The sequence below is a fragment of the Micromys minutus genome (genome assembly GCF_963924665.1).
Source record: "Micromys minutus genome assembly, chromosome: 20".
NCBI lineage: Eukaryota > Metazoa > Chordata > Mammalia > Rodentia > Muridae > Micromys > Micromys minutus.
The window spans coordinates 48446622-48518710 of NC_137955.1; positions in this window are offsets into that span (position 1 = coordinate 48446622).

A 72089-nucleotide genomic window follows, 5' to 3' on the forward strand; every position below is an offset into this window, starting at 1 on the left:
TCCTATGGGTTCTAATTTATCTCATATAGATGGGCAGTTTATATCTTTGTCTACTTGTTATAAGGTTATTGTGTAGAGGATTTGTGGATTGAAAATTTAACATATAAACCTGTTTGATAAGTTAATGGTTGTGAGTCATGTTTGTACCAGGCAGTGGAGAAAAGCCTGGGCAGTCATATCCACCCAGGACAGAAGCAACAGGGGTGGTGCAGTGACCCGAACCCGAGTTCTTAGAGGCAGCATAGAGTACCAGGGTAGAAATTTCTGTAGTTCCAGATGGCCCGAGGGAGCTAGGAAAGCACAGCATAAAAGGTTAAGCTTCCTTTTAATATTTACCGCAACAGGTAAGTCTCTGTATGGCTCAATGAGTGGGCTAACCTGCCTCTATCATCTTCAGCGAGGTGCTGAGGATACTATCATGCCCTTATTGGATTTCCCAGGTTACTGGAAGGCATCAGGCAATCAGCACGAGGCACAGCTCTTCAGCCTCAGGTTCCTCAGGCCTGCAGTGTCATCTCAGCAGCGTTCACCTGGGAACCAAGAGAGAGGATGAACGAAGAAAAATACAGGTTTTATATTTAGAGTTCGTTTCACTGTTTTTCATTGATTTTTTTCATTGTTTTCTTTCTTTATTCACATTACATCCTGATCGCAGCCCCTCTCCCCTCCCCTCAGTCCCAGCCTCCCACCCAACTTCACCTCATGGTCTTCAAATTAGAAAAGTCCTATTAAGTTACAGTGTCTGTTGGAAGAAACGAAGCCGATAAAATCAACACTCTTGGTTATGATGTGCTGGTTTCTTGTTTGCTAAGTGTCCTGTTGTCTAAGGTTTTTGATTGTTTGGTTGGTTGTTTTTTGTTCATTTTGTTTTGTTGTTTTTAACAAATGGTTACACTGTCCGGGTGAGGATGGTCTCTGTGCCTGTACATTCCCATTTTGTGTACTCCCTTAAAGGCTTAGTTAGCAATTTAGCTCTGCCCACATATAGTAAGTTTTCAGGTTTAGGGGAATAATTTCTCAACAGAACTATTCACTGTGCAGTATACAGTCACACAGCGGCTGGGACGCCCACCCAAATATTCCAAGCCACAGAACCCACACACTTCAATTTGAGCTTCTATAGTGAAATAGGTTTTTCTTCTGTGGCAACCAGATAAAGGTCTCTTGCCAATTTTCAGAGTCTTTTGCGTTAAGAAAGACACTGTGTTGTGACTGCATGGGGCACAGGATTCCATCTCAAAGACAATGGGAGGCAAAGTCTGGGAAGCTGAGAATGCTACCAGGATCAGGGGAGACATGGTGTCTTCCGTTCTGATGTTTCTAAAGATCACATTTTTATGAGAATCTAAGGTGTGAGAAAACCCTTTTGAGAAACGTGGGAGTGTCTGGGCGATAACCAGTGCCATCTGGGGTACTAGACAAGCCCCTGGTGCTGTGTCGAGAGCAGGTCCCCATCCTTCTTGTGCTGAGGAGTCTGGAACACTCATCACTTACTGACAGACCTCAGAATCACGGGCAGCAAAGTCCACTCCTTCCCTCGATCTGTAGCCCAATATCCTTGCTGTGTCTACGGTGTCAGCCTCTGACATGGGGCAGGACTCTCCTGTCCTTGGAGACGGTTGTCCCTGTGACATTCCTCCCAAGTGTCATATGCAGAAAAATGGCCTCTTCTTTATTTTTCCAAAGCAGCCTAAGGTGCCTTTGCCCAGGAGAAGATGAACACCTGCCCTGGCATCCTGTTGGCCAGCAACAGCATGACCTCAGGGCAAAAGGTTACTCCACCACCCTAGCATCATGTCTTACTCAATTGTTCACTTTAAATACCTGATCCTGAGGGTCCATCTTAATGTTTCATTAGATCAAGTCAGGAAAGAACTGGATGGTCCAAAGGGTGGCCCTCAAACAGCAGACCAGGACTCAGATGGTCCCTTGTGTGTTATCATTTGAGGACCTGAGTTCCCACATAAGGAGGTAGTTGTACTTCACAGAATTCCATGGGATTCTAGGTCCAAGTTAGCTCCTGAGAGCTGGAAAGCCCAGAGGAGTTTCTATCTCAGCAGGGTGGTGGCACTCCAGGTGTGGCGCTGGGTAGTTCACACTAACACTGTACCTGACAGGAGCCCAACCCTCTGCTAAGCATTTGAATATACTGCAAAGCCTAGCAGGTGGCTCCACAGGTCTCAGTGGACTTCCTTCTCACAATCTCTAAGGTGATTTGGACCTTCCCATAAGCTTGGGCTATATTGATTGCCTGCCTAGTATTTCAGTCTCAAATACGTACGTCCAACTCCACTCTTCCATTTCACCCTTCGAGATCGTCCCACCCACAGCTCTTCCTACACTGGACCACATCGTGCTGCAAGAGCTCTGCTTCCCAAGCTGAGATCTGACTCGAACCCAACTCTCATGCTCACCTGGTCTGCATCCCTGCCATGAGTCAAGAACCACCACAGCTGTGACTTTTCCATGGACTCTCAGTCCTAACAGGCGATCTTGTCTCCAGCATCCATCCCAACGGGGCTGAACAAAGCCTCCACTGTGGCCCAGGCAGATAGACTGTCCAGTACCATGCACACCCCTCTTCCTGGGAGATGAACATGGTCTGCATCCAAGGCCTCCCTAGCAGTATTGTCATCATCAGTATTGAGTAGACACCCTGGGCAATCCCATCTACTGAGGTCTTGCAGCCAATGACAACTATCCCATGATGGCATTAGATGCCTACTCTGCTCCTTCATGGTATGAACCTCTCAACAGAGTGGCTGTCAACAACACCATCACTGCTGGACATAGAGAGCATCTTGTACCACTTCCCTGTGGCCCAAACTCAGCATCACTCCAGTCTTGATGCACAGCTTCCATAGACTGTCAAGTAAAGAAACCAAATGTCATCTAGAGGATACTTCTTAATGTTGGTGTGGGTTACTGTCATTGTTGTTTTATTTCTTGTTGTTGTTATTGTTGTTGTTGGAAGAATCTCAAAGACACACAAAACAATAAAGGCTGTTGTTGTTCTTGCTTTCCCCCTAGATCTTGATGGTAAGACTCAGTAGCTGAAGACACCATAAATATGGTTACAGGACACGGAAAAACCAATAAGGACTAGAAAGCTTTCTTCTTGCTGGGCAGCTCTCATATACTGGAAGGTACTATACAGGCATCTAGGGAGCAGAGCCATCAACTGCTGCCCAGCTGTGAACCTGTGAACTACAAGGAGCAGCAAGCAGAGGAAACAGTTGCAGCAGTGTTGAGAGGCTAACCAACTGCTCCCTCAAAGGCCCAGTCCATAGGAAGAAACTCATACCAGGAACTATGTAGCAAAGGACTGGTGGGTGGGGAATGCATTGGTCCTCAGGGTGAACCTATTACTATTATGCTGTTAGAAGACATAGTATCAAACTGCCCTCTGAATTTGTGTCTCTCTAGACACGAGGAGTCTCTCCGTTCAGCAGATGTCAGCTAATGCAGGAATGTGAAACTGATCTACTTACAGAGAATGTTTCAGGGATTGCTCAGCCACAAAGGGGACATCAACATCACAGCCCTCCCCCAAGTCTCAAGGACCCTTGCAAAAATGAAAAGGGCTGAAAAGACTGTAAGAGGGACCAGAGTGAAACTGTGTCTTCTGGGCATGACAGGACTCCCCTCAGAAACCCACGGCAGCCATGATTGCCCGCTCTGCCAAGAATCAAGCCGGTTATCATCCCATCGTGGGGTGGGAGGGACCCAGAAGCTTGCATTTCTAACTGAGTTTCTAGGGAAGTAGACTCATTCTTCCCTTATACATCTGGCTCCTGATGAGACAACCATGGTTGAATGGTTGATGGCCCCACAACCAGGAGTATCAGAAAGTACAAACTGAAGTCAATGGGTTATCAAAATTAGAACAGAACATTTTTAAAAGAAAATTTCACATTGTTACAAAGTGTGGAGACCGCTTGGCTGTGCTGGTATCATCTGAACGGTCAGCACTCTGATGCTGTGGTACTGAGTTCATGGCTTAGAATGGTAATTCAGAATTCTAGAGGGTGTCTTTTATATCAGAGAGTAAATAGACTCTAACTCATTGTAGATTGACTTCAAATGCTACAAACTATACAAATGGAAATATTTTTGTTATATTTTATAATAAAGACAAATAATCCCCTAAAATAGAGAAATTAACGGTAGCTAATAAGTGATATTTCAGGGATGTAAGATATTTCAAAATACAGAAAGATGAAAATGTACTATTTCTTCGAAGAGGTGGAACATACTAATAGATAAAACGTGTTACGTATTATGGCTGTAGGTAAATGTATTTTAGACTTAAATGACTCTTAAAATGCCAACACCTTTACTTATATAGGATTATGCACAGCACGTAAAAGGAACCTAGCTGGAAATGGTGATGAGTGCCTTTAATCCCAGCGTGTGAGAGACAGTGGCAGGTGGCTCTGTATGGTGAGAATTTGGGAATTTTGGTCCCTTTAAAAAAAAAAAAAAACAGAAATAATATAAGAATGTGTCTCACTTTAGTGCCAGGGGATGTGGGGCAGCTCACAGCAGCTGACTGTGCTTTGCCTCCTGCTCTGGCAGGGCCTGGTTCTGCCAGCCTCAGATAGTTTCTGTGATTGTGTGATGTTTGGAATTCTGGGAATGTTTCAGGGGTATATAAATGAGAGAGTACCAATAGGTGAGTTGTCAGCTGGTTGTTGGTGGTGACAGTTTGTTAGGTAGTTGTATGCAAAGAGGAAACAACAAGAAGAAGAAATTAGATATCCTGACAGAGAAGATCAAACTTGCTACCAAGGAACTCAACGCCCCTAGACCAGGAGGTACTCTAACAGTAACGGTGTCCCCTTTTCAACCACTGACTTTATCTCTTTCTTGGTCTCTCTATCATTCTTTTCTTAGCTAGTGTTAGGAGGTTGGAAGTTTGAAAGAAAGGGGATAGAGAACAGTGGGAGAAAGAAGAACCCACAAAACAGCAAAAGGCAGCTACAGATCCGTGTGAGTGGCAAGTCAGCCGGGACCACAGAAAGAGATCCTGTCTTGAAAAGCAAACAAACAAAACTCACATAGTATGATCTGCAGAAAACACTACTGATTTCCCTCAAAGATAAAAAAATCTTAGTGATTTAGTTTTCATATTCTACTGGTGAACCCTGCAATGTTTCATGGGTGATGTTGAAGTGAGTGTATGCAACAGAAACCCCACGTCTAAGTATAAATTTATATTTCTTCATTTGTTACATGTGGTTCAGTGACTGTGTGCTCTCTATCACTCTCCTGTGTGTGTGTGTGTGTGTGTGTGTGTGTGTGTGTGTGCATGCGTGCGTGCATGCATGCCTGCCTGTCTGTCTGTCTGTCTGTCTGTCTGTCTCACTGCTGCTGCTGCAATGCCCAGTGAACCATAATGAGTCAGACACTATAGTGAACAGGACTGTGCTGATGAGCACAGTGTTGATTCTTGCTTGGTATTTTCAACCGTTAATATACATGTTTCTGCTACAGTTTGCAGTGTCTGTTCCACTAGAGTCAGAAGCAAAGTTCAGCTAGATTCACCCCATTTCTGAGCCTGGCACTGGACAAGTCTTAGCAACAAGAAGCAGACACAGAAGGAGCTCACACAGCCTGTCCTGATCTTTCTTCAGTCCTACCCAGGTCTTTTGAACCCGAAGTACGTTTTCATAGCCCCATACTCCCGTTAATGCTCCCTGGTGACATGGGAAAGGAGTTAAAGCACACACTAGTTCCTCTTTATTAGTTATTTAGCCTGTCACTGAAACAAAATTCCCAGCAAAGTGACTTAAGGAAGTGGGGGTTGGAGGCCATAGTTGGATGACATTAATCCATTACTGTAAAAAGTACCAACCCTCTATAACCCTCTATTTTCTAACTGTACATACATGTCTGCGATAAAATGTAACTTCTAAATTAGGCATAGCAACTGTGTGGCTGTTCTCATTCTCTGAGCTGCTCCATCCCTTCAAATACCACTTGCTTCCTCCTGACTGTGGAGAACTGAGACCACAGGCCCCCAGAGAGGCAGACTAACCTGAAAGAGACAACACCAGTTCCTAAGAATTCCACATACCTGTCTTCTCCTCATAGTGCATCACTCTAAAGTCCGTATGAAGCTTCATATTCTGGGCAACTCACAACTGCTCACCAGCATTGCCCCCTGTGAACATACGCAAACCTTGTTTCTTCCTAAGGTTATGGCATAGATGTCACCTCATAATTAATATACACAGAAATATGTTCTCCGGGAGCAAAATAAAAAGTCTCTCTTAGCTTTTCTATACAAAATGCATTCTAATAAAATTTCAATATTGTGTTAAGTTCAAAGCACTTGATAAATATTGATACATCACACTAAGGGTGCTACCATTTCTGGAATAACAAAAGAAAACTCTAGCAAGATAGAAGTTCCACTCTTACAGGTGTATGAACTTAACACAGTAGAGTATAAACTCTATCCAAATATCCATTGATACTTTGTTAAATGAATTCAGTGGAACAGGCAAGGTCAGCTAGTTTTAAGGAACTGAGACTTTAAAGTACTCGGGGCTCCTTCCCAAGCCTGTGCAGGAGGAGGGGGTGTGCGCATCTAGTGGGCTTTTTACTGGTGAGTATTGAAGCGGATGGTGTCCCACAACCTAAGGAAGAAGCTCCCCCAGAACCTATGAGATTTTAATTTAGCTACATTTGTATCAAAAGGAAACAACTGGCCTTAGAGGGGCTCTTGTCAACCTCATTGACACCCCAAAACACACATGAGTTGCTGACAAGAGCCCCCCATCTGAAGAGGACTTCAGAAACTGAAGGATGAAATGGGAGCAGAATTCACTGCCTGCCTGTGTCTTTCACTGCCTTTCTCCAATACCATCATGCAGCTACATTTTCTTAGATGCATCATGGCCAGGAAATCGGGCAGGAAATGGGAAAGTGCTGCAAAAGTCAGGAATTTTACTCAATCCCCACCTTCAGAAATTAGCAGAGAAGCATGCTAGGTTCTGTGAAAACATGGCATTTATGTTGAAGAAAATTTGTCCATCCCTGATGACCATCCCAAGTCCCTTGCAAATGAGAGGAAAATTCTGAGGTAAGTCTGCCCTCCTACCCTGTCTCGGCTGCTCTCAAGGGACAAAAGTGGCTCTGGCTCTCCAGGGGACCAGCACCCAGAGGCCACTGGTGCACAGTTGCCTAATGCTTACCTAACAGAAATTCTCCGTGGTAGCTGAGTGATGAAAATGTGTTGCCAACAGATAATGATGATGATTGGACAAAATCATGAATGACATATATATATAGAAAGAGGGGGAGGGAGGGAGGGAGGAAGGAAGAAAGAAAAAGAAGGAAAGAAAGGTCACAACAGAACCAGCAAGATGGTTAATGGACAGAACCTGACAACCTGACTTCAATTTGTATATTCCACATGCTCAAAGGAGAAAACTGCCTCCCAAAATGATCTTCTGACCTACACACACACACACACACACACACACACACACACACACACACCCTGTGGTATACATGTTCAAACAAACACACACAAATAAATTAATTGATGAAAATATACTAAGAAACAAAAACTAGGCCACAGCAATAAGAGAATGTTCATAATTGAAACTCTGACCCTCTGAGGAAGGGGCACACTCTATTTGAAAACAGACATCTATGCTGATTGCACATCAGAAAAAATGTAAATTAGACATCAAATAAACAGCAATAGAAACAACAAAACTAGACTATTTTTCTAACAAGACTCTGCTCCCCTGGGAACTCTAAAGACTTGTCAGCATTCCTTAAAATGACAAATCTTTTTCCTTTAATTAGCTCTTCTGCAGGCAAACTGGCCCCGAACAGATGGCTACGAAGCCAGCTGTCCATAATATTTTATTTCTGGAGAAGGAAAGAAGAAACAGCAGCAGCAAGAATTGATCCGATTAAGTTGCTCTAAATTTTATTGCCAGTTCAACAGATACTTTATTCTCGAACCTTCAAGCCCAGTCTTACCTTCCAGGTCAGAAAGATGCACCGTACGCTAAGGGGCTTGAGCCCACCTTGCTCCCTGCCTACATTATGACATACATTCCAAAAGTGGGCGTGCCTATACTTAAATGTCTTATTTTCTGAATTTTTTCCAATTGCAATAGGTTCTAATAAGCCCAGAACATTCTTCCCACAAAGGAATATATGAGAGCTCTCCAAAGTGTGCTGTTGTTCCTTCCCAGTGGCTATAAAGTCAGACAGTAAACCTCATCACATCATCCAAATGCAACTGCACAGCCAGCCAGGACATGGAGAAGAGGCGGACTTTCAGTGGGCAAGCACTCCGTGCAGACGGGGCCTGGACTGGTACAACACAGTGCCTGGCCATAGGCAGAGCGGACTTTAACAAACACAACTTCTGTGTTTTAACTCATGAGCTCCTCACACCAGTCCTGACACACACCAGGACACCTGACACTTTACACACAATGGCATGATCACGTCACCTCTCAAGGTCATACCGCCACTCGGCGGAAGTGGATGTGGAGGCCACCGATGTGGACACTGACGTGCTCTGAACCACTCCTCGGTGCCTCATGTTTAAGGAATCCCAGGCTTCGCACGTTCTGTGACCTCAGGACATGATCTCAAGAAGGTGCTAGAAAGTTCCATGATTTACTTGATCCTTCAAAGCCTGTAGAGATCTGATTCCCTAAAGGAATACTTTTACTATATCACAGTGCTGTGATATTGTTATAGTGTTATAGGATAGCAGGTGTAAAACTATTGTGCATTGTTTATACTCTATTCATATCTACAGAGTACAGTACATGAGTATATAAATTATATATCAAGCATAGATAATTATTACCCAATGAAGCACATAGATGGTTGGGTATAGGCACATGAATGTGTGTTTAGAAGTCAGCAGCACCTGACTCCATCAAAAGAGAGACAACGGACAGACAACATCTCTCTATTGCTCGATGCTCTGGAGTTGGTTTCATTTGGGGTCTGTTTTTGTTTGCTTGCTTGCTTGTTCGTTGAGACAGGGTCCTGTAATGTAGTCCTGGCCTGCCTGGTACTCACTGTGTGGACCGCACTGACCTTTGCAAAGACCCAATTCCCTCCACCTCTTAAACAGTGGTATATAAGCAAAGGCCTGTTCCGCCATACCTGGCCTCCTTTTCTTGGAACACTGCATTTCTCACTGAACCCAGAGTTGGCCAGTTGGCTAAGCTGGCTGGCCATATAGCCCAGGCTATCTCCCCATCTCTGTATCCTGAGCACTGAGCTTACAGGCTCTTGCCACGTATCTCCTTTCTAAACAGAGCAGTCTCAGATCCTCATGCACAGCAGGAACTGTGACGACTTAACTGTCTCCCAGTCTCTTTGTGGGGTGAGGGTCTCACACATAGACTGTCCTGGAGCTAAGTAGCCCAGAGTAACCGGCCTCCTGAGCGCTGGGGTTGCAGGTGTGACCCACCATGCTTGGCTCTCAGTTATGCCACAGCATGATAAAATACAAAACATGGCTCAGCTGTTTGTTTGTTTATTCTTTCATGTCCTGGTCATAAAAGATCGGCGTTGCCTCCATTTCTCTTCCAAAGTGTCTATGCAGCTGTGCTCAGCTTGTGTTACCTCATCTCTGCTGCGTGAAAGGAGTGAACTGAGGAAGACAAGAGCTGTTCCCTGCTCAGCTCTCAGGGGAGGAAGACAGGGGACCCTGCTTGTCTTCCCGGGCTGTCTCTGCACTGTGTCAGAGGCCTGCGGGCAGCACGGTGTGTGCACAGATCCTCAGAGGCGAGCCCTCTCTAGAGGATGCCACAGCAACTTACCCTCAGCTTTTATTAAATAAATCCTCAGGCTCTGTTCTGACTGCGCTTGGATTCCAGGATCGAGAGAATCCTGGCCAGGTGGCTCCGAGTCCAGGGCTAAGAAAGGCCTCTAGAAGTAAACCAAACACATCCTCATTCTACTACTGGGTCTTATGGTGAACTTGTGTCGAATATATAAATGTCCAGGGCCAGCAAGATGGTTAGTGGGTAAAAGCAGTTTCACACAAGCCTCCTGACTTGATTTCAATTCTCTAAACACATATAAAGTGAGAAGAAAACGAATTCCACAAAGTTGCCTTCTGCCTTTCACCAACTGTGGCATGCATACACCCCACACATACATCATACACAGATGCACCCTCACACCATAGTAAAAATCATTCTTACAAGGAAATATACATGACCATGTTTCCACAGTAGAATTTGTTAAACAACAAATTTACAAGCTGTAGCAGTTCCGTTGGCTGCAATCTGCCAGCTCATTCCAATTTTGCCAATAGCTGGGCCAACTGGCAGTCCCAATTTCTTTTATGCCAATCTGACTCTCGGGTCGTACATTATACCTCACACGGTTACAGGATGGCTAAGAAATGGTTGTTGAAGGGGGTGCAGAGTTCAGTCACAGAGCTAGCACAGGCAGAGAGAAAGGCCCGCCAAGGGCTACGTAAGCAAGCCTGGGAATCACAGATCTGTCAGATGCAGGTCCACAAGACGAGTTGTGCTGAGGAGGAGGTGAAGTCTGCTGGGTGCCACAGGCAGGAGAAACTGCGCTTGAGCTAGAGCCCGGGGACAGAGGCAGGAATCTCTTCTGGCAATCTTCCTGAAGGAGGCTGAGACTGGTTAGTGTGTCTACCACACTCTTGCTTGAAGAAATTCTTCTGCCATCCCAGGTCCAGGGGCCACACCTGGTGTGACTGATGAACCCACTTGTCCGGTGTTTCTGAAAATTGATACATTTGGCACAAATAGATCACCTGTGTGTGCCTGCTGCTCTGCCAGCAGGTGGTGGCTGCATTCACACCAAGACAAGACACAACACAAACTCTTCCATGGCACTTAGACTCAAAACGGAGTAACTCGGGACAAGGCTATTGCTCTGCTGAAACGTTTGCCGGAAACATCTATTTCAGGCTCAGAGGCAAATCCAACCCCATAGTTCACACCTTTGCTTGCTTTTATCCCTGGGAAGAACCTGGGTGTGTATGAATCAGATGACTGCAGCACACCGTCACACTCATGACCCCAAGACGGGCTGGCAGTTTCTCCCCTGCAGCTGTGGGGGAGACACGGCTTCCCTGCCCTGGCCTCACACAGCCCAGTTACTCTCAGTCAACAGCTGTACTGGTTGCATATTTTAATCAAGAGAAGATAAGTCGGCTCGAGCAGTTGTAGCGGAGGCTCGGGAAAGCACTATAATGTGGGTTTTGAGTGCGTGGAGAAGTGACAAAGGTGGCGAGAGACATGCGAGGACAGAGAAGGAGCAGGAAGGCAAGGGACACCTGTGGGCTCCACACATGTGTACTGTGGTCTGTCTTGCAGTTCTGAATCTGTGGAATTTTCGATTTTATGTCAGCCTGCCCATCCTCATAGCCTGTCGCCATCCTGGCCCCCCACTTTGTTGCTCCACACCTCTCAGATGCTAAGATGCTTTCCCTCCCTACTCTCTGCAGAAAGCTCCTCACTTCCCCCTACCCCATTCTCTTAGGGTTTTACTGCTATGAGCAGACACCATGACCAAAGCAAGTCTTATAAAAACAACATTTAATTGGGGCTGGCTTACAAGCTCAGAGGTTCAGTCCATTATCATCAAGGTGGGAACATGGCAGCATCCAGGCAGGCATGGTGCAGGAGGGACTGAGAGTTCTACACCTTCACCTGAAGGCTGCTAGCAGAATGCTGGCTTCCAGGCAGCTAGGATGACGGTTTTAAAGCCCACACTCACAGTGACACACCTACTCCAACAGGGCCACACCTTCTAATAGTGCCCCTCCCTGGGTCGAGCATATACAGACCATCACACCCACCAACCAACATCTTCACTCCAGCTGGGAGTCTGAGCTTCCACATCTCCTTTATTCCTGGAATCTTTTACACAAAAGAACAAACAACCTCAATTTCTCTCATCTACCCAAAGATGTCCCACACCTACACAAACCCATGTCCTGGCCAACATCGGGCTCTTCCTTTCATGAACTGCTTAGACCTCCACACTCCAACTGTGCTACTCTGTCTCAGCCCTGGGGCTCCTTTTGTGTGGAACTAACTCTACTCCCTTCCCCACCCCATGACATGGTGGTCTCTGTTGGTTTGCTCAGTCGTGACTCAAGAATCACCTTGTCCAATTCATGTGATAATTCAAACCCAGTTCTGACCCCAGAGCCAGAGGGGAGCTGGTGAAGGGAGGAAGAGGGTCTCCAAGGGCAGCCCTCACCTGCTGCCCCTCCTGCCCTTCTCAGCTCTGTCTTTGACAGATCCCATTGCTGTAACCCACTGACACTGGGAACAGATTAAAGCACAGGGTTGTCACAGAAAATCTTGCTACATTCTACCCTGTGTCCATGGGGCCGGTGAGCGGTGAAGTCCAGAGGAAGCACAGACTGGATGAGCTAAGTCAGAGGCCTGGAAGGCTTGTGTGCTGACAAAAGCTGCCCAAACTGCTCTCTGAGACACCCCAGTGACCAGCTGGCTCCTAGATGCTCCAAGGCCAGCACAGAGACCTTGTCAGGCCTGGAGTGAGTGTTTGCAGACAGAGAAGATCCTGACAAAATGCATCTGAGATCTGCCCATCCCCTACTCTGTCCGTACAGAGGATGGGCAAGTGGCTCCTCCTTCAGGTGAACTCGAGAGCACTACAGGCGTGTGCCCCAGAAGCCCCTCCTCTCTCCTGACGTGACGTTTTATCTGCACAGAACACACGGCTCTTCTACTCTGTATCAACTGGAAGAAGCTTCTGGGTAGAGGAAGACTTATTCTTAGGATGAGAACAAGTGAGCCTGGGAGCCCCTAGATCTAATTGCACCATCCCAGCCCCAAAGGTGTCCCAGTAATAAAACCCTGGTCTCCAATCGCCTGGGTTCCAGCTGACTCCTAGTCAGGCAAAAATGAACAGACTTCCATTACTGTTTCCTAAAACTTCAGGCCAAATTAATTTACTGTAGCATAGTTTAAACTGAATGGATGGAGTCCGCAGTCTCTCTGTCCTTTGTATTAGAACTGTGATTTTTTTTTTAGCATACATAATGGCTTGGACCTTAACAAGAACTGCCAGAGATTCTAAAATATTAATGAGGTCAAATGCCTATTAGAGATTTAAAAAAAAAAAAAAAAAGAACCATCACTGCCATTTGGACAAAGTTGGTGTGTTCAGAGCACTGCCCATCACTGAGATTGATAGAATGAACAGTGGAAGCCCCTGGGACAGACAGACACACAGCTAGTGACTGAAATGCTGATCAATTAATGAATCAACGAAGCAGCTTGCTGTTAGCACTCATGTCAGAGACTTGGACCGAAGTCCATATCTAGCTATGCAGTGGCCTCGGTGTAACACAAGGCTTTGCAACGATGCCTTCGTTGTAGCAAGGACATTTCCTGCAATCGTTCTCTACAGCATCCCAGGCTAATTCAGACAGAGAGGAATTTATGCATGGGAGGGGGGGGTCTCAACCTTGCTCATCTGCCTACAGATTCTTCAGAGAATACAAAGATTAGAAAGACCTCAGTACATCCTAAAACTGTTGTGTACTGTTTGATAGTTGCCGTAGATAAATATCAAGTTCCCTGTCTAGTCATTAAAACCAAATTAAGTACCAGATCCCTGTAACTCTAGCAGCAATGAGACTCGTGTGTTCGGGATGATCAGAGAACACGTGGGCTATTTCACCTGCAGGCCTCACTACTCAGGAGTCTGTCATGTGGGGTAAGTCTCTGCCTTGAAGACAAGACTCCGCCCATAACTGAGTGCTTCCAGGGTGAGGCAAACAGAACGGCTCTTATCCTGTAACCTACTCCTGCAAGACAGTCCTAATACTTCCAAGGTGCATCTGGAAAACCAGAAGCTGATGGCGAACAACTGGAGAAAAGAGATTGGACTCACATGGGTACAGTGGTTTACAGAGCATGCTGCTGAGATCCCACTGCCACACCCAGGGTGTTCAGAGATTAGTAGGGATCACTGTGACCCAGGGGACAGATGTGAGAATGATGAGTGAAATGTTTCAGGTAACCCATTATTCAATGTGGATTCAGATAGATTGCTGGCATGGTTGGTGTAAGGTGTCAACTATTCACAGCCTAGGACAGCCTGGGAAGAAAGCCTGAAATAATTACGTGCCTGGATCAAATTCATCTGTGGTTCTGATTGTGGGAGATTGCAGTAATGAGTAAGAATGAAAGACCCAACCACTGTGTTTAACTAAAAATAAGAAGACCCAACCACTGTGGGCAGCACCATTCCCTATTCAGGGAGTCCTGAACAATATTAGAGCAAAGAACATTAGCACTTTTACGTTCTCTCTGCTCTTGACTGCGACTGATCTGACCACCTGCTTGAGCTCCTGCCTTATCACTCCCCAAAGGACGGGATCCGACCTGGGATTGTAAAGCAGGTAAACCCTTTCCTCATCTGTGCTGCCCTTTGTTCCGGCAGCAGAAATGGAACCAGGACGGTATTTTAAAAGTTAGTTCCTTCCTTCTAAGAGAAGAAGAGGAAAGGCAGAGATATTTCCTGTACTGGTTTGGATTCTGTTTCTGTGATAAAATACCACGACCAACTTGGAAAATAATTTCAGATAACAGTTAATAGTCCATCTTACAGTCAGGGCAGGAACCAGGAGGCAGGAACTGAAGCAGAGGCCACGGAGGGGTGTTGCTTACTAGCCTGTTTTCTGTGGCTTGCTCCCTGTGGTTTGCTCCATATTGCTTGCTCACCCCAGGACCAAATGCCTAGCAGTGACACCTCTTACAGTGAGCTGGAGCAACTCGCCAATCATGCCTTAAGAAAATGTCCCCACAGCCCTGCCTACAGGCAATCTAATGGAGGCATTTTTTTTCCAGGTTTCCTCTTCCCAAATAACTCCAGTCTGTGTCAAGTTGAATTGTAATTAATAATAATAATAATAATGATGAGGTCATGTCTCACCTTTATATATTCTATTTAAAACTGAGATATTGAGAAGGAAAAAAAGAAACAAAGGGGGAAAGGGAAGAAAGGAGTCAGGGAAGGAGGATAGTGGAGACATTCTGCTCTTGTGGGTACAAAAAAAATAAAATAAAACCATTTTGGATTCTTGTAGCCATTCCTAGCAAAATCTCATAAGGAAATAATGATAATTCATAGCAGGGCTCTGAAATCTCTTACACTGCCAATATTAAAGGATCAGCTCTAGCTCACCACGCAGCTGCTGGTAATTATTACTGCAGAGATAATGTCATGAGGAATTTTTATGAAATTCAGAAGAATGTACAGCTATGGACACATTCTTTATCTGTGAAAATAGCACGAATGATAAAACCACACACGAGACACATTAATAGGGATAAAATTGCGAGTAATTCTCATTCCCTCTGTGGTCTCCCGTCATTTTGTACCCATTCAGTCAGAATGAACAAATGTGACCTCACTCTCTGGGAGAACTCTAGGCTGGCCCATCGGGATTTCCGACCCTTGGCCCAGGACAGTGGCTGCACTGAGACACCACACTGTGCCTGCACACGTGACCAGAGGGATATTGCAGGTGGAACTAAGGTTAGTGATTGTCCTAGTTAGGGTTTGAACTAACATGACCAAGGCAACTCTCACAAGGACAACATTTAATTGGGACTGGCTTACAGGTTCAGAGGTTCAGTATATCATCATCATCAAGGCAGGAACATGGCAGCATCCAGGCAGGCATGGTGCAGGAGGGGCTGAGAGCTCTACATCTTCCTCTGAAGGCTGCTAGCAGAATGCTGGCTTCCAGGCAGCTAGGATGAGGCTCTTAAATCATATACCTACAGAGACACACCCACTCCAACAAGGCCACACCCTCTCCAACAGGGCCACTCCCTGGGCCAGGCATATACAAACCATCACAGTGACCAGTTCACATTGAGTCCCTCAGGCAGGACATCGTGGTTGACGTCCCTACTGAGAGGAACACTGGACAGCAAATCACTGTCTCATGGCAGAAGACATAAGACCCACGGTGAGAGAAGGATTCGTGGATGGTGGCTGAGTTTGAAAGCAGAGGAGACGGTGCTGTCCTGTCAATTCATGTCTGTGCAGGTCTGGGATTTCTCTGGCCCCAGAGGGACCAGTTCTGCAGGATTAATTCTGAAGATGCTTACTGGAGCACAAGTTTCAAATGCAAACCCGCCAAGTCAGAGCTGACACCCCAAGCACGTCTTTGACTGATGCTTCAGGCCACCAAGCACCCACCTTAATCATCCAAGTACCAGATGTCCCTATGTCTGAAAACTTGCTGAAATGGCTGAAGCTTACCCATTCTGTCTGGCTCACATTCAGCTTCCCCTCCTGTTGATGGAATCCACACTGAGGCTCCTGTCCACAGCTCCCTCCCCTCCTAACCTCAACATTCACACTCCTCCATGTGGGAGGTGGCCTGCTCTCTCTGTGGTAGTTTGGATAAAAATGGCCACCGTAGGTCAATACAGAGTGTCACCATTAGGAGGTGTGGCCTTGTTGAGTAGGTGTGGCCTTGTTAGAGTAGGTGTGGCCTTGTTAGAGTAGGTGTGGCCTTGTTAGAGTAGGTGTGGCCTTGTTAGAGTAGGTGTGGCCTTGTTGGAGAAAGTGTGTCCCTGAGGGTGGGCTTTGAAAATTCAGAAGCTCAAGCCAGATCCTCTCTCTCTCTCTCTCTCTCTCTCTCTCCCTGCTGCCTGCCAATCCTAGTGTAGAACTCTCAGCTCCTTCTCCAGCACCATGTCTGCCTGGATGCCGCCACACTTCCTGCCATTTCAATAATGGCCTAAAACTCTGAACCTCTATGTCAGACCCAATGAAATGTTTCCTTTGTAAGAGTTACCATGTTTATGATGACTCTTCACAGCAATAGAAACCCTAACCAAGACTTTGGGAAACTGGGAGCAATAATCACCTTTTCATTGACAGTTGGCTCCTGATTGGTTAGCCTGACCCACTCTCCGATTTCTATTAATAGGCTACACTTTAGAGGAGGGTGACTGTAAGGGCTGAGGATCAGCCTCTAGTAGCTTCAGCTGAAGTAGTATTGTAGACAGTAGGTCACTGAAATCTGATCCAAGATCCCAGATGGTGTGAACAGCACCTTTGCATGCTCCTCACTACAATGTTCTACTTCACTGGGTCCCAGAGGCAATGTGGACAAAGGATCGTGGCTGGAACCTCTGGGAGAACAGGTCAAGATGTCACCTGCATGGGCTTCCACATTGGGTAATTAAAGAAAATATTTGGCTGTTGATACAATATGAACAAAGACACTACATCCGTTTACCATGTATGTAGACTGCCTTTAAATGCATACAACGTTTCTTGCATATTTCTCACCCCTACAGAAGCACTGTCCCCTGTGCTAGGGGTTTGGGAACAAGAAGTACTTTGGGGCTTGTTTTTAATAGAATTAGAGATGCGGAAATCAGTCATCCTGGCACCCTAGAAGCTCAGTCTCGCTACAGATCATGTTTCATCGGTGGCTGTGAACGAAACAGGGACTCAGCCCTCCCACACCATCAAAGTCTTGGGTCAGATGTACATGGCCTGGACTCTAAAATCACTAATTAGCTGAAGCATTAGAGGAGACTAGTTGTCTTGGAAAGCTCTGGGTTCAGCTTCCATGATGAATAATGGACAAAATGATCAAGAATGATGTCGAGTCTCCCATGTGTGAATGCATCTACATACACGCATAGCTACTCATGTGTGATGAAACATATGCAAACATGGCACACACACAGAGAGAGAGAGAGAGAGAGAGAGGGAAATATTTTATTGTCTAATCCAAGGCAAAAACATCCCTTTGTATTACATACAAACACACTGACGGGGTCAGAGCGAGGTATAAATAAGTCAGTGCATTACAAGAACCAATGGGCTCTTCCAGGCCTGGGTGAAGTGAGGAACCATCCCATCATTCCAGACCTTGATGACACCAGCTCTAATCTATCATTCATCTCTCATCACAGCCCACCACATCCCTCACGGGACCCTGGAAAGTTCTATCAGCCTCTCCTGAAATATGAGTGTCTCTGGCCCAGGCACACATTATCCAGGCCACAGCCTGCACAGTTGCAGCACCACCATCAGTTCTGGGGCATGTGACCCTGAATCTAAGGAAACACCCCCAACCCACAGCAGAAACAGAATAATGCACAGCCCTTCTGTTTGACTGGGACCATCTTGCTACGCTCATAGGAACAAGAACTTGGCACACCCACGGCAGACATTCTTTAGCTGCTGGACAAAAGGCAGAGGCAAGCAGGCGATGAGATAAACAGCCTGGCTCGATGCTTGTTCAATCATCAAAACTGGGTCATCGCAGCCCATGCAGAAGTGCTGTGCCAACCACCATGCAGACAAAATAACAGAGCCGCAAAGAGGTCCATATCCCAGGGCTCAGCTGCCTGGCCACATTAGGCAGATTTGGGCAGAGGACAGCTGCTAGCCATGTGGATTAGCTGCTGTCCTCAGAACCGGCTGGGATGAAGGGCGAGCACAGTTCTCAGCACGAAGCTTCCCAAAGCCAAGCTGTGCCTCACATTGCTTCCTGCAGAGCAGTTATAATCTAGCATCCAATTCTTCTGCACCACAAAATAAAACAAGGCGGGGGGGGGGGGGGGCACCTCGCTGAATACCAGACCCTGAATAGGCTTCTTGTAAGTTGCAAAAAGAATATGGCTTATGGGCTCTTCCTAATTCACTTGGAATCTAAGCCTGGCCACATACACTCACCCACTCATGAATACATGTGTTCAAATATGTGCACACATGCACACTGATACACAGCATGATCATGCATACGAGGACCCAAGCACACGAACTCACAGTCACCTATGCATAAGCACACACCAGTACAAACCCATGAGCAGACTTGCACACATGCATATGCACATGTACTAACACACAGACGTTTATATGCCTACATGCCTAGGCACGAACATGAACATACATGTAGGACTGAACAATGGACAATACACATTCACGCAAGCACACTCACACTCACTGTCAGTCTTACACCTATTCTCACGCACATGTATTTGCTACAGTGCTTCCCAAACGCCAGACAATGGGCAAGTCCCTCCTGACCCCACAAGCAGAATCAGCAGATGCGGAGTCCAGAACACTGGCTTCTAACCAATGTCCCTGTGATTCTGAGACAGACGTGGGAAGTCTGGGCAGGACTCAGGAGAGCCCGGGTTTGGGGATTTCCAGTCCAAGGTTCTTTTTCCAGACCACTGAAGCTCACTAACCCCTTACCCACTTAATGTACTTTCTGAGTTGCACGTGTGGAAACAAGAAGAAAGAGGAGCTTGGGTACTGGTACCGTGAGGTCTGGAACCAGCCCTCGCTCCTTCTCTGAGCTACTTATCCACTTCTTACACAGGGAACACGGAAGTTCCTGGATTAAGCTGCTGCTCTTTATTGCCTCCTACAGACACACCTTCCCCAGAGCTGCTCACAGGCTCCAATCAGCACGTGAAAGGCAAGTGTTGATTTACCCACACTGACAGAGAAAGGGACCATACAGTCTGGAGAGAATCTTGCCCCACCAAGATAGTGCAACCCAATTGAGTCCATGGAGACCAAGCGGAGGATGGTGCGGCGGCGGCGGGGGGGGCGGGGGGGGGGCTCTATAGTCAACCGTGTCAGTGTGGGAGAAGAGTGTGATGGTTTGTATATACTTGGCCCAGTGTGGAAAGAGATTGCAAAGCATGCTGGGAAAAAAACCAACAATGGAGCTTCCACCATTCTCTGGCAATAAGAAGGACTCCGTAGGTACTTCACGGTATCAGCACGGCACCGGAAGACGACTAATCCCATCCTGCAGGACTCCTGCTGCAGAGCTCAATGAGAGCCCAGTTTGCCCTTTGGCCATGCTCATCCATTACAAGTATCTCCGGCGTTCCTTAAACCCGAATTCCAAGAAACTGCTTTCTGTGGACTCATTAGAGCTGCGGGAAGAGCCCACTAGCCGATGGGTGACGTGCCCTGGATCCTGATCTGCTCTCACTGGACTCCAGGGCATCCGGTTCCCTGAGCTCCTCCAGCCGAAACTGCAGGCTCTCTGGAGGGACCTCGTTAGTGTTGCCTTCTGGCTCTGACAAGTCAGCAGGGGCCTGAGGTCAGGATCATACATTACAGCCAGACACAGAAGCTGGGACCAGCTGGGACATGGGGACAGAAGACTTGGAGCCTGTGTCACTGTGGGTTAAGTGGCAAATGCTTACAGTGTCATCTTAAGCTACCTCCTCTCTGGTATTTCTCCAGAGGATTCTCCAAAACTCTCTGCCCCACTTTGCTGAAAAACACCATGACCAAAAGCACCTGTGTAAGAAAGGTCCCCACCACCACCACAATAATTTACTTTTCTTTTTATTGGTTCATTTTAAATCCCAATCACAGCCTAACTCCCTCCTCTCTTCCCACCCATACAAATCCCCCTTCCCCTTTTTGTCCCTCCCCTTAGGTACCACCCTACCAGGGACATCTAGTCCTAACAGGATTTAAGAAGGTTACTTTAGCCCACACTTCCAGATCACAATGTATCACTAGAGGAAGCCAGGACAGGTACTCAAGGCAGGAACCTGAGGCAGAAAAAGAAGCAGAGACCACCGAGGCACCCTACTTCCTAGTGTGCTTCCCTGGGCTTGCTGAGCTACTGTTCTTTTATGTTTTAAATAAAATAGAATTATATCACTTCCCCTTCCCTTCCTCCCTCCAAACCCCTCAATGTCCTCCCTTAGGTTAAAAGCCTCCTTTTCTTTGATCATTAATTATTACTAGATAGATAGGTAGGTAGGTAGGTAAGAATTACAGGCAGATAATCACTGCTAAGAGAAGGAGAATTAGCATCTCCTTATCAATTGTCCCATACAGAGTGGTCAGCCCTAAAACCATATACACACTAACAAAAATCAGCAGGTTGTGTCTATATATTTTGCATACACACAACAGTAATGATAAAAGTCTTACGTATTGTCTGGTTTTTTTTTTTTTTTGAGATTATAATATGATTACATCATTTCTCCCTTTCTTTTCCTCCTTCCAACCCTTCTCATACCCCCCTCCTTTCAAATTCATGGCTTCCTTTTTTTCTTAACTATTCTTCTAGCAATCTTGCTTAAACATCCCAGGCTCTCTGTCCAAGAGTGGCACCGCCCACAGTGGGCTGAGCCCTCCCCACATCAATCAGCAATCAAGAACACTGGCCTATGGGCAGGGCCACCTGTCCATCAGATGGAGGAAGTTCCTCAGCTGAGGCTCCCACTTCCAAGAACAGAGTCTATGACACTCCCTGGAGGTCTTTCGATTAGTTTTCACAGTTGTTCCACAATGTGAGTCTTTCCAGACACTCCCTTGCAGCTCCACTGAGAATCAATATTTTACCAGCTGCCCCGGTATCCCTTACCCTGGTCAAGCTGACACCTGAAGTTAGCTGGAATTCATTTGTAATCTCCCAGCACTGCTCCCAGAGGCTTAGAGCACCAAAGTCGGCCTCTCTTGGTTCAGAAGGTCAGCTTCCGCTAGAGGATACGCCCACTTCCTCCTAGCTGCTCCTTGGATTGGTCCTGCCTCCAGGCTTTTGCCTGTGTCACTCAAGCCTCTGCCTTGATCTGCACAGGGTCTTCGCTTGCACAATCTGCCTTACTCACAGTACAGCCGCCACCGGGCTCAGCCCGTTCCCAGCTCCTATGAGACAGCCTCATCTTGCCTTGGCTACATGTAGAAGGACTCCATTTTGAAATAAAGTCACAAAGACAGTTCTGAGTGTTAATAATATATATTATTGCTGACACAAGTCAATGTTGTTGTTGTTGTTGTTGTTGTTGTTGTTGTTTCTCCTATCTGAAGAAATCCTTCTGGTCCAACAGAGTGCCTTCACCTTTTTTTCATGTTGCTGTGATGAAGCACCGTGACAAAAGCAACTCCAGAAAGGGTTCACTTTGACTCACACGCCCATCCAGGTGCAGCCCATGACAGCAGAGCAGCGACAGCAACATCAGGTTGAAGTGATTCTAGATTGGTCAAGTCGACAGTTACTACCAACCACCGTAGGGGATTTTGGTTTTGTGTATGCTTGGTGTGTTTTAAGATAGTCTCATGTATCCCAGGCTTACCCCCCCCCCACAATGTAGCCCAGGCTACCCCTCAGTGTAGCCCAGGCTACCTCAAACTCACAACACAGATTAGGCTAGCCTTAAAACCCTGATCTTCCTGCTTCCATTCCCTGAGTGTTAGGGTTATAGATATATGCTGCCATTCTTGGCTGGAGACATGGGTTCCTGATTATGGAACATGTAGGAATTTATAGAGTTTAAGAGCTCAGGATTGCCCAAGAAAATGAGAAAATACAACTGGATCACTAGAGTTGGGGGAATCCGAAGTTCCCCTCTTGTAGCCTGGTCTTCGGGATAAGCCAATCTCAAGGGGTTGAGGATTCTGTTCATTTTATGATTCCTAACACTCATACCTTTCTGTCTAGCAGTTGGAGTCTACTTTAGTAAGTTGTTCCTATCACAAATCACCTGACAATGAATGTTTACAAAACAAGTTCACAATTCATTCAGGAATATGTGCTTGAGAACATGTATTATATAAGGTCCTGCGTGTCACACAGCCCAACATCATTTATGTGTGGATAAACAGATCTCTCCAGTTTTGAGCATCATAAACTAGACCTGCACTTTATTGCTTTGACAAGAAACCCAACTTTTATGCTCAATAAGTTAAATTTAGGATTTGCAGAAACAACACTGGAGGCATCTAATAATGAACTTTGGGAAGAAGGTAAGGCCTCTTGTCGATGTTATCCAATGAAATATCATTCACTTACTTAAAATACTAGGAAATCTTTGGTTGGTATGATTTTATTTGTGACTCATTTGTATGGTTCTTTCTGGATGGCAAGACTGAGTTGCAATCAGAAACTTGAGTACACTCTGAAGCAGAGCACAGACATGCAGCTGTCATTCCCAGAATGCTAGGCATTCCGTTTTTCTATCATTTGGGCAGACTGAAGAGGGACCCCTGAACTGGCTGGTTTTGTGTCAACTTGACACAAGCTGGAGTTATCACAGAGAAAGGAACCTCAGTTGAGGAAATGCCTCCATGAGATCCAGCTGTAAGGCATTTTCTCAACTAGTGATCAAGGGGGGAGGCCCCGCCCATTGTGGGTGGAGCCATCCCTGGCCCAGCCTGTTGTGGGTGGTGCCATCCCTGGGCTGGTAGACCTGAGTTCTATAAGAAAGCAGGCTGAGCAAGCCAGGGGAAGCAAGCCAGTAAGTGACATCCCTCCATGGCCTCTGCATCAGCTCCTGCTTCCTGACCTGCTTGAGTTCCACTCCTAACTTCCTTTGGTGATGAACAGCATGTGGAAGTGTAAGCTGAATAAACCCTTTCCTCCCCAACTTGTTTCTTGGTCATGATAATTGTGCAGGAATAGAAACCCTGACTAAGACACCCCCTTCTTTCTTCTTGGCATTTGGAGTCCCAGCTAGAAAGATACAATGGCCAGGGGTAACTTGAGATCAGGGCCACAGTCAGCAGAGAATTTTTTTTCTCAGATGTTGCTCCAGTGTGACCTGAAGGCCACCCTCAACAGGGACAGAATCTCCTGTGGCTTCTCTGTGTTCCTTGTCCTTCTGCCAGGGCAACTGGTGTCTAAGGAGTCATTCCTAGAGCAAATATCCAGGAGTAACTGACAGAAGCTTCGGGGGGGTTCATGGCCTGATCTCTAAGCTGACATCCAGCTCTCCCAGAGGTCTTTGTACATTGTAGCTACAGTTGACAGCATCTTCAAGCTGAATTCCCTCTTCCCCAAAAACCTCAGTCTCTACTAAGGCTGTTAAGACCTGCTTTCTTATAGAACCCAGGACTGCCAGCCCAGGAATGGTACCACCCACAGTGAAATGGGTTCTCCCTGATTGATTACTAATTGATAAAAATGCCTTTCAGCTGGGTCTTATGGAGACATTTCTTCAACTGAGGCTCCTTCCTCTCTGATGACTTTGGCTTGTGTCAAATTGACACACAAAGCCAGCCAGTGCTTATGGAAACATAATACAGTATAACAGTATGTATGTATGTATATACCTATATCATTCTGTGTTTGTTCTATATATGTATATTCTATATATATATATATATATATCAATAATATATATTCTATTATGTATATGTCTATTATAGGTAGGTAGATTCTCCTGTATTAGGTATAAATATTAGACATATCATTATATAAGTATCATAATATAAGTATACAATATATATTAAAATATATCATTATATATAGTATATGTGTATATGTATGTGTGTATATATACATATGTGTGTATATACATATATATACATGTGTGTATGTATATATATGTATGTATATACACACACACACATATATACATATATGGCTGTTCTTACCTGTAGTCCCTCTCTTACCCCTTCCTCTTCCTTCCTTTTTCTGTTTGATTGTCTCATTCCAAGCCCCCTCAGTCCATCCATAACTATAGTTTCTATTTCTAGGCAGATGAAATTCCATTTATACATGGAATCATCAAACAACAGGGAAGACCAAGCCCCAACGAGACATCTCTCATCACCAAATGAAAGCTCCAGTTCTGGTACAACAGCTGCTTGACTGTCCATAACCAGAAAAACCTCTTCTACAACAAACAATGGTGAGTACATAGACTCAGTTGCTACCCAAGATTCCGAGTACATGTGACTGCTGTGGTCCCTGGGCTAAGCGAGTCACATATACCACCTTCCATAACTCTCAAGGGGTTATATATACCACCTCCCATCACTATTCCCGTAACTCCCAAGGAACACTGCAGAAATTACATTAAGAGCTGGAAAGTAGGGTGAAGGGCTACACAGTGTCCTCCTCTAGATGTGTGCAGTTCTCACAGCCTTAAATCACAACCATCGGTACCACACTGAGCACACCAAGACCAGCCTATTAACCATTAGTCAAGAGAAGAGAAGTTTATGGGGACGAGCTCTCAACCTTTGAAGTACTGTCCATTGATTGTTTTTGAGAAGGGGAGTCAGCATCTTCAACTGTATACCCACTGCTGAGCCCACAGGCTCGCACAGATTGTTCCACACCCATGGCCACACAGAGAGCACTGCTTAATCGCAGTGAGTCACAAGATAAAATGAATAGATGTGAACATGAGAGGAAGACGTGTGGAGAAGAGGAAACGTGAAGTGTGGGGAGGAGGGAGAGTAAAGATGGGGAGGAGAGAAAGTGAAGTGTGGGGAGGAGGGAAAGTGAAGTGTGGGGAGGAGGAAAAGTGAAGTGTGGGGAGGAGGGAGAGTGAAGATGGAGAGGAGGGAAAGTGAAGTGTGAGGAGGAGGGAAAGTGAAGTGTGAGGAGGAGGAAAAGTGAAGATGGGGAGCAGGGAGAGTGAAAATGGGGAGGAGGGAAAGTGAAGTGTGGGGAGGAGGGAGAGTGAACTAACTGGGTTTGGCAGTAGAGGTGAAAGTCAGCATGCATTGTGAACATATGTGAAATTTTCTAAGAACAAATTTCGGTAATAATTGTATTTAATTATTGTCTATCGATGTTGGTCACATAACAGGGCAAAATGCAGGCATTGATGAATACAAAAAAAAAAAAAAAACTGAACTAATTGTGTGTTTTACCAGATCATAGAAGAATAATAGATCTAGAAATCAGCAACAAGAAGAGCCCCAGAATTGCACAAAGTCCTGGAAACTGGATTATACAATTTTGAATGAACCGTGGGTCACTGTAGAAATCGGGAGGTAGATTTTAAAATTCCCAAAATAAAATAAAATTGAGAGCACAGCCTACTAGACCTGGGATCAGCCGAGGTCATTCTAAGGGGAGAAGTTACAGACATTTGTATCAACATCTGCCGAGTTCTCAAATAGTATGATGCATCTCAAGGTTCTAGAAAGGCAACAAGAAGCCACACCCTAGTTAGCAAACGGTAATAAGTAATAAATATAAGTACAGAAGGTGACGAAATGGACAGCGCATTGCACAGTGAAATGACAGACATGTAGTACAGAGACGGGTGACAGATAGACAATCAGTAAATTCGTTGATGACAGATGACATGGTTGGTAGGCAGACAGATGATTGGTAGTAGATATAGACAGATGATTGGTTAAAGATAGATAGATAGACAGATGATTAACAGTAGATATAGATTGATTGATTGATTGATTGTAGAAATTTATGATTGAGATAGATAGACAGATGATTAATAGTAGATATTGATTGATTGTAGAAGTAGATGATTGAGATAGATAGATAGATAGATAGATAGATAGATAGATAGGCAGGCACTTTTGTTGTATTTCTTTCAGAGTTTTTTTTTTTTTTTAATCAATGTTGTTAGGCTGAATAAGGAAGGAACATTTAAATGGATTACACTTGAGTTTTTTGTTTGTTTGTTTAACATGGGCTGGAGAAGTGGCTCAGTGGTTAAGAACACTGACTGCTCTTCCAGACGTCCTCAGTTCAATTCCCAGCAACCACATGGTGGCTTATATCCATCTGAAATGGGATCCAATGCCCTCTTCTGGTGCATCTGAAGACAGCTACTATGAACTCATATAAATAAAATAAATCTTTTTTAAAAAGTAACATTTTAAAAGGAGGGGTGACCTACAAAATTACATGGAGCTCTTTAAGAGCAAAGACACACACTTGAAAGGAAGTCAGAGGCGATCCTTGGCAGCAATTGCCAACATGGGTTTCTCTCTTCAAAGACCTTCACAGATGCAGGCAACAAATGAGTTTTCTATACAGTTACCCCCTTCTTCTGCTCCTCAGTCATACTGAGTCCTTGGAACTTGCTCCCTACATCAGGTGACCCCTGTTGCTTCTCAGCAGCCACGGCAGACACCCTATCCAGGGTCCAGGTTCAGGACAACTTCCTGGTGAGTGTAGTTTGAGCAATCTATTTCTATCAAAACTAGAATTTAGCTGTGGAGAACCTCAGGACTCGGGGCGGGAGTGTACAGTGAGCCTTACTTAGGCATCGAGCACTGTGTGGCACGAACTGGGTGCCGACTTTGCAACAAGAGCACTGAACTTACGTGTCCGCTGTTCAAGCACCCTGTGGGTAGAGACTGTCATCTCCGTGCTATGGGGGAGGGAACTGAGGTCCAGGAAGTTGCTAAAGCCACCACATGGCCTCACGACTCTAAAAATCCCACTGCCCGCGAACAATGTCAGTCCTGTGTTTACCGTAACTTTGTGTTTATGGGGCTTTACTTCTTGTCTTAAAGGATTTCTATGCGCCAAGGAACACTGGGTCTACGAAGTCCCCACAGGGGATTCCATGTTCCAGACAAGACAGAGACATTCTGTATATGTTTCCCTTCCTACTATTAGCCAAAAGCAGCCACGTTTCTTCATCAGACTCCAAACCAAAAAAGGCTTCAAGGTCACGTAGACAGGAAGCAGGTGTGAGAATACCATCTGTGACCTCCGTGTTCACACCTGCTCACACGTGAGACTGCAGCTGATGAGCCTGCACAGTTCACCCCAGGCACCTGGCTGGTGACCCGGAGCTTGCAGTCACCACCAGGAAGAGCAATGACTTTGTCACTGCCTAGCTCCTCAGGAAGGCCTTCCACCTCCCTGTGTTGCAGATGCCTCATGGACATAACGCGTGACAGGCCCAGAAACTCCACCATCACGGAGGTCACCGTGATGGTTGAACTGTGTAAACTGGAGATGACTGTGTAAACATTCGCTAAGTAATGATATTGATAGCTTTGGGGAGGTGAGCTGATGACAAAAGAACCAGGGGGTCCACTTGGTATTATAGTATTGCCCCAAGAGCAGCAGGCTTCTGGGGTACCGGAGAAACTCCAAAGAAGAGACAGGCACCCGTGTCACAACCCATCCCTCCACCCCGCAGCTCTGTGCCCGGTGCCCACCGAAACACCCCTTCGCTTCCCCGCTTCCCACTGCAGTAAAGGGGCTCTGCTCCGCCTCTGCTAAGCGCATGTGCAGATGTGGCCACATTCCCCCTGCTCCTTGAGCCTCTATCAGTTGAGAGTTTTATCAGTCCCTGAATGTAAGCTGAGCACAAATCAGGGAGATAGAAGCCTTGAGCTGGCAGGAGCAGTCTCCACTGTGGCTGCTGACCGGATGGGAGTGTGTGTTCCCCTGGGACGCTCTGTGCTGGCGGCGGCAGCGGCAATTCGCCCTCCCCCCCCCCCCCCCCCCGCACAATGACAAGCCAATAAAACAGATCACTAAGTGGAAAAGCTGGTGCCTCCTCAGCCTGTTTAAGCTGCTGTGGTGTGATTAGGCTGTGCACGGGTCTGGCTCAAAAGGGGAGATTAGGCTGAATAAATTTGCAGATCCACTGTTTAAGATGAACTTGGGGATGGATGGGAGGATTCAGACCGCGGGTCTAAGTGAAACCCCACCCATCTTCAGCTACTTGAGCATCTTCTGCAAATTCCTTTCTCAGAGATTAGCGGAATTGGGAGCAATTGCTTGATTGCTATACAGACAACTCCAGGCAAAATATTTGTAGGGCATATGCAAAGAAATGGGAGTGGGGAGTCTGGGGGTTCACGGAACTCATCTCTAGAAGGGATGCTGGTCTATGTGTGGACCCTACAGTGGAGGTGAGAAGGGTGCAGGGTGGAGGTGAGGAGGGTGCAGGGTGGAGGTGAGGAGGGTGCAGGGTGGAGGTGAGGAGGGGGCGGGGTGGAGGTGAGGAGGGTGCGGGGTGGAGGTGAGGAGGGTGCGGGGTAGAGGTGAGGAGGGGGCAGGGTAGAGGTGAGGAGGGGGCGGGGTGGAGGTGAGGAGGGTGCGGGGTGGAGGTGAGGAGGGTGCAGGGTGGGGGTGAGGAGGGTGCAGGGTGGAGGTGAGGAGGGTGTAGGGTGGAGGTGAGGAGGGTGCAGGGTGGAGGTGAGGAGGGTGCAGGGTGGAGGTGAGGAGGGTGCGGGGTGGAGGTGAGGAGGGTGCAGGGTGGGAGGTGAGAACAGGTCAGGGTGGAGGTGAGGAGGGTGCAGGGTGAGAGGGGAGGTGAGGAGGGTGCAGGGTGGAGGTGAGGAGGGTGCAGGGTGGAGGTGAGGAGGGTGCAGGGTGGAGGTGAGGAGGGTGCAGGGTGGAGGTGAGGAGGGGGCAGGGTGGAGGTGAGAACAGGTCAGGGTGGAGGTGAGGAGGGTGCAGGGTAGAGGTGAGGAGGGTGCAGGGTAGGGGTGAGGAGGGTGCAGGGTGGAGGTGAGAGCAGGGCAGGGTGGGGGTGAGGACAGGCTGACAACCTATCACAGAGCCCTAACCAGACGCAGACCTGAGGCTCCTGGACTTGTCAGGTTCCTGGATGGAGGGAAATCAGCATGTGTTGTTCAGTGGTGCTGTCTTCTGTCACCTGTGTCCATGACAGTTCATCTCAGGGGTCAGTCTGACTGGATCTGCCATGCAAACTGCTTCGGTTGGGTGTTTGCCCATGATGACGAGGAGAGTCACCAACACCCCCCGTGTAAAAGAGCCCAGAGCACGTGGTGAGCTGTGCGTCTCCTTAGGTAAAGGGAGGCACAGGTCTGGAGTCCCCTGCACAACAGATCGATGGGCTAGAGTGTAGCGCCCTCTTTTGGCCGCCACAGGAACTGGTGAGACCATGCATACAAACAGATGCGCTGCACACACACAAAATTAAAATTTTAAACATCATACCAAGACATTGTCTGATGTCGAGGGTCCTGGTTGTGTCTTCTGCCATTGGCCAGGGAGAAGAGAAGACACTGGGCAAGAGAAGAAGTACTGTGTCACTGTGACCTCACTGGGGGCTGCCTATAGGAGGGACTGACAAAATTGACCAGAGTGACCTCGGGATGCGTTGGGCCCACGGCCCTCAGGACACACTGGAAAACCACAGCTGAAGTCTTAGGGTGCTGCAGCTCTGTGTCTACTTTCTGCTTCCTGTGGGTTGTGCTGGTGACAGTTTTGAGTGATGGCTCACATGGGTCACTTTGTTGCAGAATCTGAGTTTGTTCTACCAGGAAGAGGTCATAAACCTCAAAAGACGACCAAGCAGAGTCCCTGTGTGACAGCTTCAGGGTCTCTTTGTTACAAGCTCACATTTGGGCTCCCGACAGCCCTGACACAGCAGGTTGGGAAGGTGGAGCCCCAAGCCTAGTTTCAGGCAAGGGGGTTCGAACCCGGCACACATTTGATTGAGGGCCACTATGGCCTTTAACATAATTGGCTGGTGCCAAAACATAAACTTCTCTTTCCCTGCTGAATGGTGGTGGTTAGGAAGCGCCAGGGCAGGTGTGTAACCTGGGGGTACAGATTTGTTGGGGAGTAACCTGGAAGCTGATGCTTGACACTAACTTCTAAAGAAGCTCGAGTCCAACCTTAGGTAAGGTTCTCTAAGATGGAGTCTGAACCCGAGAGATCTGGCCTGTCAAGTCCTCTCTGGTGAGGCGTGTGAGCTCTCTGAAGCTTCTGGGATGCTCTCACAGAGTGGCTGGAGCAGCAGAGGCTTCTCCTCCCCTAGCTCTAACGCCAGGAGTCAGGAGTCTACCACAGGGCATGACCCCAGACCCTGGAGGGAAGCTTCTTCTACTGTCTGCACCACAGGCACGCACAAACTCCTTGGCTTGTGATGGTGTCAGTCCAGTCTCTGTTCTATCTATGCACGGCTCCTCTGTGCCTATGCCCTCTGAATAAGATGTTTTCTTTGGAAGGAAGATCCACCAAGACCAAGAAAGTTCTGGTGGTGTGCAGTGTTCCTTCTGCCTCTTTGGCCTCTTTGGGTCTTGGTCTGTCAGCATCAACAGTTCACAGTAACCAACGGGACCCCTCCCCCACATGCCACACAGATGGCAACAGCCCTATGATCGCCACCTCTACTGTGCGCTGCAGGCCAGCTAAGGGTGTGTGTGTGTGTGTGTGTGTGTGTGAGAGAGAGAGAGAGAGAGAGAGAGAGAGAGAGAGAGAGAGAGCGCTCACACCATGACCAAGGCAACTCTTATAAGGACAACATTTAATTGGGGCTGGCTTACAGGTTCAGAGGTTCAGTCCATTATCATCAAGGCAGGAACATGGCAGCATCTAGGCAGACATGGTGCAAGAGGAGCTGAGAGTTCTACATCTTCATCTGAAGGCTGCTAGCAGAATACTGGCTTCCAAGCAGCAAGGATGAAGGTCTTAAAGTCCACACCCACAGTGACACACGTACTCCAAATAATCCCATTCCCTGGACCAAGCATATTCGACTGCCACATTATGTGTGCCTGTGCCTGTCTGTGTGTATGTGTGTCTGTGTGTATATGTGTGTTGTCTGTGTTATGTGTACATATGTGTGTTGTGTATGTTATATGTGCGTATCTGAGTGTGTCTGTGTGTGTTGTGTGTATTGTATTTCTGTGTCTGTGTGTATGTGTCTGTGTGTATATATATGTGTGTGTCTGTATGTATATATGTGTATGTGTGTGAGTATATTTTGTTTGTCTGTATGTCTGTATGTGTCTGTGTGTCTGTATGGGTATATATGTATGTACCTGTGTGTATGTGTCTGTCGTATGTATGTATGTATGTGTGTGTATGTATGTACACACAATGTACTGTAGCTCTTGTTTGTAAGTCAGAGATTAACTTTCTCTTTGGAGTTGTAAGCCTAGCCTATAATGGATGGTCCATCTTTCTAGTCCACAGAAGAATGCATTGTGGAGCGAGTTTTCTCCTTGGGACATCAGGCTTTTATGGCAAGCATTCTGCACCCCATCCATCGCCCTGGCCTAACCAAGGCTTTTGAATAGCAAGGCGAACAAAACAGAAACAATCTCACTGGACCCTGATTCTTTTGAGTCTGCTGTAACTTGACTCGGGGTGCGACAGAAGACTAAAAACCGTACTGCCTTTGCCTTCTGCTGGCTGCCTGCTTCACGCCCTCTGGCTCAACCACTTTCCTTCCCGGAAGTTATTTAATGTTTATCCTGACGTGGTGGCGCAGTGCTTTCCCTCTGAACCATCACCTTCACCAGCTTTACAAGCGTCAAGCCTCTCGGCCTCTATGCACACCCACAGCTCATCACCAGGGAGCCAGACAAGCCCAGGTGAAAGCAGGTGAGGGCAACAGACAAAAGTGTTGGCTGAGCTCCTAACACCACGTTCACCCATGACGTCAGAAACTAGGGACATTAGCATAACTAGAACCCCAAGGCCTCAGCGTGGTGGTGTCAGCTTAGAAGGGAGGGTCAGGATCCTAGAGCCCCCGCGGAGATCGCTTTGGGCAAACTAAAGCAGAGAAACACTGACCTGACACCCCCGTGCCCACTGCCTCCCTAGAGCGTTCTCCGGGTTACTCATGTCTGAGAGCACATACTACACCCTTCGTGCCTGGGGTTTCCTTTCCCAGGTTTTCCCCAGTCTTTCCCAAGTACCCTCATAGGCCTCTTCCCTCCAGGACTACTGAATCTGGCAGATAGAGCCTCCCTCTCTCTAGGAGGCCATCAGCCCCACCCCCAACCCCTGATTGGTTGAAGAACATTTCCAAGTCTCCTCTCCCAGCAGGATGCAGACTGAGGAGACGCGGGCATCTCCCGGGCCCTAGGACACATGCCAAGGAGAGCTAACAAACCACACGCTCTGAGCCCTTGAACACTGCCATCCCTGAGATGTAAAGAACACTCACATCCTCCCAACTCATTTTATCTCCTGAATTATTCCCACCAGCAATGAGTTGCTTCTCGCAGCGCGGCTGCCCCCTCGCGGCCCCCCTTCCGTGTGCCTGCCACAGGCAGGGCTCTGTTGAATATGGAGAAGACACAGCGGCAGCCTCAAGCCTGATGAGGAGAAAGAGGGAGCCTTGGAGCAGTACCTCTCAGGAATAAATCAGCGTTAACAGCATGTTAATCTACCCGTCTGTTAATGTATTCCACCGCGCTCTTGCGACCCCCTCCCCCATTATGTCAGGAGTTCTGTGACTTATGTTCTACAGCAGCTTGCAAACCTTGTCTTGACCTTAGTGTAAATCAGGGAGCTATAAAACTCCCAAAGGGAGCACAAAGGGAAATGAAATTGGAATACTTTTCTGGAAGGCCTGAAAAATGGGACAGTCCCGAATTAAACGGAGGAGGACCAGCCTGCTGTCACCCTGTCCCTTACAAAACAAGTATCTTTCTTAAGAAAAAGATAAAGATGCTCGGAGAGTTTGAAGAAGATAATCTGCTAAATGGCTTTTACTGGAAATAAAGACAAAGGACCTTGGAAGCAAACTCACACTTGATTCCGGAAAACATTTGCAGCAGAGCCCCTGCTTCCGTGTAGCGATAGATGGAAGATTAATTATCTGGCAAGGCTTTGCCCCAGTGTGGAGTTGCTGAACTTTTCGGGGGAGCCCCACTCAGTGATTGATGCAGTTCTCCTGAAGCCCCAGTTACTTCTGAGGAATTGTTATAAAATGAAGTATGGTGCTCAATCCCTCAGTCTTCCTGTGGTCTCCCCACTGTCTTGAATCTACCATGTTGTGAGGGATCCAGAGAGCCCTTACCAGAGATCCACCTGATTGGCTTTAAGACTCAAAACCATGAGCTGAATAAAGCTCTTCAACATTACTCAGCCTCAGGGATTTTGTTCCTGCAGTAAGAAATCAGTTACTATTACCCCCACACTCAATTCTTGGATCTAACATATGCCTTGATCCAATGCATCTTTTGTTACAAGCACCTGGGTGGTCATTTATGCTTCCTTTGTGAAATGAAATCACCTAGCACCTTTCCTCCCTGGCTCTACCCTTTCCTCTGTACCAAAAATCAAAGGAGCATCTTGTCCAGGTTCCTGATCACCCAGTCTCTCTCTCCCACTCCACTTCTGTTTGGGTTGGCTTTCCCTTTCTCTCTGATTTCCCTTGATGCTGCTAAACCCAGACCCAGCATACCATGTCTGGTGAAACAAATTGCAGGACCTCTTGTACAAACATTAGTAAGAGTTTCAGGACAATGAAAGGTCCTCATGACCCCTTCAGAGATCATGTGTCCAAGACCAAATCTATGTGCAGTACTTCCTTCCTGCCACCAGCAGGCGCCTCCTGGTCCTTCACTGAATCTGCCAAATGCAGCTCTGTAGCATCTCCTGTCCATCCACTATTCAGAGAAGAGCAACATGCTGCTCCTGATTAACTGACTGGATAACTGTCTGTCTGTCTGTCTGTCTCGTGTGTGTGTGTGTGTGTGTGTGTGTGTGTGTGTGTGTGTGTGTGTGTGTGTGTCTACAGATCAAATCCAGGCCTTGCATATGCTAGTTAATTGCTGTACGGCCGAGCCACATCCCATCCTTAAATACGTCTTCCATGCTGTGCCTATGGCTCCCCGTACTCGGAGCATATTTCATCCCTTCTGGTAGTCGATCCTGGCTATTAGCTCTGAATTGAATCTGAAATCAACTAAGACACACACCTGTGGGCAGGTTTGCAAAGGTATCTTCCAGAAGGATTCACTGAGAAGGAAGGACCCTCCCCAGAGCTGACTGCACGGATAAAGGACGGGCCGAGGAAAAACTGTTGGGTTTGCCTGTTTGCCTTTGCCTGCTGCTGATGCGTGCATTTACCTTGTCTCGGCTCTGCTGCTGCCAACCTCCTCTGACACCGAACCTGCCTTCCTGTAGGCACTGGAGACCTGCACCCCTCCAGGAATCCTGCCGAGTGACCCAGTCTCATCCTCCCCAGTGCACACACAGCCATCTCTGGACTACACCAGCATGCATCACACAAGCCAGTCTAGTAATTCCTCTCTGTAATGCATATTGGATCTATCATATATGTTTCTCCAGAGGATGCTGACACAGCTTCCAATAGATACTGAGAATGAGATTTTGAGGGACTTGCCCGTGACAGTCTGAGGTCAAGTTGAATGCATAGCTGGCTCCTTTCATGTCTGGCCCTGGGATCCAACTGCCATTTTTTGAGATTACAATACAGGCTACTCCATCTACATTTCAGTTTTCCCACTGCCTGGAAGATAAAAATGCCTTTGGACTCTACTCCTGCCAAGCTGACCTTCAAGTCTGACTCTGGCATTTCACCCAGAAGAGTTTTCTGTCCCTGTTACCGGAACAGCAATAAGCTATGTGGAGCCACTGTGACCAGTCCCAGCCCTGGCCTCTCCTCCAACGGCTGCACTCAGGGGACGCAGAAGCAGAGAGAATGAAGAGAAGAGGACAGGACAGCAGCAGGGAGGACAGAGCCTCAGAAGGGGCAGCTTTCACACGTGGACGCAGCCAGCAGCACAGGGATGAAAGGAAGCCCTGAATCCAAATGGCCCACATTGTTTGAGCATTACACTAAAGTATGGGACCAGCACTGAGAACAAACCCAGGGCCTCTGAAGGGCAGCCACAGATCTGCAAGGTGGCTGAACTCCATGGAGCTCAGGCTACCTGGACAGCTTGGTGGTTGGTTTCCTCTGTATCTGATTCACCCAGTGGGCAGTCTGGTTCCTCCTCTTCCACCGTACACTGTTTAACTAACATTTTTGTAGAGCCCTGCTAATGCATGCCCCCTTCCCAAGAGCTGTTTTTCTGTAACAACCTAAACCTTCAAAAGTGGGAGAGACATACCACCAACCTCCCTGGGCCCCTCTGCAGCAGAGGAGAGAAGATGTACCTTGAACAGCCATTCAATTAGCAGATGTCTCCCTGTGTCACAAACATTTGCTGCAAACAGCCCCTGGGGGGCTGTAGGGGAGAGTGTGGTGACGCAGCTATTTTTAACCCAGAGACAAGAGAACAGCAGCATCTAATTTAGGGCTGTTCCTCAATCTTGATGCTGACTTTGAATGAAAGGAAAACACAAAAGGGAGATGACACCCCACTGCCACTGGGAAGCAGGGTCAGAGGTAGTGGTCATGGGACTGCCTCACTTCTGTGCCTCTTCCAGGAGGTCATGGCTGGGCTGTGGAATGCTACCCATCTGCCTTCTCCGTAGGTGACATGGGAAAGGAGGTGTATCTGTTGGGCGGCACTTGTGTGGGGGGATACTCGGGCCAGTCAAAGGAAGAAACTTGCCAGGAGGGGGAAATGGCTGGAAAGCCAGAATTCTGGGAGAAATGTGTCCACAGCCCCTCTACGAGGAGAAGCTAGACCTTGAACATGCTTTAGAGAAACTCTAACGTGACGCACGAATGCTTCCGTTACTTTGAAAGGATATAAACAGATGACGTGGCCAGCCGTGCAGGTAAAATGGAAGCCGTTCTTTTCCCAAAGACAAACCTGCAAATTAGCAATTGTCCAAAGAGACCCGCAATACGGCATCATATAAGTGTCTGCCTCACCCCTGCTGCCAAGCACAGCCTTCCCATAAGGAGGAGGACATATCTGCCGTGTCACAGGGACACTTTGATGACATCTGGGAGCAAGAAACAGACTGAAGAAGCTGGAGTCAAACATATCTCCCAGGAACCCGCTTACAATCTCTTCCTTCCCAGGATTCTGAAGATCTCATGACATATGATCCATTGGCAGATCTCCAAAGGAAACAGAGCGGCTCCAAAATGCCTTGGCTCTGGCTTTCCTCCCTGGAGAATTGAGATGCCCTGGAGGTCTGAGGCCATTGTCTCCACACACACCAAAGAACTTGTGTGGTCAAGAGGAGTTGGCTTCAGCCTCCATTACCTGAACACGCTGCCTTATGGAAATCAGGGCTAGCATTTGCAGAAAAAAAATATGAATTCTCTGCCACTCTTTTATTATCTGCACAAGAAAGTTCCCCTTTCCAGCCAGGAGTTTCATGCCTTCGACAGGCATCCATAAGTTTCTGCAAGCCGACGCTGAGTTTGTAAACAGTGCAACACCTCGGGCTGACAATCCGGGATGGTCCTACTTAGGGTTACCATTGCTGTGATGAAGCACCGTGACCTAAGCAACTCGGGGAGGAAAGGGTTTACACTTCCACATCACTGTTCATCATCGAAGGAGTACAGAACAGGAACTCAATGGGGCACTGGAGGCAGGAGGTGATGCAGAGGCTATGGAGGGGTGCTACCGACCCGCTTACTCACCGTGGCTTCCTCACCCTGCTCTCTTAGAGAATCAAGGACCACCAACCTGAGGATGGCTCCACCACAATGGGCTGGGCTCTCCCCCATCAAGCACTAACCTACAGGCTTGTCTACAGCCCCATCTTATGGGGGCATTTTCTTAATTGAGGCTCCCTCCTCTCAGATGGCTTTAGCTTGTGTCAAGCTGACAGGAAACTATACAGCAGAGAGACACTGTTTCCTCAAGGGTGTGAATAACACCCTGATATTAATTCTCAGGCAACAGCTCCAAACAGCCATCCTAGATTAGAACCAAGGATTGCCCAACCAGACATGGAACTCCATTCTCTAGGCCTCGGTAAGATGTGGACATGTGACAATTACAGACAGCAATGATGTGGCTGAAGTCTGGAGGGGACTCCTTACCAGAAGTCCTAAGGAAAGCTGTCAAGGGTGCCTATGTCTTCTGCATGTTTATACCCTCCCTCCTGGGACATACGTGTGACTGAAGCTGTATGCCAGCCATGAACACCGGGGCCTGCTGTGTGGGTGAGTCAGAAGTGAGTGTGCTTACGTGTCTAGCAAGAATAGAGGTGGACATGCTTAACCAAGGAGGGACAGGAGAGGGTGGGAAACCATAAAGAAAGGGAAGAGGGTTACCCTAAAAGGAACGGCACATGAAAAGCCATATGGAAATCTACTCTCTTTCAACCCAATTAACAGTATTATTGGAGAGATGGTAGAACTCCTGTAGTCTGAAAGAAAGGAAGGGAGACCAGATAGGGAAAGAAATGAAGAGAGAGGTTAAGTGCGTTAGCCCAAACTAAGAATATATATATATATATATGTGTGTGTGTGTGTGTGTGTGTGTGTGTGTGTGTGTGTGTGTGTATAATTTGAATGGAGGTACCAGACAACATCAAACCCATGTGTTATTAAATGAAAGTGATCAGTTCAAGGCATGGAATGTCTCCCTACAAGTTATTGATCTGTCTCAAAATAGCACAGACTGTTGCCACTGCTGAGACCCCATTGCGAAGGACACCCCGTTACTAAAGACACGGCACACTTTGGCTGCAGGGCATAGAAAAATCAATCACAAGCACAGCAGAAAACTTCATCCGTGCTGGGCAGCCTTCATAGTGAAGGAAGGTGCTGTTCAGGGGGTTCAGAGAGAACTGAGGTCAGCGGGCTTACTCAGCACCGGAGCACACACGCCACAATGCCAAGATCCCAGGCATGATGTGCCCACCTGGTCCAGCAGGGCGGAGGCGATAAGGCAGCTAACAGCATCTTATTGGATCTGAGGTCTAGTCGACGGGCAGGAAAGCATTCCTATAGTTCCACAAGCCTCTGATGAAGAAGGAGTGAAGCCTTCTGTGCATAAGTAACCGTGTCCCTACTGTTAGGAAAAGAATGAAAAGAGTGGGGATGGGGGGGCAAGGGAGATGCCTGGGGGGGGGCATGTTGGGAATCCTTTCCCCCTGAGGGACCAGCCACAGGACTCAGGTATAATACAGAATAGAGTTTATTATTGTCATGAAAGGAGTTAAGAGGGTGGTAGAGGCAGAGAGAAAAGAGAAAAGTAGAGAAGAAGAGGAGTAGAGGCCAGCCATGAGCACGTGGAGAGAAGGGGGAAGGAAAGGGACAAAGGAGGAATAAGAATAGGAGAGCAAGAGGGCAAAAGAGAGCAAGGGAACAAGAGAGAGAGGAGGGAGCAAGCAGCCCTTTTATAGTGTCAGGTCACTGGGGCGGGGCATACCTGGCTGTTGCCAGGTAACTGAGGGGTGGGGTACACCTGGCTGTTGCCAGGTAACTGAGGGGTGGGGTTTACAGAATCCCAACACCTAGGAGAGAACTGAGTAGTTGGGAGGCTTGCTTTCAGAAAAGTCCTTCTGAGTAGTGACTTCCACAGGTGCTCCTGTGCCTTTTAGGCAGATGAAAAGCAGCTGGAAACATTGACAAACATCACCCCAGAAGAAATGTCAGGGTGAGCTGGTTCCCAATGCCTCAACAAACAGGGTCCTCCTAATTAGCAGCTGTGACATACCCGATCAATTAACTCTAGCTGTTCTTGTCTGACAGGCTGAGAAAACATCCACCACCCAAAACAAGAGATTGAGAATTTCCTTAATGCTTTTATCGGCTCTAATTAGTAGCAGTTCCTGGTTTTCAGCGGTTTAGTCTGAAAGCATAACAAAGCCTCATTAGGCTGGAGAGCCAAAGGCCAGCTCTCTAAGTCCCCCATGACCCCAGCCTCCCTCCCAGGCTGAATAGTCCTCAAATCAAGAAACTAGTTGTCTTCGGGAGTTGCCTAGGCTCCGAGTGCCATATTTCTTTCTCTGGGCAGCAGTACTGTGGACCAAAAGAAGTAGAACTAAGCTAAAACAATTTGTCAGCTCAGTGAATTACTGTGACCTCACACAAAGATCCCTTGTGTCCAGTATTAGAGGAGGAACCAAGACACAGAGAAAAGTCACCTAGGTCCCCTGAGAGGCCAGAGAAGGCAGAGGGTTGGGTTTTTTTTTTAAATGTTTTTAATTGAAATAGAATTACATCACTTCCCCTCCACCCTTTCCTCCCTTCCCAACCACCCTGTCTTGAACTCCTCCCACTCTCAAGATGGAATAATCTCCTTTGGTTATTTGTGCTATAAACAAGTGTGTGCTCACACACAGCTTGCTGAGTCTACCCTGATTGGAACCGTGTGAGCCATGTGTCAGAATACCACATGGTGGCAGAGAGCCTCATCCCTATAATCTCAGTGCTTCAGAGGCTGAGGCAGGGGGATACTCACAAGTTTCAAGTTTAGACCAGGCTATATAGTTTGTTCCCAGCCAGCTTGAGCTACTGAGTTTAATTAGCACTGTCTCAAGAAAAAATAAATAAATAAAAGATACCCTATAAATGCGTGTTATTTTATGTGTGAACTTAAAAAAAAAAAAAATGTTTTCTCCACCAAAGAAAAGAAGAAAAGAAAGGAAAAGGGTTTGGTATACTCCTCTTTGCGGGAGTAAGTGGTGCTCTGGTAGTCTGGAGACGGAAACATGCTTCCGAAACCATTTTTAAAACCTGAATATAAATGCTGCGATTTTTCAATTATCTCCACTAATGCCAGAGAAGAGAGGCAGGTAATTCAAAATCAGGAATGCTAAAAGGTTGCTTCAAAAGGCAATTTACATTTGCATTTGAATAAGAGCAAGCCCTACTGTCTGAGAATATTTAATTATTGGGACCAAACAATAGAGGCTCATTTGAGGATACACTGAGTCCCTTCCCGCCCCTGCCCCTGTGCTCAGATGGGACCATTTCCTTTTCCTTTTTCTTTTTCTTTCTTTCTTTCTTTTTTATTTTTTTACTGTCAGGGCTCTTAGTTTTGTTTTTGTTTTTTATTGTTTGTAATTTTCATTTTTTAACTTTTTTAATTGAACATTTTATTTATTTACATTTCAAGTATTATTCCCCCTTTTCCAGTTTCCCCTCTACAAATCCTCTATCCCCTCCCCCTTACCCTGCTTCTTTGAGGGTGCCCCCACCCACCCACTCCCACCTCACTGCCCCAATATCCCTCTACACTGGGACATCAAGCCTTCACAAAACCAAGGGCCTCCCTCCCATTGATGCCAGATAAGGCCCTTCAGCTCCTTCTGTCCCTCTAACTCCTCCGTTGGGGTCCCTGTGATCAGTCTGGTGGTTGGCTTCAAGCATCCACATCTGTACTGGTCAGGCTCTAGCAGAGCCTCTCAGGAGACAGCTGTATCAGGCTCTGTCTAAAAGGACTTCTTGGCGTCAGCAATAGTGTTTGGATTTGGTGTCTGCAGATGGGATGGATCCCTAAGTGAGGCCGTCTCTGGATGGCCTTTCCTTCAGTCACTGCTCCACTCTTTGTCCCTGTATTTCCTTTAGACAGGGTTAATTCTGGGTTAATATTCTGGAGATGTGTGGGTGGCCCCATCCCTCACCAGGGGATAGGGAGTTGCCTAACCTCTGGATAGGACCATTTCCTTTTAAGTAGGACATCTGACAGCATGGTCTTGAGCCCCATGTGCTGATTCAGGGGCTGAGCAGGTCTGAGTTAGCTAAGAACTGGGGAGAAGACAGTCATCTGTTTAATGAAACACAAGTGTCCGGAGCTCACATCAGAAGGCATCTGGGCACACCTGCCCTTTAGATGAGCTATTATCCCTCTCCCGAGAGTTCTGTCACACCTTCTCAAGGGACTACACTCAAAGTAACCAAAGAGGAACACAGCATAGCTCATGAAGACACGCTCGTGCTGACCTACAGGAACTTGAACCTACCGTGGGAAGGACTTGCACCTGTACGGACTTCACCCCAGAGGACCTCTTTACGTTCCTTGTAGCTTTTTTTAATGAAGCAAAGTCGGATTCGTTACAAGGAAACTTTGGTATAACTGTAAGCACTGAATTTAAGAATTTAAGGACAAAGATAGATGCTTAGGAACACGGAGTTTACGCCCAAGTGTGAGCATGGGAGCCAGAAGAGAGATGCCTTGCTAGTGATTCTGGAGCAAGGACAGAACCAGTTTCCAAGAGCTCAGAGGTCAAAAGTACCTGAACTGTAGGGAGAGATGTTACCCCTGTCGTCCAGGGGCAGCCTCACCTGCCAGCCAGGAAGTCTTCTATGAGAGTTTGAGGACAAAAAAAAAAAAAATCAAGCATGTCAGTGGAAGCCCCCAAACGCTCATGACCCAAAAGGAAGAGAGCATCAGCTGTGATGAGGAAGCAGTGCAGTAACAAATGCCTGTGACCCCCCTATTAGAAACAATGACTCAGCTATTAGAAACAATGTCTCAGCTATTAGAAACAATGACTCAGCTATTAGAAACAATGTCTCAGCTATTAGAAACAATGACTCAGCTATTAGACACAATGACTCAGCTATTAGAAACAATGACTCAGCTATTAGACGCAATGACTCAGCTATTAGAAACAATGACTCAGCTATTAGAAACAATGACTTTACAAAATTCCTAGGCAAATGGATGGAGCTAAAGATTATTATCCTGAGTGAACACACATGGAATGCACTCAGTGATAATTGGATACTAGCCCCAGAAAGCTCCGAATACCCAAGAAAGGACTCACAGACCTCATGAAGCTCAAAAAGAAGGAAGGCCAACATGTGGAGGCCTCAGTCCTTCTTAGAAAAAAAAATGTATTTACCATATATTATTATGTAACAAATTTTGTGAGCCATAATAATATTTTATAAAATAAATTAATTAATAAAAAAATAGAACAACATTGTTGGAGTCCAGAAAATGAGAAAAACTATCAAATAAGGAAGAGATATTGATCAAAGTTGACAAACTTTGCTATCATGCTTAATTCTGAAGTTGTCAATATAGTGATGGATGCTATAATAAATAATGTATTATCCATTAAAAAAAAAAAACAAATGCCTGAAATCACAGCATCTCATAGGTGGGCACAACATCAGGAGTTGAAGACCACATTCAGCTACATAGGGAGTTTGAGGCCTGAGCTACATGGGACCTTGTCTCAGAAACAAACTTGTCCTTGGGTTATTTTTGGAACACATATAATAGACAGATAGATAGATAGACAGATAGATAGATAGATAGATAGACAGATAGATAGATAGATACACCCCTCAGCATCCTCACGGCACAGCGGTGGGCTCATGCTTTCCACCCTGCCCCCTCTTTCCTTTCCCTCCCCACCTGCCTCAGCCTCCCCAGACTTGGGGAATCAGATACAACTACAAATAAGATGAAGGAAGTGACTCACCTTGGGCCTTTACTTATGCAGACTCAGAAGGCAGCCAAGCATCATGGCCACACCATAGCAGGCATGTGCAGCCAATGCGGGGACAATGAATACCCTCTAAACAGCCTAAGTGACTCACACCACGCCTCAACCCTAGGAACACAACAATGCAGAATCAAGTTCCACAACAGCCAAAGGAACAATTCTATTGGAGTTCCGCTTGCTAAACAGTGGCTGGACTGGCTTACAGGAGTGCAGGCACCCAGAGGTGGCTGCATCACTGCAGAGATGACCCGTGAGGGCAGATGACTCATGAAAACTGCATCCTCGGAGCGCTCCGCTCAACTTGCAGGCAGCTCCACTGGGGAAGGTTCTTGCCCCCAGTATTACTCACTGTTTGTAAAACTGTGTGAACCATGGAACTGTGGTTCCTGGGCTTCGTGAATGTATTGGTTTGGTTTCATGAGTCTTTTGAGCCTCCCTCCAAGAGAGAATATGTCATTTTGAAGGGAGTAGCCACACAAGAGCAGATCACTGCCTACTGCTTAGAATGGACTCCATGCTTCCCTGACTCTTGCTGTCCCCACTATTGCAGCAGCAAGTGACAGGGAGGTCTGTGGGACACAGTCCTAGGGACATAAATGTCGAGGCATCTTCCTGCTGAGTGACAGAAGGGGCCTATCCACTCCACTGTGTGTGAAGCCAGTGGTGAACCTAATGAGTTTACGCTAGCTGCGGAAGCCTTGACGTTAGGGTATGTTTTCTGTCCCCCACAGCTTGCCATCTCTCCTCCACTGTGCATGCTGGTCAGTGTCCCTAACTCCAGTAAAGCCATGACAGTGGAGTAGAAACAGTACACTGCCAGCTGCCATCCCAGGGAACGGGTCCCCTTCCCATGTAGCAAGCCGCTTCGCTGTGCTACTTCAGTAAGATTCCACAAGGCAGGATGCTCTCCATGTTCTAGCACCTTCCAAACCAGTGAAGCACTCCGTGCTTAGGCAAGGGGGTGACCGTCAGTCCCACAGGATGATTGTCTTAGGAAGACTGTTCTTGGGAACATCGTAGGCCCACCATAGCAGGACATCAAAGGCTGTTCTACAAGTGACTGACCTTCAGGATAACCCAGAGCAACACTGCTTTGTATCGTAGCTCATTAAAGCCCTGTTCCATCTGAAAGTCAAACACTGTAGCTCTGGACAGACGCTGTAATCAGCAAGAGAAGACGCAGTGAGTGGACTGACCCACTTTGAAATGTTTTTTCACTGCGATACTGGGTGAGCTCCAATACATAGGATTCAGGGAAAATTCCACACTCAGAAACACATACAGATGTGTTCCTCCACATGCATCCTTACACACATGCACATACAGGTCTAGATATTAGAGCACACACACACATCTTTGTGTGTGTGTGCACAATAAAGTATTCACATGCAAATGTAGGTACACACATACTCTTAGGCATGACAAATGACGTAAAACACGTGAATATCTGCACATTCACTCGTATGCGCACTCACAGACACAGCATGAGCAGTGTTGGTTGGACAGGAGAGGCTGTGCCTCAAACCTCAGTAACTCCGTATTACAGCAACTATTTCCCTTTTCATAGACAGTGCCACAAGCCACAATCTTTCAGCTCCACTCTGTCAATATTGCTGACTTTAAGGGTACTGGGGAAGGGGGAGCCTACGACACTGAGTGAGCAATGTTTCTGCTGCGGACTTCTCAAACATCTAATTAGCCCAGGTCCCTATCATAACTTTCTCTGCCTTTAAGTAAGACTGTGTATGTTAACTTTGTGTTTGAACTTGTCTAAACAATTCTGTCCAGAGTCTCTATCACATATTCCTCGGGTGTTTCTGGGACAGTGTTCTGTGACTGAGAGAAATCTGTCAATAAAGTAAGCCAGATGGCCTTCCATGACAGAAGCTGTCTCACCTGATCAGCTAATGGCCTGGATTGAACAAAGGCTATGTTCTCCTGCGCAAGAAGGAATTCTTCAGCTGAGACACCAAACAGCACTTTGTCTCTCCCTAATCATCTACAGCCTGGCAGCCCTTCCTGAATTGTGAACTCAATAAATCCTTCATGGGTCCATGAAGTAACTTCTTAAAAGTAATATGTGTCACTCTGCCTTCCTCTACCCATGTGTGTTTCTCTGTCTGAGCTCTCTATGTATTTATAAATGTAAATATGATAGATTATAATTAGGTTAGAAGATGATAGAGATAATAGATAGATAAATAGATAGATAATACAGAGAAAGAGACAAATGAGAGATAGATGAATGATAAATGATAAATAAGTAGATTATACATAGATTGATAGATGAAACATAGAAAATAGATATATGATAGATGATTGATAGATAATACAGAGAGATAAATGAGGGATAGATACATAATAAATGATAAGTAAATAGATCATATATAGATTGATAGATAAAACATAAATAATAGAGAAGCACAGCTAACAGGTAGATAGATGATACATAGAAAATAGATATGTGATAGATAGATAGATAGATAGATAGATAGATAGATAGATAGATAGATAGGTAGGTGAACAATTTCATCCAGATTATCACATATTCTCCTGGGTATTTCTTTGGCAGTGTTCTGTAAGTGAGTGGGTGGGTGGGTGGGTAGATGGACAGACAGACAGACAGCTAAATAGACAGATGATAGGTAGATGGATGACAGACAACATACAGACAGACCTCAGACAGACAAATGACAAGTGACAAATAGATGGATAATAGAGAACTTTCCAAGGGCTTTGTCATAGAGAGATATCATCAAATATATTTCCAAAATGTCTGCAGTGTGGATTTTGCAGTTAAATGCCTGTAATGCTGAAGGCCTGGAAATGATCATTTTTTCCTTCTCTTATACTCATCTCCAGAAGTGGAATGGGACACCTGGGCAAACCCAGCAATAACCCAGGCTACACGTGGGGTACAGTTGTTATTTCTGGGTCATGTTTAAAGGCTCTTGACTAATGGATACTCTTTGTATAAAGTGATGGGTTTATAATATCTTCATTTAAGTATAGTGTGTACAATGACCACGCTTGACCCCATTACTCAATTTGTCTCTCTTGTCCCACCTCTCTCCTCCTGCTAAACCCTGTCCTCTACCCACATAGTCCCCTTCTACTTTCCTGTAAACATATTTTTTCTAAGTTCTGCGTACATGAAAATCCTGCCGTCCCTTGATGACTTTGTCCACATCACAGATCTGTATTTGTGTTAGATGAGAGGGTGCTGTTGACCCTAGGTGAGGTCACTAAACAAACACACCATGCCCAGCACTAGGCAAAGGTCCACCGTCCACTTCAATGGTCCTTACAACCTTTCTCTCCACTGTGGTGTCCGAGCCTCGGGCACGAGAATGACGTAGTTGTCCCACTGTACCTAAGCACCACAGACACATTCTCTGCACTTTGACCAGTTGTGACTTTCTGCATTGTTTGTTCTCATGTTTTAAATCTTGTGGGGGAGGGTTAAGATCAATAGTCTGAGAGACGTGAATATCACATGAAAATAAATTCTGGACATCCATAGATAGAATTCCGTTGGCACATGGCCACGGCTGTTCTTTCACATTGTATCTCTGGAAGGTTTTACACTGAGAGCAGAGCTAAGCAGCAGCCAAGACCAAGTGGGGGAAATTCCGCTTCCCGGCCTTCTGCAGGCTGTTTGGCCTAGTTACCCGCTCAGGCTGTTCCCAATTCCCCTTTTCCATCTTTGCTAACAGAGCTTCATAGAATTTGATGAACAGAAAAGTAAACGCAATAAACAGACTTCAAAGTTCCAGTTCCAAAAAAAGTATTCTGGGAACTCCTGATCCTCAGTTGCTTTCAAATGAAAACCAACTTCCAGGAAAATCCGAGAGAAATGGTAAACTAAGAATGTTTCTGAGACAGAGAAAAATAACACAGAAACATGGACTGACAGGGCTTCTTTTCGACACCTTGTTAGTCTACAGGGGTATGGGTTCTTTTCTCTCCGCCAGTGTATACAGCCATGGATTCAGGAAGAAGTCTGATGGAGAGTCAGACAGTGGAGCCATGAAACCCTGGGATTTGTTGTGTTTTTCAAGTGTAACACTTGTTGGCTCCTTCTCTGCTCTTTCTGGTTTAACCTATAGCCTTCACTCTTCTAACAGGGGTGTGTGTGTGTGTGTGTGTGTGTGTACATGTGTGCATATGTATGGATATGTGGATATATGTGTATTTATGTATGTGTACATTTGTATATGTGTTTGTGTATGTGTGTATGCAAGTTTGTGCATGTGTGTGCATATGTGTGTGTGTGTCATAGTTAGGGTTTCATTGCTGTGAAGAGACACCATGATCAAGGCAAGTTTTATAAAGAACAACATTTGCCTGGAGCTGGCTTACAGGTTCAGAGGTCCATTATCATTTTAACAGGAAACATGGCAGTGTGCAGGCAGGCACGGTGCTAGAGGAGCCCCATCTTGATCTGCGGGCAGCAGAAGGGGACTGTCTCCTGCAGACAGTCAGGAGGAGGCTCTGATTCCATGCTGGGCAGAGCTTAAGCTTATATATGAGATCTCAAAGCCCACCCACACAATGCCACACACCCTCCAACAAAGCCACACGTCCTAGTAGTGCCATTCCCTGTGGACCAGGCATTCAAACAGAAGGCCATGGCAGCCAAACTTATTTAAACTACTAGTGTGTGTGAGTGTGTGTGTGTGTGTGTGTGTGTGAGTGTGAGTGTGTGTGTGAGTGTGTGTGTGTGTATGTGTGTGTCTGTGTGTGTATGTGTGTGTGTCTGTGTGTGTGTCTGTGTGTGTGTGTCTGTGTGTGAGTGTGTGTGTGAGTGTGTGTGTGTGAGTGTGTGTGTGTGAGTGTGTGTGTGAGTGTGTGTGTGAGTGTGTGTGTGAGTGTGTGTGTGTGAGTGTGTGTGTGTGAGTGTGTGTGTGTGTGTGAGTGAGTGAGTGTGTGTGTCTGTGTGTGTGTATGTGTGTGTGTCTGTGTGTGTGTCTGTGTGTGTGTGTCTGTGTGTGAGTGTGAGTGTGTGTGTGTGTGTGTGTGTGTGTGTGTGTGTGAGTGTGTGTGTGTATGTGTGTGTGTGAGTGTGTGTGTGAGTGTGTGTGTGTGTGTGTGTGTGTGTGAGTGTGTTTCAGCTTTCTCTTCTGATGATTTAGAAACATACATAAAGTATGGTAGTTGATGCCCACTGCTTCTTTTCTGTAAGTTGCTCTTGATTTGAAACGTCAAGGGCTCTGAATAAAAAAAGAGAAAGATGCCATCCTGCCCTACAGCCAGCTGTCTCTGTAGCTCAGTCCTCCAGTTGAGGACACAAAGCTGGGCTCTGCTATGGTGACAACATGTGGCTAAGAAGTTCTTCCACATAGAGGAGGGATGCGCACATCCCATCGATTGCTTCGGGAAAGCCAGGGAAGCCATGTGGAGCAGGTGGCCTAGTGGAGAAGAGTCTGAGGAGCACCAGAGGCTTAAGTGCTGTGCCGTGCCCTGACAGATGGACAGTGAAGCTAAGCACTCCTCTGATGTGCAATGGCCTCCTCAGCACTATCCCGAAACCTGCTCTGCCCTCCCCTGGACCACCCTCTTTAGGCACTTTGCCTCTCTCTTGCTTCCATTTCTTGCCACCTTCAAAACCTTCCATAGAACCCCTCACACTTAGACACCTCAGGGGACAACCTTGGCCGCATGTAAAATTCAATTAAGTGAGTTCTTCAACTACAGAGAAGAGTTTCCCTGTGTGCACACACTGCCTTTCACAGTGAGAGCTAATTAAAACTCAAGGGTAAAGGAAAGGAGCATACGTCCCATGCCCCCGCTTCACGAACACTTAATGAGGTATCACTGCCTATTATGAGTTACTGCTCTTGTTGCTGAAAGATAATTCCCCACAAAGAAACAACTTAAGGGAGGAAGCGTTCGTGTTTGCTCATAGCACCAGCTTACAGTCCATAAAACAAGGTGACGGGGTGTGACGGCAAGAGTGTGAGGTGGCTGGCTGCTCACATCTGCACTCGAGTGTGAGACTGAATAGAAAGTAAGCTCCAGGTGTAACTTCACACTCTGTCCCCTAGTGACCCCTTCCAGATGGCTTTACCTTCTTATGGTCTGGAGAATAAGTGTCAAACACACAAACAGGAAGAGAGAGAAAGAGGGGGGAAGGGATGGAGGGAGGAAAGGGATGGAGGGAAGGGATGGAGGGAGGGAGGGAAGGGATGGAGGGAGGGAAGGGATGAAGGGAGGGAAGGAGGGAGGGAGGGAGGGAAGGAGGGAGGGAGGGAGGAAAGGAGGGATGGAGGGAGGGAAGGGATGGAGAGAGGGAAAGGATGGAGGGAGGAAAGGAGGGAGGGAGGAAAGGAGGGATGGAGGGAGGGAAGGGATGGAGGGAGGGAAGGGATGGAGGGAGGAAAGGAGGGAGGGAGGGAAGGAGGGAGGGAGGGAAGGGATGGAGGGAGGGAAGGAGGGAGGGAGGGAAGGAGGGAGGGAGGGAGGAAAGGAGGGATGGAGGGAGGGAAGGGATGGAGGGAGGGAAGGGATGGAGGGAGGGAAGGAGGGAGGGAGGGAAGGGATGGAGGGAGGGAAGGAGGGAGGGAGGGAAGGAGGGAGGGAGAGAGGGAAGGAGGAATGGAGGGAGGGAGGGAGGGAAGGAGGGAGGGAGGGAGGGAAGGAGGGAAAGAGGGAGGGAAGGGATAGAGGGAGGGAAGGGATGAAGGGAGGGAGGGAGGGAGGGAAGGAGGGAGGGAGGGAAGGAGAGAGGGATGGAGGGAGGGAAGGGATGGAGGGAGGGAAGGAGGGAGGGAGGGAAGGAGGGAGGGAGGGAAGGGATGGAGGGAAGGAAAGGATGGAGGGAGGGAAGGAGGGAGGGAGGGAAGGAGGGAGGGAGAGAGGGAAGGAGGAATGGAGGGAGGGAAGGGATGGAGGGAGGGAAGGAGGGAGGGAGGGAAGGGATGGAGGGAGGGAAGGAGGGAGGGAGGAAGGAGGGAGGGAGGGAAGGAGGGAGGGAGGGAGGGAAGGAGGGAGGGAAGGAGGGAGGGAAGGAGGGAGGGAGGGAGGGAAGGAGGAATGGAGGGAGGGAAGGAGGAATGGAGGGAGGGAAGGAGGGAGGGAGGGAAGGAGGGAGGGAGGGAAGGAAAGGGAAAGAATGAAGGGATGATCAGGTCAGAAAGAAATGCATTCTGCCCTGTTATAGAAATTAAAAGAAACAGGCAAATCATGAGATGGGCAGGAAAGCCAGACACATTATTGATTTGCCGCTGAAATCAGCGTGGAAACTGTCAAGCCATAATATTAAAGTAGCTGCCACCCATCAGTGAGAGAAGGCAACTCACCATGACCAAAAAGAAAAAGGAAAACTAATTCTGAACCATTTTTGAAAGACAATAAACAGTATTACGATCCTATAGTAAAGAAGGCTTCTCTGGCTGGTCACAGACGGGGGGGGGGGGGGGGGACACAGGTATCACAGATAAATTCCCAGCATGAATATTTCAAATGTACACGTGACCAAAACATACCAGCAAAGGAGGGAAATAGGAGGAACTATAGCAAACACAAGGTGAAGATTACTATCCAGGACATCGGTGAAAAGCTACTCAGTGCTCAAGATGAAAAGCAGCAACGTCAAAACTGCAGGAAAGGAAGAATTCTAGGAGAATATTCTGACATAAGCAGGTTTGGGACATAAACTGTTTGACAGTATAAAATAACAAATGACCACAGGAAAACATGTAAATTATGATCTCACATACATGTTGAAACAATGCCTATGAGTTCCTTGTTCATGTGGGGATGTGAGGTATATATCCGATAAGTGTGTAAGTGTGTGTGAGCATAGTAGCATGTTCCTGTGTTATGAGTGCAAGAGAGTGTATCTAGAAAGCACGATTCTTGTATGTTTCTTCTAAGAAAGAAACGGGGCGGTCACCATAAGGAGAAAACAGCAACATCTGTGCTTTGCTCTAAAGTGGGAATCATTGAATGTATCTGTAAATATGCAAATAGACTTTATTGTTCGAGAAATGTTTACATCCTCCGTTAAACTTAGTATAATGTAGAGATTTCCCATAAGCTCCCTGCCTCCACACTTCCCAGCCTCCTCCCTGCCAATGGCCTATACTCTGAACCATCTGTGTCATAAAGTGAAGAATTTTACTGCAGCGAAGAGACACCCAGACCATGGCAACTCTTACAAAGGAAACCATTTTTTTATTTAATTTATGTACATCGGTGTTTTGACTGCAAGAATGTCTGTGTGAAGGTGTCGGATTCCCCAGAACAGGAGTTATAGACAGTTGTGAGCTGCCATGTGGGTGCTGGGAATTGAATCTGAGTCCTCTGGGAAAGCATCCAGTGATTTTATAATCTCTGAGCCATCTCTCCAGCCTTCAAAGAAAAACATTTCATTGGAGTTGGCTTATAGGTACAGAGGTTCAGTCTGTTGTCGTCATGGTAGGAAGCATGGTGGCATACGGGAAGGCAGGATGCCAGAGAAGGAGCTGAGAGTTCTACGTACCAGTCAGTAGGCAGCAGGCAGAGAGAGAGAGTAACCCACTGCCATTAGGCTAAGCTTCTGAAACCTCAAAGTCCATCCCACCCCCATTCCTGGTGACATACTTCCTCCAACAAGGCCACCCCTCCTATTAGAGCCACTCCCTATGACCTGGAGGCTATTTTCATTCAAACCACCATAATCTGCAAACCTACCAAAGTCACCTGTGAGCTTTCGTCTACAGGATGGTCTATTCTTGTGTTGGGCGCTCTACATTTTATTGGACAAAGTTGTAGGGACGCTTGTCCACTGCTGCAGAATCCTACGGAGTGGTTCCTCTGCCCTGTCTTCATGCTCCACAGAGCTGACCCCTCCTTTCCTCACCTCCTGACAACCTTTACTCTTCAATATTGATCGCACCTGTGCCTTCTCCAGCACACCCACAAAATGAAAACGATAAAACACACAACACAAATATATATCTTAAGTAAATTACAAAACCCCAGGGTTTCCAGTGTCTTAGTTACTTTTCTGTTACTATGATAAGATTTGATGGCCAGGCAACTAACTTACAGAAGAGAGGGTTTATGAGTCCTTCACCACCACTGAGGGGAGGCATGGCAGCGGGAAGGCCTGGAGCAGCAAAGCAGAGAATTGGAATCTTGAATCCTAAGCAAGGAGCAGGAGGAATGTAAAGAAAAAAGGAATAGCCCATGTGGTAAGAGGACAGACCCAGAGCTGTGCCCTTTGGTGCGTTCCACAGTAAGGCCAAGGACCAGCATTGGAGATGTCCAGGCAAGCTGCTTCAAGGCACCCAGAACACAGGAAATTTTCCTGTAAGGCTTTTTTAAAACTCAAGTTCATAACACAGAAAAAAAAAAAAAAAATAGATGAAAGTCGTACGTGACAAAAAATTGGCATTCCAAAAAAAAGGAAGCCAGGATAAATATAGATTGTGTGTGGTTAGCTGAGGCAAAACATATCAAGGTTGACTTATTAAACCTTACGGGGAAAAATTCACTATTCTTTCATATGCTAGGAAGGGGGTTTCTGAACGAAATTAAATACAGCACCTGGGGTTCCTGCAGGTTATAAACTCCAGTATAAAACTATGTTCCGCTCAAAGAAATCTAATTAACCACGAAGGACTTTGGGGGAGGGGTGTTAATTATGAAATGTTGTCAGGTCGTTTGTAACAAGCTAGGGAAACTTCTCTCTAAGCAGTGGGAGAGCAGGCAACCCAGCCAGCTCTTCGGAGGGGGGGTAATATGTTGTCAGGATACCATTCCCCAGGACGGGTGACAGCGCCAAGTCCCTGCGTGTATTGTGTGATTGTGGGAAACAAAGGCGTAGTGGTTAAAACAACGTGTCTATTCATGTGCCTGTTATGGGGACTTTAGAAGGTGGAGCCTTGCTGGAGGAAACACGTCACTGTGGTGGGCGGGATCTGAGGGTTGACCCCGCCTCCATAAGGTCTCTCTGCTTCCTGTCTGTGAATGAAAAGTGGTCTTCTGTTTTCCTCATGCTCCTGCAGTCTCAAATCAAAATGAACCCTTTCTCCTCCTCTGAGTAGCTTTGGTCAGGATATTCTTATCATAGCTACTGATAAGTAAGTAATACAGGGATCAGTACAGAAAAGAAAGCAATAGAGTCCAGGAAGGTCCCGCTAGAGAAGCGGTTCTCAACCTGTGGGTCGAGACCCCTTTAGCAAACCTTCCTCCAAAAAAAAAAAAATTTTTAATTCTGATTCATAACCGTAGCAAAATTACAGTTATGAAGTAGCAACAAAAAATCATTTTATGAATTTTATGGCTGGGGGTCAGCACATGTGTTATGCCATTAAAGGGTTGCAGCATTAGGAAGTTGAGAAGCACTGCTCAAGATGAACAACCAAGGTCAGAAAATAACACAAGAGACCCAAAGATGACAGACAGGGTCAAGCCTGGCTGTGAGAGGCACCTGGACCAAAGGCAGAGATATATGGGCCAAGAGCCAGCTACACAGAGAAACCAACAAAACTGATCTAAAGCAGTCCCTCCAGGGCTGGGGAGTGGGCTCAGTCATGCCTCATACGAATCTGTCCCCCAGAACCCATGTGATCAGCAACACACAGTTGTACACACTTGCAGTCCCAGTGTTGCAGAGAGATTTCAGCTCAACTGATAGATAGATAGATAGATGATAGATAGATAGATAGATAGATAGATAGATAGATAGATAGATCAGTAAGTAATGATTGTGCCAGAGAGTTGATACCACAGGATGTTCTCTGGTCACCACATATACATGTGTACACATATACCTTCACACGTATATTCTTGTGTGTACACGCATGAATACAAACACATAAGTAAATAAGACAGACCTCCAAAAAGCAGTGAAAGCTACTGCTGTACAAGGGAAGAAAGGCTGTCTCTCCCGTGTAAACACTACCAGCTTACCACTCCCTGAACACCAAACAAGGGCAAGGAGACCAGGTGCTGGGCTGAATCGTTTGACTCAATGTTGTCAACCGTCTTCTAGACACAAGACCTTTCTCAAATGTTGAGCTGCTCTGAGTGTCCTGCTTGGGAGCAGGGAGCTGTGACACCGTTCATTGTCATTAGGACAGTGTGACACTGTTCACTGCCCTTCCCCCCTTGCTTTGAAGTGTTCTGTGGGGGCAGAAGTCTGGATCACACACATTCTCAAGGTCAAGCCACCAGCACCGGTGTCTTTCAAGACCTGACGTTCTTGGATGCTTAGTCCTGTCACCCAGACGGCCCTGTCTGCTTGCCCTTAGCGAGCATCCGTCCACGTCTCCCTGTGGTTAATGTGCATACTCTTCAAAGCCAAAATCAGCCGCCAGCCTGCAGCAGCGTCACACCGCACAGGAGCATCTGTGTTTCGTGTTTTGTACGCTGATGCAAAAAGAGCCAATCATGTTGATGGCGAGTTAGAAGCTGGAGCACGGGGGAAGTCCTCGGTCACTTTATCTTCAAGCTCTTCCGAGTAATACCACCCAAATCTTGCTTCGTGCTTTTCTCTCCTGTGAACATGCAGTCTGAACCCGTATGAGGTGGCTATGCAGCACAAAGCAACTACGCAGTGTGTGTGTGTGCGTCTCTGTGTGTCTGTCTGTCTATGTCTGTATGTCTGTGCTGTAGTTAACCCCAAGATTTTTAAAGAAACATTATTTTTTTAATCCGTTTTCCCAGCACATGACAATTTGGTCACTGGCCAACTGGCAAGTGTCCAGACCTGCCTGGGTCCCACTGAGGAGCTCTGAGGACAGAGTGTGTCGTGGAAGTCACCTGGTGAACAATGCCTTGTTCGTGCTCAGAGGCTTCAATCAGATGTGTCTGTGTCTGGCCCCCATGAGCTCCATACTACGTTTACAGTGCACAAATCCACAGGAGAAACCAGGATAAAGGCTTCTCAAAAACTGGGAGAATTGTCGCACGACACAGCTGTGCCCCCACTGGGATCCTGGACGCTGCAGAGATGTGAGCTGGTTCAAGGTCACACTAGTTAGGGAGTGTAAAGAGCCCGTGCTGGGGTGACCTTTTCCACACTGTGCAGAGTTGGGTCTCTGTATTTTCCATGGTTAATTCTGTGCTGCCAGAGACCTAAACGCTGCAGGATCTTGGGATTGTCATGTCTACGGCCCCTCATTAGTTTGGTCCTTCCTCACTAGCCTAGAGAAAATCTAGATTGGCTGTAATAAAGGGGCCGATGAACAATAACTGGGCCGGAAGTGGAGGAGGGTGACACTTCTGAGAGAGAGAGAGATAGGGAGGGAGGGAGGAAGGGAGGGACGGAGGGAGGGAGGGAGACTGAGAAGAAAGGAGATTCACCAGTGGTCATGAGGTTAATGGACTGATGGACTGAGCAGAGAGGTAGATGTAGCCACAATGAGGGACCTAGTGCCAGGATTAGTCAGGTTAAGCTAGACAGCTGGCGGGAGCCTGCCCTAGCTAAAAGGCCTTAAGCTGTAAAATATGAACAAGCCTCTATGTCATTACCTAAACCACTGATGGGTCAAAAGTCACGCTTTAAGCCCAGATTCCCTCCAATAAATCAATGGGCAAATAAAACATGGTACACACACACCCACAATAAAATTTTATTCAGCCATAAAGAAAACTAAAATCATGATTAAGGTGGGTGGACTGAAATTTATTATATTTTTTAAAGTAATACAGAATCAGAAAGACAGATATTATGTAATAGGCATCTCATAGGCCTATTCTATATTTTATATTTTATTTGCCTGTAGAAATTTGTGAGGGGGTATAAATCGGGAAACTAGAAAGGGACAGGAAAGAGGGGAAGGCATCTTGGGAGGAGCAGGATGGTGAGTGTGGTAGGAAAGCCAAATGAAGCTCCTGGTGGAGGAGCCAGGCCAGCAAAGCTGGGATTAGAAATGGGGGAGGGGAGGAGGGGAGGGAGGGCTCCTTGCCATAACACAGATACCATTCTGTGTGCTGATCGGAACAAAAGTATGTCATGTAATGTGCTGTTTACATTCAAGTAAAACTATGGCATAAGTTATAATAAAAAGAAATAGAAAAGTTGTCATTTAAACAAGGCCTGCTGCAAATCACGTAATAGATAATGAATCCTGGGCCCACTCTAAACAAGATGTAGTTTTGTAAACACTTTGGGAATATCTAAATTTAGGGAAGAATTTCAGCTACGCTTCCTCATCGTTAAGTTTTAATTTTTCTTCAAATGAAAATTGTTTCATTTCCAGAAAGTAGAAACAATTAAAGTCTCTTCTATTAATTACCTACCAATTTGCAGTCTTGCAAGTCACCAATGCAGCTGCGCTGAGACGATGGCGACGCCTGGAGGCCAGTGACGAAACTGACCCGAAGTCCCTGGCCGCGAGCCTAAGGGAACCATTTTCCTACAACTCCTGGAAAATCCTCCCTTCTTACAGCAATCCTTTCCGAGGAAGAATAACTTTCCCAACCCTGTCTACTTACAAATAAAATAGTAAGGTGCCTCTGTGCTTACAGCTAACAGCAAGGTGCCAGGGGGAAGACAGCTGGAAGTAATCTAGAAATATCACCAACTGCCAACCTCCGAGGCCCCTTCCTGGAGGCCCCCATTTCCTAAGCTGTAAACAGTTGTGCATAGTCTCTAATCCATTTCTCAGAGTTGTGCCGTGGAAAAATACCTCAAACCCTCCCTGCTCGGTGAGTCCCACCCCTTATCCCCAAACATCCACACCCCAACCCCACAGTCCTCTGAGACCTCAGCCACTCCCAGGGACACTCCTGCCTTGGAGGACTTCACTCTCCTGTCCAGAGCTTGGTGCATGAAATTCCCTCTAAAAGAAAGTCACAGGTTAGCCACCTTCTTGGGTGAAGAGATCTTAGCTTGTGGGCGCAAGGGGCAGACGGCTGTCAGCTGCCAGGCAGGAGTGGAAACCGCAGAGTGTGGACCGGTCACTCCAAAGCCGAGTCCAGCAGCTCACTGGCAGCCTGGGTGGAGAAATAGCGCCCCCTAGTGTCTCTGGCTTGCACCATCTGGGTTTCAGTTTTGTTCGGGGGGGGTCCTCTGTAGGAAAATGTCAACCCTTGGCTGCACTGCAGCCGCTGCCCCCAGGTACTTTCTCTAGCATTCTAAATTGCTTCCAGAAAGTTCTATAAGCACAGTCCAGCATGTCTCTCACCTGCGATTTCTCACGTGGCTTTTGGGGTGGAACTTAAGAGAAGATGTGTTAAAGCACACTATGGTCCCCACCCCACCCCCACCCCCATCCTCCAGGTGACCAGCAGGCACAGAAGAAGAGAGAAATGCATGAAAACGAGGTACGCGTGGTCGGCCTGGCAGGACATCAGCTATGCGTAGGCTTGCTTCCCTGAAAGGTGACTGGGGCAGATGTAACGTGGGGAGGTGGGGCAAAGGCATCTCGGTGCTGCTCCCCACTTCTAGCCCCGTGAACACCCAGGAAAACTCACACAGCACACACAGTCACACACAGCGATAGTCCCGTGAGCACAGCATGTGACGAGCAGACCAGCTAAGTGAGAGGCATCCAGGTGAAGAAGGAAGAGATCAAAGCAGCCATGACATCTAGTTAGTGGCCTGTCACCCATGGCTGAGTCAGGTTATTCTCCTCTTACACATAGGCGTACAGTGACTGAGACAAAGCAAGAGAATAAGAGGAAAAGAGATCCCCACCCTACCCCTACCCGTATCCCCACCCCCACTGCCACCCCCACCCCCTGAAAGATGCCTAAAAGGAGACCCTGTAGCTCCCCCGCACTGCTCTAAGCTCTGGGGTTAATCACTGTGCCCTGCAGCTATACACACAAAATGCCCCGGAACAGACATGGAGAAAAGTGAATCTCCCTGACTCTTATCTTTTCGACACAGGACTCATAGGGTGTCAAAGACTGTTGTGACAGTAGCCATTCCCAGAGAACACCTCTGCCACCAATAAGCACAAAAAAAAAAAAAAAAAAAAAAAAAAAAAATCATGTGGCTGTACTATCAGATTCCAGGCTGCTGCAGACAGCGTGCTGAGGATAGCTTTCTGCTTCCATCCTGGCTGCCTCCAAACTTCCTCCGTAACGTACCAAGCCATGATGTAATCATCTCAAGCAGTAGTCACGGTGAGCATCGCCAGGCACAGTTTCTATAATACTCTTGCCCTGACGTGCCCTTGACTGAGCCATCTGGGGAACCTGATATATTCAGGCAGAACTGCACTGTCACCTCAATGCCGCTGAGTCACGGTCAGCCAAGCTTCTTTCCCCATCAGGCCAAACGGCATCCCCGACCTCTGATGCAGCCAACAATCATGCCAAGTCACCCGGGCATCAGCAGATTGTCTACATCACTGAGCAGCCTCCATGCTCCCAAGACTCACAATTATTAGCTCAAGCTGTCTTTGTAACCATTCTGAGCCTGGTAGTCATTTGATTGAGACTGTGGCTTGTGCATTTGGATGCTTGCTCCCCAGTTAAAGGACCTGTTTAGGAAGGATTAGTGGGTGTGGCCTTGGAAGAGGCTACTAAATTGATGTTTGAATACATTCTCGCTCAATAAAATTCTAGAATCTGTTCCTCCGATCTCACTGACCATACTTTATACTCCTAGTGTGTCTACTAGCATCTACACTAATTAACATCACATTGCCATCATCAGTCAAGGTACTACCATAGCCACAGAAAACATCAGTATGATAGAAGGTTACTAGATGGTGACCAATGACTGTGAGGTTTGTGTGTGTTCAGTCTGTGTCATAGAAACAAACAAAAAACAGCAACAAAATACTGAGATGAAACGAGCAAAATAATGAATCCAAATGACAGAAGCGACTTACTATACCACCAATTACAGTAAACATAAATGGGCTACATTTGTATTTTAAAGGCAAAGATTAGACGAAGGATTTCAGAGGCACAGGGAGTAGCAACTTCCATAACTCAAATCCTTGCTTACAAAAGAATGTAAAAAATGCTTTCCTGCATTGGTTTGGCAGTGTGAACCTGCCATTCTAGTGGGTCAATAAAGAACATATATTATCAGCTTTCTCTAGACAAATTACACATTTTTCTCAGGAGCACATTTATAACAACTGACCATGAGGGAGAGCATGTTTACTGCTCTAGTCAGCCATGTGAACCTGGGAGAGTGGACCCTAAAATGAAGTAGACTAAAGTCTCATGCAATAGTCAACCTGAGTCAGAGCATCAGGCAATTTATACTCTGACGGCTAAGGAGAATCTTATGAGTAACATGTTTAATCACAAAGACAAGACACATGTGGCAAAAATGACACATTTTTCCACAGAGGCAAGTGAACAACAACTCAAGTAAAATCACCCCTGTCTGTCACACCTGGGAGGAATATAAAAAACACACTCCAAGAATAATTCCATAGTTTTGAAGAAACAACTCTCTTGTTTTCTTGGAGTTTTCTCATGAGCACTCGGCATTCTCATCTGATTTCATCCTTGGGCTGTTTTCCAGCAAGAGCTGACTGAAGAGAGTACAGCCAAGGGCTTGAATTTTCTTTACTCATTCAAGTCACAGAAGCTCAAACAGGAAGCTCTTGGGATCATCAAACATGCAAACATCTTCCATGCAAAAGGTGATACTTTCTAAGTTCCTAAAAGCTAAACATCACTCCAAGGCACCTCCATTAGGGTTCATGCCAAAGGCTTGGCCACACCCTACCCAACTCTCCGCCTCTCATTTCTGTGTATTCACACAGACTGCACAACACCAAGGCTGCTGTGGCCTGGCTGTGCTTAAATGGAATCTTTCTTATAGGAATTTTAGCTAAAGCCAAAGAGTAATAAGTACACCTTTGTTCTAAAAAGTAGCATTGGACACATCTTGGCTGAACTTGATATTGAAAAAAGAAAATTCCAGAATCAGTCTGGCCAGCTAGCTCTTGAGCCCCTCACTCATCTCCAGAGATGACCAGAGACACATAAAGAGACCTCAGACTGCGGGGTGTGCTCAGTGTGGAAGGATGTGACTTCTCTTCCATCTAAAGTGGCTGCAGGAAGTCTTTGGAGGCCTCCCTGGGCTGCAGTTTCACCACTTGGGCCACAGAAGTGACTGAGCTCATCTCTGTGTGGCTCCATCTCCCAGCAGAAATGCTTGTCGTCCAAAAGGTGCCTATTTCAGGAACTGGAAAGTGGAAGGAGGTGGTGGGTCTTTGGGATTTCTCAGGATATAGGACCCATGTGACGCACGAGCTGTTTCTTAGCAGCTCTGGCTACACAACCCATAATACAATGTGTGCACACCCTTAGGTACACAGCTCTGAATGTTCTCACACGCCTAGCCAAGGGTCCCTGCAGGAAAGGGCACAGTAGGACGAGGAAGATGGAAAGACCCTCAGGCACTAAAGGACTAGCTGTGACTCCCACCTGGTCCCCTGTTCTCTATGCAAGAAACCCCATTTCCTCAGATGTTCCTCCTGCACCCTGGTCCCTAACCTCACATTGCTCCTGAATGTTCCACTCTAGCTAACATAGTCTGCCAATGTCTCTCTCCAAAGGACTTGCCCCAAAATTGCTATAATTTAACCCCAAAGTGAGACAAAGGAGTCAAATCAAGACATGGTGGCACATGCTCATAATCCCAGTACTCAGGCAGGAGGATAACAGGTTAGAGGCTAGGCTGGGCTGCATAAGACACTGAAGAAAACCCCAGCAACTGCAACAATCATAATCAAGACAATAAGGGGAAAATCACTCTTCTGTAAATGTTCCACGTGCCCACATTACCTCTCATCCATGCACAGAAATCCAAATTACTGTCTCCTTAACTCATGAAAGAATAAGCAACACCAGCCAAGCCAGGTTCCTTCCCTGGTACACTCAATATCTGTCTTCATTCCAAAACTTCAATAAGTTGTTAACATGGGGAAAATACAAAAGATTTAAAGTTCAAGGATCTATGTATAATTTTCTGAAAACTGCAATTAAATCACAATAATTAAATTCTTGCCTCTCTGCTTTTTTTTTATTCTCAGCAATTTATGTACATTTTCCCTCCCAGAACAACTTAATTGACTCCAAAAATAGTTCATTAGAGAAAAACAACAAAGAAAAGTCAATAAATTTTTGCATGTAAAAGGGTCCTGAATCTTATAAATATTTCCCAAATTATGTCTATCAAAAAGACTTTTTACTTGTTTTTGTTTAAAAGGTCCTGGGCTGTGGCTGTATTATGTACTATGACTACAAGATAAGGAACACATCTCCCTTACTAATCAAGTTTTGTTCATAACTACATTCACTGTTTAACTTCATTTCATTGAGTCCTGACAGGAGGAGAGCTATTCTGCGCCAGTGAAGCACTGGACAGAGCTGCTGCCCACATGTCAGCCAAATTGACTCTCTCTGGTCCTTGGTATATGCACACTGGGCGTGGTTAGTGTTAATTGTTAACTTGACACAACCTAGAGTTACCTGGGAAAAGCACCTCGTGAGATCAGGTTGGTCTGTGAGCATGCCTATGAGGGATTTTTTTTTCTTTACTGGGTTAATTGATGAGGGAAGACTCAGTCCACTGTGGGCAACACCATCCCCTAGGCTTGAGTCTTGAACTGTATGAGAGCAAAGAATTTAAGCTGAGAACAGGTGTTCCTGTATTCATTTCTTTGTATTCCTGACTGTGTTCTTGATATAACCAGCTTGCTTCAAGTTCCTGACACCTTGATGTCTCCAGAAAGATAGATTGTAACCAGAAATTGTAAACTGAATAAATTCCTTCTCCCCTAAGTTATTCTTTTTCATAATCTTTTGTCACAGCACAGAAATGAAACTGGAAACATCACACAGGTGCTTTAGTATTCAACTCACATCCCAACACGTGCCATGACTCCAGGGTTCAAGTTCCCAACTTTTCTTCCTGTTGGTCCCTCCACAGTGCATAGTATTTTCCCATCTTTAAGGATGCTCACATCCTACAGGACCCTCAGACTGAAGCTAACAGTCTGTGGATAAGTTACCTGTGGCTCTTGCTTTCTAGCTTCCATTTCCAGGTCTTCTGTGACTCTGTTCCTTTCCACTAATGATGTCCCCAAGCAGATTAGCCACTGTGGTGTTCTTTACCTAAGGCACGATGTATTCTAAGTGTCTCCTGGGGGTGAAATCACCTACAGTATCAGGAAGCATGGCAGCTAGCACTCTTCCCTACACAGTGTTCTCAAAATTCTTTTCACCTAGAATTCTAACACTAGCAGCTAGACACTCACTGAGGTTATTACCAGGACCACCTTCGTTTTGCAGATGGGAGAATTTAAACGACAGTAGGTCCAGGTCATAGGAATTTGGGGTTCAGAAAATGTGGTTGCAGAGCCACATTCATGCAAACTTCTTACCCCCTCAAAGCTTTCGCACCCAAAAGTTGACATTCTCACTGATGTGTACATGCATAATTGTACAATTAAAGTGATGGGGAAAAACAATCAAAAAAGCCTGGAAACCACAATGACCAGCCTGGTGAGACATTTTCAAGGGCGCAATAGTGCCACTTTTATCTTGAGGTGAACAGGATTAACAACTGTCTAATGGAGCCTAAGTCTCACTCATTAGAATGGGATTCATGCCTGGTACTACATATCTTGCCAACTACCAGCAGCTAGAAATGGCATGGACCAAGAGGAGAACCGATTTCTGCCACTTTCTTAAGCCAGTATAATTTCTAAATTGTATTTTAAATTCTAAACGATACTATGAATACTTATCCCTATATCAATAGATAAGTATTAGTCTCATCTCTCACCAAAGAAGCTTCTTTGTAGATAGAGTAGGTATAGACTATTACAGGAATTCACAGTCAGTCAAAACACAGAGAGTAAATGGCTATGGTGTGACTGGGCCCAGATGATACCTTCACAGAATAACCCTACACCAACAACTCAGGGGAAATTGCAGGATGGGACAAAAGATTGTTAGAGTCAGAGGACTGGAATGCCTGCTGCTGGACAGCGTCTTCTAGACATGATAGCGAAGCTGAACCCATGAAACCTCAACAGCATGGCTACCTAAACAAGACCTGAAAAGACCACACCAGTTGTCATGCCAACAAGGATGGAGGAAATGTTACAAAGTCCAAATTTAGATGAAAAGCTAAAGGCAAATAATGACAGCTAAGACACACAGCTAAGAATTCATTTACACCAATGGGTAAGACCCCTAATAGTTTATCCAATCCCAAACAACCTGCTCTAAACACACAATAATGAAGAAGTCATGAATTTAGGAGACATGGGAGGAGTTGAAAGAGGGCAGGGAATGGGTAGAAATTATGCAAATATAGTCAGTGCTCATGCTTAAAAAACAATACAAACTTCCAAAGAAAGATAAAAGGAGGAGAAGAAAGCATCGTAAATACCAAGGAGAAGCACGGGAACGCGTCTGAGTCTTGTTTGCAAGGTGTAAATCAATAGAAACGTTTCGATCAAAAGAGGTCATTGATATAAGCTAAGGCCATCGGTGTCTTCTAAACCCCGAATGGACAAAGATACTGAAGAGCAGGAAATAATGACATCAAGCCACCGCCTCCCCTGGCACCGTGCACCCCACGGTGGTGGGAAAAGACACTCTCACGGTGTTCCCACCAAGAACCTCCCATGTGGATGCAATCAGACTTTCAGAGCTAACTTTCAGCGTGCACGCAATATACAGAGAAGAAAAATGTTAAGAAACACAAAGAAATGATCGGGGAAAAAAATCTAAAGTGTAGACAATCTACAAGGTAGCTGTCCTTCTCCTGTAACAAACTGTCCTTAAGAAGTGATGTGTATTTGTTATTTTTCTAGGACTGTGACAAAACACAACAACCAAAGGCAACTGGAGGAGGAAACTTTATTTTGGCTCACAGCTGCACAGGGAGACTCTGCAGTAGTGGGTGTGAAGGTTTGTTTATGCTTGGCCCAGGGAGTGGCACTATTAGGAGGTGTGGCCTTGCAGTGGGTGTGGCCTTGTAGTGGGTGTGGCACCGTGGGCATGGGCTTTAATACCCTAGTCCCAGCTGCCTGGAAGTCAGTATTTTGTTAGCAGCCTTCAGATGAAGATGTAGAACTCTCAGTTCCTGCACCATGCCTGTCTGGATGCTGCCATGCTCCTGCCTTGATGATAATGGACTGAACCTCTGAACCTGTAAGCCAGCCGCAATTAAATGTTGTCCTTTATAAGATTTCCCTTGGCTGTAGTATCTGTTTACAGCAGTAAAACCCTAACTTAGACCGTGAGGAAGGTATGGCAGCAGCCACGGGATGCCACGTTTCTATCCACAAGTACAAAGCAGAAAGAAGCAGGGAATGACACAAGGCTCTAAATCCTCAAACCCTTCCCCAGTGACAACCTCCTCTAGCAAGGATCCACCTCCTAAAAGCTCCATAACACACACTGCCCCAAAACAGCAGCACCAACTGGGCTCCAGATGTTCAAATACATGAGCCTACAGGGGACATTTCTCACTCAAACCACCACATAAGGCAGCTGTGACAGCTTTTCTATATTAGCTGAGGCTAAGAACACAAGACAACAAAAAAAGCCAAGTGGGTCCTGATTCCGAGTAAAATACTATTGAAGAGAGATCCGTGACAGGGAAATCAGAGCATGGGCAAACGTCCTAGCAGACTTGCACGTCTGCCTCTGAATGTATGGCTAAGCTTACTCTTTAGGATCAAGGCCTCAACACTCTTTTCAACGCAGCTATAACGCAGAGAAACGTAACAAATACAATAATTAGCCTAAGCTATATGGTTTTCAGGAACCATCACATTAGTATTACTATTTAAATATAAATAAACAAATATGGTCTGAGAAAGAAGCCCAGCTGAGAGCAGCAGTGCTGGCCTTGTTACTGTGAGCCACGCATCTTTAACCCTGTCCATTTCCAACCGAGGAATTGGCTTCAGCTTCCATGGCATTAGGTACTTCGCTTCCGCTGCCCCCTTCCCTCCATCTCCCAGGACATGAGGACCAACAATGCCCACAGATCTTGCTTGGTATTGATTCCATGTGTCCATCTTGTCAGTAAATTCAACAGCGGTTGTACGTGGTTTCTAAAAAAATCAAACAGCTCCGTTAAAAAGCAAAGGAAATGATCATTTTCATCCCACAAGTCGCATCAGAGCCAAATGGGCCTCCCCGGGGCCTGATCTCTGCGCAATGTTCTGAGTGGCTCGGCAGTTCAGAGTGCTGGGGGAAATGAATCAACAGCATTCGCTATAAACTGGAGACAGATGAAAGAATGCCCTTGGTGACTTCAAGGAGATTCCAGAACAGAAGTGACCACAGTCACATCAGTGAGAAGACAGCCAGCATCTGCCACGTTCCTACAGCTGGTAAAAATGGGAAATCGAAAGTTACCCATTTTCGATTGGCAGTGTAGGACATGGACCCCAGAAGTAGCGCTTCACTCTTGCCCTTCGTAGAAATGTCCTTGGTTCTGCCTTGGCCAGAGAGAAGAGCTACCAGAGGGAGCTCTGGTTAGTCTCTAGTGGCTTCTAAAGGAAATCCCCTTTGAGGATGTGTCTGAAATGCCAGTCCCTTTTGGTGAACAGCTTTGGAACCAGATCTCTGGGTTCTCATGGGTGATGGTAGTTATATCTACTCCATGATTTCAGCCATCTCCTGAATGATTTTAGGATCTAAACTCTTGAGGTGGGTAACACAGGGATTCATAGCCTTGAGGGTGGGCCCCCTCCTGTTTCCATAGTAACGACACTAGAAAGGTAAATGTACCACTTTTCTTTCATTTTCTGTAATAAACACCATGACCAAAAAGCAACTTGGGAAGGATAGTTTATTATACCTTAAAGGTTACAGTCGGTCGCTGAGGAAGACCAGAGCAGGAACCTTGAGGCAGGAACTAAACAGAGACCACTGGGGAATGCTATTCCCTGACTCACTCCCTCTAGCCTGTTCAGCTACTTGTTTTACACGGCACAGGCTCACCAGCTTAGGGATGTTCCTACCCACACTGAACTGGGCCCTCCTATTATAAAAACTGAAGTGACGTTTTAAGTTTTAGGTACTGTCCTTAAGAGATCAGTAGAATAAAGTAAATAAATGCCTCTAACTGGTAGGCTTCACTTACTCAAGGACAGATGAACCAGTGAGCCCCGCTCGCCCAAGGACAGAGGACATTCAGAAGCGCTCTGATGTTCATGAAAGACAATGGGCTACTTGTTTCCACTTCTGTAAATTAAGTTGGTTGCCCCAATTGCATAGGATGTGCTTGGTTGCATACAAGCAAAAGGTATATAGACAAGAAATACTTCAAGATTGAGTGAATCAAGAAAGTACATAGCCTTATGGGGTCAGCTTTTCTAAGCACCAGACTACCATAATTTGTGGCTATTATCTAAGATTTCTAAATATGAACATAGCAAGTGCCAATTGTCCTGGTCAAAATTTAATAAGGCTTGCTTCAAATTTGGCTCAGAAATTGTAGCAGTGGTCTTATTCTAACCCAGTGATATTGATGTTTTCTGGAGGCCCCAGCAAGATCAGACCCCTCATTCAAATTCTAAAGCCAGGCTTACTCTGGGAGTCTGGAGCCACCTCAGGAGGTGCTTCCCTTGATACATTCTGAGGCTCCTAGGTGTGTGTGTCTTCCATTTTGCAGACTATCAGAGTGAACTACCACGCTGAGAAAAGGCCTCTCCTGGTAAGACATGGTCTTATTAAGAATCTAGGACATGGATGACTTCAATGAGTTCAATGGGACGCGAAACTCTACCATTCAGGTCATGAAGCAAGATATCACCCGCCTGCCTGGTTCTCCTTATATGGAACATTTTGTGTTTGTGGATAAGTGTGTCTTCTGGTGTGTCTATAACTTGTGCCACAGACATGGGAACTGAGAAATAAAGCATTTTATTTCCGACTAGTCTCCTTCGAGTGCGTGAGCTCTCTGTGCTCCGTGTTTTATCAGTCTTGTTTTTGTAACCTCTGCCGCCACCAGCAGCCAGCAGCCAACCATACCACTGCTAATGGCCGCTTTGATGGCCAGGGCTCAGAATTTGTCTCTGAGCTTTCCGGTCACTGGATTCAGTCTAGCAGGGATTCAAATGGGTATGGATAATTTTAAGGTTGTTATATGCTGTTGTACTTGATGGAAAATCTGGCTGTAGACTTGGGTTGTGGCTATCCCTTCTCTAGACCCAAGGCTGCCTATTTAGAAGTTCCTCTGTGTCCTGTCCTGTATACAAGCCACCTAACTCAGTGAAAAGAAGATTTTTAAGATGTTTATGTGAACTTTCTGTACCTCGAGATTTGTAAGTTTATTGGGTATGATTAAGAATCTGTAAAATTTATAACAAAAAAGTTAACTTAAAACTTGTAACACAGGGGGTTGATAATTAAGAATCCATGCATAGCTAATCTTAATCTTATGTGGAGAAATAGCATCTTGGCATATAAGCAAACTGTGGCTTGCCACCATCTTAGCTCTATCCCCAACAGGGATGGAGGCAGCCATCTTTGCTAGGGCTGGAGATAGTGGATGTCAGGTGACTTCACTGTCATCTTAATCAAAGGTGACCATGTGGTATAAATCAACCAAGGAGGAAATACCAGGTCTCCAAGATATTTTGACTTGGGATGGGTTTTTGTATAATAATTACTGTCCTGAAGACAATGTCATAAAATCAAGGTTTATGAAAGAGAGGATTTTAAAACCACACTTGTTCGATAAGGCATTAAAGCTGCACCTGTGTGTGTTTATATACAAGAATGTACTTCATAGTGGCAGCTTAACTTTAGAATGTGTCACCCAGGCACTTTTGGTTTTAAAGATGTGAAAGGCCATGCAGAGCAGCTGAGACTTGGCACTGTGTGGCTGGGCTAGACTCCCTAAAGAGAGAGCCCACCTGCAAGGGGACTTCAGCAGTTTTTTAAAATGCTGGGTACCATGTGATTGATGGCCAACAAAAAACGCTAGTCACAACAAAATAGAAGTGGTTGGGGCCTTAAATGTATGTGTGTGTGCTGTCGAGAGGAGGGGCAGAGGCAATCTGAGTCCCTTGAGGAAGCCCAGAGAATGTGAGTTAGTCTAGTGTTAAGTTATTCGAACTGTTGGAATAGGGTTTGCCCTGTCTAGATTGTTGTCCTGCCCTCTCTCTTCCCTCTTGAAGTAAAAAGGGGTTCTTTGTTTTTGATATTGCCGGAGCCCACAGTTGAGATTTTAATTTATTTTTTAAAACGAGATTTTGGAATTTTGCAGAAAAATTTAAAAGCCAGATATGTTTAAAGGAACAGCTTTTAAAACATTGAAATTTATAAGGCCATGGGACACTTTAAGTTTATAAATTGTTTTATATTATGATGTCTTTATGAATACACAGTCTTAAAAATATAAATAAAGTCTAAAGAGTTAGGGCCACAGCTATGAGCACTACACTCTAAATTCCAGAAACTGAGATATTCCTGTCTTGTGATACATGAAGCCAGCAATCCAACCAGTCTGGCAAAGAGCCCATAAAATGTCTCTATAGAATGGGCCTTATCTCAGGCTAACAGAGGTAACTTAACATCTTAGTCTTTCATAACTCTTTTAAGCTTTAGCCATTTTGATAAACTAAGTCCTGCAAGAAACTGGGATGTTCTGTAACAATACACTATAAAGGGCCCAGAAAGGTAAAGTTGCCAGGCTCCCCGCAGATGTGGATTGCATTTGTGATGTAAAGTTCTGTTTTGATACTAAAAGACCTTCTATTCAGAAACTGTTGTTTTTTTTTTTAAAGGCTCAAACTTAACAGAGATAAAGCTGCAAACTCTAGTCTTACAAAGCTACTAACTTAAAAACTGTTAAAGATATTTAAGACGTGCATGTTCATGGTCGGTCATCATCCCTGTCCTCAGAACTGTAGCTACGCTGCGTTCAAATTCAATTCATTTACAGTGACTGACAGCTTTGTTCACTTAGCTTCCTGTATGTGTTTTCAAGGTTGAGTCGACAGCAAGTAACTAAGTCGGATATAAATGAGGGATTGCTGTCCTCAAATCCCTCGGACGTCTTCTGGATGTGGCATTGGAAATGTCTAGGGAAAATAGAGAGACATGGCAGCTCCAAAGGTCTCCAAAGAAGACAATGGGGCAAGGATGACTCCACCTAGATGGTGCCAACACTAATCACTGGGATAAACTACCCCATGCCTCACCTGCTCAAGCGGTGGATACTGTTAGGTTGACTGTTCTTCTGATTGGCAAAGTACAGGTGGTCCCCCAAGTTTCTTCTCCACAGGAAAATCTTTCAGACTTGGGTCTAGCAGCTGAAAGTCAATGTTGGCCTGTATGACAGCCAAAGGTTGATTGTTGTCCCCTAAAAAGCCATGAAGGCCACAGGAGACTAGGGCAACCATCTAGGCAATGGATAAGTCTCTTAATTAATACATAGGTCATCTCAATTCATACATAGGCTGCCAGGAGCTATCTAGGGTAGGCTAAGACTAGCAGGAAAAGGCCACTGCTTTTCCATAGTCTGCAATGAGTAAATTCTACAAGACAGACTCCCAAAGACACTTCATCTCAGGACTGCTTCTTGCAACTGATATGCCTTTCCTGCTATTATGCCTGTTAATTTAATAATAGGCCTATTATTAAATTAATATAATAATCCCTGGGCATTAGCCCACATTATAAAGATGAACTTTCATGAATAAATGCTGTTAAGATGAATTAATGATTCTATTAAAAAACTGACAGTTTTGTTCAAATAATTTTAAGAACATTTTAAGAGATGGTCTTAGTTGCTTCGCCAGAAAGATGTAGCAAAGTTAGAACCAAGAATAGAACGTGTCCTTTCCTCGTAATAGTAAGTAAAAGCTGCATAATAAGAAATACAGTGAGCTTTCATAATCACATTAAGAAGAGAAATAAACTTGGGACAAATTTGTGTCCAAGAAAAAAATTTTAGGTCCAAGGATAAAGCCACAGGTGTGCATCACGGTAAGGCAAGGCCAGGTAGAAGCTGTTTCTTTGAACTTATAATCAGCATATTATAAAGAAACACTGCTTTGAATTTAATATCAGCATCCTTCTGTGACTCCCATTTTATGGTAACATTTTTATCTCTGAGGTAACTTTCTAAAGGACTCCTTGTCTAAGAAAGTATAAAAGACTAGAGAAAAGAAATAAGGTTGTTGGTTGGGTGGTTCGGCTTGGGGCGCCCTGTGCCACTCACCTACCCATCCACACATCCAAGTGTATACTTTGTATGTACACCTGTAACTATGTGTGTGTGTATGTAAGCACCCATGAATACTTGCGGAGTTGATTGAGACAGACGATTGGGCCCAGCCAGAGTGTTGGGATCTTACTGCACGTGTGTCTGTGCATATTTGTGTGTGTAAAGCATTTTCATCCTTCTCCTGTCCTTCCTCTCTGATTCCCCAAGAGTTAACCAGCTTTAGCAGGAAAGACTTCTGGCTGTGTGGCCAGAGAAGGGAGCACTAGCAATAAATCTGTTACCTCATCTCACACACACACACACACACACACACACACACACACACTGTTAGCATCAACTGTCAGTAGACCTACAGGCCTGCAGCTTCTGGCCTCAGAGTACCTTAAGGTCAAGACAGGTATATGTTATTGCAGAAAGCAACCCCACTCTTTCTACCAGACCCTGTAGATGCTCTTCCAGCTCAGCTGCTGAGAGGACCAAGGCTGGGGCTAAGCTTCAGGCAATTGGCCATTTGTATCCTACTTCCTGCTGCTTAATTCATCCTTCTCGGATCTCTGATGGCATTGGCCGCTCCTTCCCCAAAGCTGCAGTTTCCTTGCTAGTTCATTCTATATGTACAAACAAGGGCTTGCTTTTTCTGGAGCTGCTAGGCTGCCTGCTGAGAAAGGCAGTCAGATTTGCCTTGCTAACAGGCTTCATATTAAAGGATACACGGGTTTCAGATGTAACCTTTTACCATTCCTTTATTTAAAGGAACTTGCTTTGCAATAACGGCTCTCGGTAATAACTACCTGTGTTAAATGAGATGAAATGAAAAAGGGGTTTAAATTCATGTAAATCCCGAGAGTCTAACATCATGATTTAAAGCATGTAAATGTAAGTTGTAAACAGGTAAGAACGAGATTTAAGGTAATGAAGAGGTTTCAGATCCCCCCCCATGCTATTGTTTTACTTAGATTCCTAAAGTTCAGAGCTTTCAAATTGATCAATGGAGTTTTGATAAGCTGACTGAACACAGATTACCAGTTTCAGTCATGAGCTCAAGATTTCAAATCTCCTTTGGTTTCCTTTTAAGTATAGACCTAAAGGTGCTTCTTATGGGCTAAGAACATCTCTGTCCAATCTACATACATACATACATACATACGTGCGTGCATACATAGATATAGAGATATCCCTAAAGGCATATAGGTATAGATATAAATGTATACAGCCCTATGGACAGAGAATAGTCATACTTTCTAACACTAGATGGCTAGAAGGAGCGACTCTCCTCTGCCTGTTTTACAAACACCTGTTAGCTGCTTTCTCTACAATGTGGATTTTAGTACAGATTACAAACTGTGGTGATGCTAATATATGTAAACCTCATCTCTCCTTGTAGATTTAAAAAGACTCATAAGTTTTGGGGAGTTGAGGAAGTAAAGCTTGAATCCACCTCTCACAGGTCAAAGGACTCTCAATAAGTACAGCTTCAGAACTTAGAAACTCCCCCACCTGCCTGTTCTCTCTCCCCGGATTCCTTTCCTCCCCCATCTACCAAGACATTAGGCCTGAAAGTTCCAAATGTAAGATTTTCCTTTAAGTGCCTGAACTCTAGCTTCTGTCCTTCGTCTCTGTCTCAGCAGGTTTCCACTTGGCCGACAGATATCATCCAGGTGTCAGCCGTGGACTACAAACTGCTCCAAACACCTGAGAGTCCGGGACTCCCTGAAAGCTGGTATGAACCAGTCCAGCGAGTGTGACATTGTAGTGTCAGGGAAGTATTATTGATCTCCCCAGGGGAAGAAAAAAAAAAAAAGACAGAAGCCAATCTGACACAACTCATAGCAGGGTCTTTATTCGAGCTAGCTCAGGCCTCTCCAATGTGCCGCTGTCACGTAGGTTGGCTTTAGTGGTGGGGAAGGCTTTATAGTGAGCAGCAAGTCAGGGGTAGGTGTGCAAGCATCAAGTTGGAAAGCTACTGTAGCCTTTAACACAACTGGCTGCTTCTGGGACTCATATCAAACTTAATTCCTGCTCCCTCTGCATTGGTGGTCACTAGGCAGAAGGTAGACATGAAACCTGGGGGTGCAAATCTGTTGGAGAAATAACCTGAAGATGCTGGTCTTGTAGGGATTAGCCTAGAGACTGGAGCTAGGCTCCAGTTTTATTGGGGGGCAACTTGGA